We start from the raw sequence: 72,089 nt of genomic DNA, 5'->3' as shown, positions 1-72,089 counted from the left end.
AAACCCACACACTTATGGTCAATTAATCTATAACAGAGGAGGTAACAATATACATTGGAGAAAAGATGTGTGTGTATGTGTGCTCACTTAGTCATGTCCAACTCTTTGCAACCCCATGGACTGTAGCTTGTCAGGCTATTCTGTCCATGGAAATTTTCCAGGCAATAATGCTGGAGTGGGTTGCCAATTCCTATTTCAGGGAGAAAAGATAGTCTCTTCAATAGGGGTGCTGGGGAAACTGGACAGCTATATGCCAGGATAGAGTTAGAACATTCTTTAAGACTATATACAAAAATAATCTCAAAATGGATTAAAGATCTAAATGTAAGATAGGAAACCATGAAACTCCTAGCTAGACAAAAACATAGAGAATACTCATTGACATAAATTGTAGCAATATTTTTTTTGATCTGTCTCCTCAGGAAAAGGAAACAAAACAAATAAGCAAGTGGGACCAGTTAAATTTGAAAGTTTTTTGCACAGCAAAGGAAACCAGGGACAAAATGAAAATTCAGCCTACTGAATGAGAGAAAATGCAAAATCATACTTGTAAATGATTTGACCATATGGGATTAATATTCAAAAAATAAAAATGACTCATACAGCTTAATATAAGTCAATCAAACAACCCAATTTTTAAAATAGGCAGAAGACCTGAATAAACATTTTACTAAAGAAGATGTAAAGATGGCCAACAGGCATGTAAAAGATGGTCAACATTGCTAATCATCAGGGATATGCTAATCAAAACAGCAATGAGGAAACTTTGCAAAGTGGATTAAGATTAAAATCACGACTGAGAGCATGGGGCATTACAATTTATGGGCTTAAAGGGGTTTTGTAATCCTGAATCTGTGAAAGTCTGAGCTAGACTTATATACACTGAGACCTGTGCTTGGACAAATACGTTCAGTTAAAGCTAATTCTAGTTAAGTTCACTTAATACTGTGCAACCGTTTTCCACAATGAAGGAAATTTAAATGTAGATGCAAAAAGAATTCCTAAATACAGTATGTAGAAAAAGTCTCTCCTTTGGCATAGAGACTTGCACGTTTCATTTTGTACCTTTCCAAATGGACTGAAGTTTTCTAATCTCCTTCATGTGTTACTGAATATATTAACTGTGCACATTAAAGTGGCGCTAGTGGTAAAGAACCCGCCTTCCGATGTGGGAGACATAAGAACCGAGTATCCAATCCCTGGGTCGGGAAGATCCCCTGGAGGAGAGCATGGCAACCCACTCCAGTATTCTTGCCTGGAGAGTCCCATGGACAGAGGAGCCTGGAGGACTACAGTGCAGAGGGCTGCAAAAAGTTGGACATGACTGAAATGACTTAGCATGCATGCACATAGTTGATTTACAGTGTTAATTTCTGCTGCACACCAGAGTGATATGTGTGTGTATATAAATATATGTATATATATACATACTTACAATTTTTTTCACATTCTTTTCCATTTAGGTTATTACAAAATATTGAATATAGTTCTTTGTGCTATAGAGTAGGACCTTGTTGTTTATCTATTTTGCATATAGCAGTGTGTATCTGTTAATCCAAAGCTCCTAATTTATCCTTCCCCTGTTCCCCTTTGATAACATGGAAGTTATCATGTTTTATATGTCTGTGAGTCTGTTTCTGTTTTATAAATAAGTTAGTTTGTATCCTTTTTTAGATTCCACATATGGGTGGTATTATATGATGTTTGTCTTTTCTGGCTGACTTACTTTGCTTAGTATGATATTCTCTAGGTCCATCCATGTTGTTGCAGATGGTATTATTTCAATCTTTTTTATGGCTAAGTAATGTTCCACTGTGTAGACTTACCACATCTTTCTTCATTCTTCTGCTGATGGACATTTGGGTTGCTTCCATGTATTGTCTGTTGTGGATGGTGCTGCTGTGAATGTTGGGGTACATGCATCTTTTCAAATTAGAGTTTTCTTCTTTTCTAGATATATGTCCAAGAGTAGAATTGCTGGATCATACAAAAATTAACTCACAATGACTGAAAATATAAGACATGAAACTGTAAGACCTGTAGAAGTGAATATAGGCAAAAATGCTCTGACATAAATCATGTCAATGTTTTCTTAGATCAGTCTCCTAAGATAAAAGAAATAAAAGCAAAAATAAAAATGAACAGCAATGAGATATACTGACAAAGACAAATATCATATGATATCACTCATATGTGGAATCTAAAGAAATTATACAAATGAACTTATTTACAAAACAGAAGCAGACTCAGACATAGAAAACAAACTTATGATTACCAAAGATAAATAGCAAGGGTTGAGAGAAAGTTAGGAACTGGGGATTAACACATATACATTACTATATATAAAATATATAAAATAGGTAAACAGCAAGGACCTACTTATAGAAAACTATATTCAATATCTTATAATAATCTATAATGGAAAAGAAGCCAAAAGAATATGTGTGTGTGTGTATAACTGAATCACTTTGTTGTACACCTGAAAGTAACACAACACTGTAAATTAACTACACTTCAATAAAAACATTTAAAAAACCAATAAAATCACTACAGATGGTGACTGCAGCCGTGAAATTAAAAGATGTTTGCTCCTTACAAGGAAAGCTATGACAAACCTAGACAGTGTATTAAAAAGCAGAGAGATCACTTTGCCAACAAAGGTCTGTATAGCCAAAGCTATGGCTTTTCCAGTAGTCATGTATGGATGTGAGAGTTGGACCAGAAAGAAGGCTGGGTGCCAAAGAATTGGTGCTTTCCAACTATGCTGCTGGAGAAGACTCTTGAGAGTCCCCTGGACTGCAGGGAGATCAAACCAGTCCATGCTAAAGGAAATCAACCCTGAATGTTCATTGGAAGGACTGATGCTAAAGCTAAAGTTCCAATCCTTTGGTGACCTGATGTGAAGAGCCAACTCATTGGAAAAGACCCTGATCCTGGGAAAGATGGAAGGCAAAAGGAGAAGAGGGTGGTAGAGGATGAGACGGTTAGATAGCATCACTGACTCAATGGACATGAATTTGAACAAAGTCCGGGGGATAGTGAAGGACAGGGACACCTGGCATGCTACAGTCCATGCAGTTGCAAAGAGTCAGACATGACTTAGCAACTGAACAACAAAAAAATATATCACCTCATACCTGTCAGAATGGCTGTCATCAAAAAAGTAGAAATTGCAGATGTTGGCAAGGATATTGAGAAAAGGAAACAGTTGAATACTGTTGGTGGGAATGTAAATTGGTGCAGCCACTATGAAAAACATTATTGAGGTTTCTCAAATAACTAAATATAGAACATGATCCATCAATTCCATTCCTGGGTATACATCCAAAGAAAACAAAAAATACTAATTTGAAAAGACATATGCATTCCAATGTTCATAGGAGCATTATTTACAATACCCAAGAAATGGAAGCAACCTAAGTGTCCATCAACAGATGAATGGATAAAGATGTGGTGTGTACACACACACACACACACACACACACACACACACACACACATCAAATACCACTCAGGTATAAGAAAAAGAATGAAATTTTGCCATTTGCAACAACATGGATAGAGCTGGAAGGTATTATTCTTAGTGAAATAAGTCAGAGAATAACAAATACTATATGCTATCACTTTTCTGTGGAATCTAAAAATGAAAGCAAACTAGTAACTATAACACAAGAGATACAGACTCACAGATACAGAGAACAAGCTAGTGGTTACCAGTGGGGAGAGGGAAAGGATGAGGGGCGAGATGAGGTAGGGGATTAAGAGGCACAAACTTCTGTGTATAAAATAAGCAACAAGGATATATTGTAAAGCACAGGGAATGTAGCCAATATTTTATAATAACTCTAGATGGAGTATAATCTATAAAATTTGTGAATCACTGCTGTACATGTGAAACTAATATTGTAAATCAACTATGCCTTAATTTAACAGTGGACCTCAAAATTTTTTTTAAAGTATCAAATTAAAAAATGTTTATTAAATGTCATTAAAGATAAAGGATTTGGCTGTTTCCATCTGCTTCCTTAAAGGAAACCCACCATTATTTTAGGTAACTTTAGACAGTTTTCATGGACCCTCGCAGGATTAATGACTCCAAGGGGGAAAAACAAATCTCCTGGGGATGCTGACTAAGAAAAGGGAAAACTGCTCAGAAAAGCAGGATAATAACCTCAGGAAGCCACAGAGGAAGAGCAAACCACGGGAAACACAGTTCTACTTTGCCTGGAGGTTGGCTGTAACATCAAGTTTTATCAAAAGAAACTTCAAGTTGAGAATGAAAGACTGTTCTCTGTTGGTTTGCAAAATATAGAAATGAAGAGGTTTGAAAGCAAGGGAGAGAGGAATTAACATGCTTTGAGCACATTATTTGTGTCAGGAACCTTACTTCTGGTATTTTATTCATCTTTACAATGCATTTATGAGGTACATGCTATGATTATTACAATTTTGGTGATAAGCACACAGACTTAGGGGGGTGAAGTGACTCATTTGATGTTCCACATCTTAAAATTGTTAGAGCTGGCAAGACAAGCAAACAACCTAAAAGTTCATCAACAGATGAATGGATAAAGGAGATGTGATACATACACAATGGACTACTACTCAGTCATAAAAAAGAATGAAATAATACCATTTGTAGCAATGTGAATGAACCTAGATATTGTCATACTAAGCAAAGTAAGTCAGACTGAGAAAGACAAATATCATATGATGTCAGTTATATGTGAAATCTAAAATATGACACAAATGAACTTATGTATAAAACAGAAACAGAGAGACAGAGAAAACAAATGGGGTTGCTTAGGGGGAGGGCAGGTTGGGGAGGGATGGATTGAAAGTTTGGGATTAGCAGATGCAATTATTATATATAGGATGGATAAATAAAAGTCCTACTGTATAGCACAGTGAACTATAATCAATATTCTGTAATAAGCCATAATGGAAAAGAAATGAAAAAGAATATATATGTGTATACATATATATATGTATATATACACCCATATAACTGAATCACTTGCTGTACAGTAGAAATTAATACATTATAAATCAGCTGTACTTCAATAAAATAATCTTTTTTTACAATTGTTAGAACAAAGACTAGAACTCAGATCTGTGCAAGTCCAGATATATTTCTTTTTCCATATTCCGATGAAAACGAATAAATCCAAAACTCCTTGCCCATCCTAAACTTTCTCCTTTTATTCTGTTCTCTTTCTTGGTGAATGAGGGCCACTCATTCAAACCATTATCTATGGCAGAAATTTGGATGTCATCTAGACCCCTCAACTCATTTCCTGTATCCAGGCTGACTTCAAATGCTTCTAGTAATTCTACTTCATTAATATCTTTTGTATCCATCCTTCCTGTCTCCACTATTCCCTATCAGGCTGGAATTTTGATGTTTGTGCACATGTTTTAGGACAGAGGTTGGCTATCTAAAATTAGAGCCACTGAACTTGAAATTATTATTACAATTCTACCTGGCATCTCCAACACTTAGAACATATTTCATTAAATATTAGATGAGCAAGGGAATGAAAAAATTAATGAGTTATCAGATGCTAATAGCCCCATTTTGAGTTTCTTAAACTCTATTGATTCTCTATCATTTTCAAGATAAAGCTCAAACTTCATATATATATTACTTGACCCAAATGGTCTAGCTTCTGACTACCTCTGCTTCAACTTGAATTCAAGCTACTTCCCATCTTTCTGTCCACACTCCATTCTTTGCTCACAGTGACCTTTTTTTTCTATGAAAGGGCCATGTTCTTTTTTGCACATTGGTCTTCAATCTTTCTTTTGTGTAACCACCATACAACCTCCTTCACCCTAGCTCCCATTCTTCACCTCCTTAGTTCCTACTCAGCAACTTAAATGGTATATTCTTTGGAAAGTTTTTCCTGATACCCCAAGTCCAAGTTTTTAGAGTTGACAGAATTAAGGCTGAGATGATAAGTGACTTGCTCAAATTCACACAGCTTGTAAGCAGCAGAGTCAAAATTTGCCTTGCTGTATCAGACTCCAGATATATATCATTTATATCACTCCTCACAACAACTCTGGGAGATAAGGGGTTAAGTGACTATCCCAAGATCACACACCTAAAATGGGGCAGTTTCTGTAACCCCATATCCAGGTACATTTTTCTACACTAGAGCAATTCCATTCCATTCGTGTTAGGAGGGGTATCTAGTTTGTTATTGACAAAACTACAAAAGATCCCTCATCATTACAAATGGAAAAAAACAGCTCCTGGACAAATATCCCAAGCGTAAATACCACTACCAATAAGAACAAATCAGTAGGCGATTCTTGGCTTGCTTATTTAGCTTGAATAGTGCTCAGTCCTGGCAATGCTTCCCCTCTGCGTCTTTCAGAAAATGAGACCTGGTGGCCTTTATGATGGGCTCCCAGGAGAATGGAGTAAGCTGACTCACTATATTCTCTCACAGAGTAAGCCACTAGGAACCCACTGTGCTGGCCAGTACAGTCATTTAGCAATCAGGTAAATGTAAGACTTGAGATGTTTCAAATGTCTTATTTTGACTTGAGCTTCCAGAAACCATCAAAATAAAATGTACTTTTGGAAATTCACAAACAACAGCTGTTCTTCCCCTTCACTATGCTTTTACAAAAAGAGAACTGCAGCAAGCAGGGGGCATATCAGACAGAACTGATGGTGACTGGATTATTGTTTTCAAAATTCTCTATCTAAACCTCACATAAGCAAACAGTTCAGGCTTAAAATGAGGTCACTCTCCGAGAACACTCATTACTGCTACTGGTATGTGTCAGTATTATGAGAGTTCCTAGTCAAGCTACAAACCTGACCTTCTCTATTCTTTCTGAGAGCTCAAAAGCCTTAGCTTTGGTCTTATCCTCCCTTTTTCTAACCAGAAAAGTCCCAGTCCCCATGTTGAAGAGGCAACTGAATTTATACTAAAATCTTCAATTATTTCTAAAATCATTACCTTATTCTGTTTATCCTCCTGTTTACCCACTCCCATCATCATTCTGGACTAGAGATGCTGTTGCTATTTAACAATGATCAGTTTTATCAAATACATTGATTAGAAAAGTAAAATGAGGTTTTTACTAAATACATTTTCTTCATTGGATTAAACTTCAGTGGGCAATTTCCAGCAATTCTGGAATCCCACATCTATCCTGCATCCCCTAAACAATCTCGGAAATTCAGAAAGGAAAAGGTTGACTAATACTCTCACAGTGTTCATCTATAAATATCAACACCCAGTGTCTCAGATTACACATATGGAAAGAAACTTCAAAAAACCAGGACATTTCAGGGACCAGACACTCTTCCCAGTAATCTAATTGAAGGTATTAGCAAATTAAAAACAGGTCAATCACAAAAGGAGTTTGTCAACCATGCAATGAAAGGAGGAGAAACCGGTGAAGCTCAAGTTGGCAGCTCCCAGCCAGCACTGCCCAGGCGAGAGTGTTCCCTTGCTCATATTGTAGAGTCGGCTGTGCCCAGAACAGGGCCTGGAACATACTAGAACCTCAACAATAATTTGTTAATGAAATGACTAAACGAATGAAAGTGACTAAAAGGTGCAAATGACAGGGCCTTTGTGGAGATGGATTCATTATCAAGCCATCAAACTAGATCATAAATCCAGTTCCTTTAAATCTGACTCTTCTGTCCTTCGGCATCATATGTAATCGATGAGAGGACCCTAGTGTTCCCAATCCTACCATAAATGGTAACAGTGGCCTCCTGATTTAATCATTGTCTGACTTTAGATCTTGTGGCGTGCTGACAAATCAGGCTTCTGAGGCTGTAGTTCAGAGCCAGATCCTAGACACCAGCAAACTCATATAGATGATGCTACTAGGAGTGGAATAAAGGCTTCTGGATGTCAATTAGTCTAATCCAGGTGACCTTATTCTATCTGATCATGTGTGCTTTTCATATTTCTACTACTGTACTTTCTATAAAATCAACACTAATGCCCAAGATGCCATCATTTCTCCCCCATGCAGCCAATTATTTTCTTAGATTTTATCTTGAAGAACAATTGTCCCTGGGACTGACCCATGCCTCTTGAGACTTCAGTCAGTTTTTGTATCAAAAGCCCCTCCATGTGGCTATACTTACCTGCTAATGGTTCTCATCACTATGGTTCCAAGCATTTTTTCATCCTAGGATACTCATAAAAGATCAATTAAAAGATTCACGCCATGGTCTCCCTGAGCTCTAGGAATTGTTTGTTTTCTCATGTAGCTCCTCATCTATGGGCAAAGAAATAATGATCTACCAGTTGGTTCGTGACAATCATCAAAGGCTCATTGTATGCCAAATTCTATGCCCTTTGAGGGCCATGGAAACTAACATGCAATGGCAATATTACAGGACTTGAGAACAACTGGGGCTTCCTAGGTGACTCAGTGGTAAAGAACCCGCAGGAGATGCAGATTCAATCCCTAGGTCAGAAAGATCCCCTGGAGTAGGAAATTGCAACCTGCTCCAGGATTCTTGCCCAGGAAATCCCATGGACAGAGGAGCCTAGTGGGATACAGTCCGTGGGGTCGCAAAGAGTCAGACACGACCGAGTGACTAACCAACAACAACAGAGAACTACTGACAGATGAGTCTTCAGATACAACGGTACACGCGGTCATAGGAAGAGTCCTGAATTGAAAGCCCAGCTCTGCATTTCTATGCTATGTAATCCTGCCCGAGTCACTTAAGCTCCCTGAGCCCCTCTCTCTTAATTTGCAAAATTGGAAAAGATTCATCTTTTGCCTACTTTCACTCACAGGGTGGAATGGAGGATCAAATGAACTAATGGATGTGAAATTGCTTTTTAAATTTTAAAGTGGTATTCATTGAGGCCCCACTACCATCATCAGCATCATCATCATCATCTTCATTATCAGTATACTATTGTTAAGGAGAGAGATCCTGTCGGATGGCTGGATGCTGACTGAAGGCTCCATTGCCCTCAAGACAAAGCTGCCCGAGGGACTGCCGTGAGTGCTATTGCCCCTGTCGGTAACGCCACGATTGCTGCTTACAGAGCAGTCCTCCACAGAGCCAACGGGATCAAATGCTGTGACACCCGAATTGCTGGGTATCAAATCTCTCCCATTATCTTCCCAAGGAACACAATGTGTTGCAGCTGGAAAGAGACAGTCTGACTTCAAGCCAAATCATGCTGGCTTCAAGTTGCTAGAACCGGCTCCTCGGAAGGGGAATTTTGTGATGCTAAAGTACTGTGCCTCCCACCCTCACCCCCATTTAATTGGATCTGTATTTGAACTGTACATTCAGAAAGCCCTTCTGTCACTTTTTGTCAAAGATTTCTCTTTGAGTTGCTTGAAGTATCTATTAAAAACTTAGCCTAAAGCAGTGTCTTTTGAATCCCTAGCTCACTAATTCAGGTACCAGAGCACTGCAAGCATACACCACCAGCCTGTAAATGGATAAACTACTCAAAAGACATTTTCCACCCCTTAAATATAGTTCCAAGAAAGAATAGGAAATGCCTCATACCTCTAATGGAAGCTATTTGCTACAAAAACAAATCATTCAGGTCCATGGACCTAGAAATGCCTTTTGCAAATAAAAGTGAAAGGAAGAGACAGCCAAACAGCAGCTGAAACCATGCAACCATCACCCACAGAGCACATGATTCAAATAAAAACAAAATACTAATTTGAAAAATGGGTTACCCCCACATCCAACAGCAGTTGTCACGTAATGCATACAAGAAAACAGCCAGCATTTTGTAGGAATTTCAAAGAAAATGAACTATGTGTTCCTTGTTAGTAGCTAATGTAAATATCAGAGCAAATAGCGGCTTTGATACCAATAAAATTGTAGAACATTTCCAAATGCTCATACATAAATTCTGACACCAAAATGTACATCTCTTAAGATACTGGAAGATGAGCCCCAAATGATGTGCTTAAGACATTTGTTCTTTCTTGAAGAGATGAGGTATAATTGTACACAATCATCGTGTAGCTAGGAATTATATTATGAGCCCTGAACTATAAGTACTAAATCAAGCTAAATAGTCTCTTATCCTATTTTTCTCTTTTATACTTGTCATTACTTCCTGAAGTTCTCATTACAACTGCATAATTCTACCCACCACCCCCCACCCCCTGAAACCCCACAGGTTTTCTTCAGAAAAGGAGGGTAGCTTTCCCCTTCTCCTTTCCCTCGGAACCACAGCTTTCTCCCCACAAATATTCATGGGATGAGACTCACAGACAAATTATTTCAATGAGTAATAACACCTTTTCGGGTAGGACAACTAAGTTATTGCTGCTTTATTTTTTTTTAACAAATATTTAACATATCTTTAAGACTTGCTTTTGTTATCCCTTGAGAAAAGAGAACCTGTTCTAGAAGAAAGGTTAATGGGAATTCATGAGCTACATCGTGATATTAAAAACAGATTTCTTTTTTCCAAAGCTAAAAACCACAGTCCTCCTTCATTCGGTCCTAAAGAAGACATAATATTGCCAGCTAATGGGCTGTCCACAAATGACCATTATTGAATGAATAATAAAGGAATAATAGCAATGTGATTTCCACTTACATCAACCACAAAAATCTTCTGGGAATCATCCAAAAACTGCACTTTTAAATGTAGCATTCTCGGAGAGGCCGTTGGGCTGCAAGCAGGCTCAGAGTGCTGTGGGTGCTGTGACAGGAAGGGGGCTTTCTCAAGGAATTTCACTCTCAGCTGGAGGCAGGGCGCTCAGGTCCCCCCACCCCTACCCAGGCACCCCCACTCTCAGCAGGGCACACTTCTGTTTGCTTGAAGTGATGCACACCAAAGGGCGTGTGTGCTGCTGAGTGCTAGTGATCAATAGCATCTGGGCGACCTCCTCTTCGGTCAACGTCAAATCCAACTTGACTCGCTCTAGCCCTCTTAAACTCGCTTCCTTTCTTCAAAGAAAAATAAAAAGAAAGCCTTTGCAACCCCTGGAGATTTTCTTTATTTCACAAGAGCACAATTTGAAAACCCTAGATGTAGCTTCGATAAACTGAAAGTAGGTATTCTTAAAAGTGGAAAGATTAATTAGTCTCATATTGTACTAGAGATTTCATGGCTGAACTAGAAAACTTTATATATAACAATTGTAACTTTTGAATTTATGTGATTTAGAAATGGAAACTATATAAAAAGGAATATATGGAAAAATTCACTTCTACTTCTGTCCCTTCTATTCTGTGCACCCATGACGTCCTTATCAGTAACCAATTTTGTCAGTTTTTTGTTGTTGTCATCTTGCCTTCAGTGTTTCTTTACGCAAGTACTGTACAAGTAAATACAAATGTATTTCTCATACGTAGGTAGCATGCTATTGTTTTGTGCCTTCCTTTTCTTACTTCATATATCATTGTTGATTTCTCCCTAGCTGTGCATAGAGAGCTTCCTGATTTTTTTTTTACAGCTGTATAATTTTGCACAGTGTAGGTGAAACATAGTTTACTCAAATAGTCACATATTGGTGGACATAGGTCATTTCAAACTTTTTGCTATTATAAATAAACAAGTTTGAAATGAATAATCTCATATGTATGCCACTTTATGTCATTTGTATCTGTAGGATAAATTTCCAGAAGTGGAATTGCCAGACAAAGGTAATATATTGGTAATCTTTATAGCTACTTCTGTTTCTTTCCATAATGGTTGCTGTAATTTGATTTATGTCCCCCAAAATTCAAGTGTTTAAGTCCTAACCCCCAGTTACTCAGAATGTGACTGTATTTTCAGATAGGGTTTATAAAGAGGTGGTTAAGTTGAAATGAGGTCATTAGAGTAGCTCTAATCTAAAGGAGATCAGTCCTGGGTGTTCATTGGAAGGACTGATGCTAAAGCTGAAACTGCAATACTTTGGCCACCTCATGCGACGAGTTGACTCACTGGAAAAGACTCTGATGCTGGGAAAGGTTGGGGGCGGGAGGAGAAGGGGACGACAGAGAATGAGATGGTTGGATGGCATCACCGACTCTGTGGACATGAGTTTGAGTGAACTCCGGGAGTTGGTGACGGACAGGGAGGCCTGGCGTGCTGTAATTCATGGGGTCGCAGAGAGTCGGACACGACTGAGCGACTGAACTGAACTGAACTGAATACGATATGACTAGTGTCCTTGTAAGTAGAGGACATTAGGACATAGATACGTACAGAGGGAAAACCACGTGAAGACACAGAGAAGAGAAGGTGGCAACTTACAAGACTAGGAGAGAAGTCTCAGAAGGAACCAACTCTTCTAGCACTTTGATCTCAGATGTGTAGCCTCCAGAATTGTGATAAAAATTAACTCAAATAAATTTCTACTCTTATAAGCCACCCAGTGTCTAGTACTTTGTTATGGCAGAACGACCAACTTAATTCAAGGGTTGTTATTAATTTCCAGTCCCACTAACAATGTATGAGAGTTTCTACTTACCCCAGGCTCACCAATAGAATGTGGTATCAAACTTTTTTACTTTTGCCAGGTTGATAAGCAAGAAAAAGAATCTCACTGTAGTTCTAAATTTGAATTTTTCATACTATGAGAAAAGTTGAGCAACTTTTCAGAGGTTTTAGGGTCATTTGGTATTCTTATTTTATATAAACTAACTTTCCACATAGTTCCACACACTTTTTGAAGAAAGATTGGTTATTATCCCTTTTCCTCAATCTCTAGGATCCAAATTTGCCCTTTGTGATATGAATTACAAATATTTTCCCCACTTATCCTTTATCTTTGCTTATGGGGTACAAGTGTGCTGTTGTTTACTATGAGAATTTTTTTTTAAATTTTTGTGAAGTGAAATATGTGAATCAGTTTCTAAATGGCCTCCGGATTTGTCATAATTAGAAAGGCCTGATTCACTTCAAGGTTTACTGTTAGTATTTTAATAGTTTCATTTTTTAAACTTAAATCTTTGATCTCTTTAGATTTTATCTTGATATATGGTATGAAGTATGGATCATATTTAATAATTTTGCAACTAGCTACTCAGTTGTCCTAATGTTACTGATTAGAGATTTCATTTTTACCCTCATTGATTTGAGAAGATACCTTTATCATATATTAATAATTTGCTATATCCATTTGGGTCTGTTTTTGGATTTTTGTTTACTTCCATGTACTAATTTCACATCATTTTAATTTTTGAGGCTCTAGACTATGTTTTAATATCCAACAAGGCTGCTCTACATCATATTGCTCTATATTTACAGTTTTCCCTGCTATTCTTGCTTACTTATTTTTCTATATAAGCTTGTTCAGTTTCAGGAAAAGAATCAAGTTTATTTACAGAGATGTGTTAAAGTTATTTATTTGTGGAAAACATATCTTTCTGATGGTGAGTCTTCCTATCCATGGGGTGTGTATGTCTATTTTTTCAGGTCTACTTTTATGTCCTTTTTTCCTAGAATGTTGTATTTATTATAAATTTTAAAATATACATAAACCAAAGAGTTTAGTACAATAAACTCCCATACATTTATCATCCATATTAACAACTGTTATGAGAGGAATTGTTTCATCCCCCAAACTCATACATTGAAGTCCTAACCCTCAGTACCTCAGAATGAGGCTGTATTTGGGGATAGGGCCTTTAAAGAAGAAAGTTCAAATGAGGCCTTTAGAATGGGCTCTAATCCAATCTGACTGCTCTCATATGAAAAGAAAATTTTATACACAGGAGAGAGACCAGGGATACACACACACACAGGAAAATTCAGGTGAGGACACAGCAAGAGGGCAGCCATCTGAAAACCAAGGATAGAGGCCTCAGAAGAAGCCAAACCTGCCAATGCCTTGATCTTGGATTTTTAGCCTCCAGAATGGTGAGAAATTTCTGTTTACACCACGTAGTATGGTATTTTGTTATGTAAAATTGATACAAATTTATCAGCAAATTGATACAAATACTTTTTTTAAATTTTTTTATTATTTTATTTTATTATATTGCTTGGTTTTGCCATACATTGACATGAATCCGCCCCAGGTGTACATGAGTTCCCCTTCCTGAACCCCCCTCCCACCTCCCTCCTCCCATTATCCTCCCTCTGGGTCATCCCCGTGCACCAGCCCCGAGCATCCTGTATCATGCATCGAACCTGGACTGGTGATTTGTTTCACATATGATAATATACATGTTTCTGCACGTTCTCTCTCTCCCCTTGCCTCTTTCTTTCATGAACTATTTTAAAGCAAATATCATATCATTCCACTCCTTTAATGTCTGGTATTTATCACTTAAAATATGGAAAATTTCTCAAATAACCCAAAGGCTATCACCACAACTAACAAAATTATCAAACACAGTCTTATTATCACATAATACCCAGTCCATACTCAATTTTCCCAATTGTTTCAGAAAGTTTTTTTTACAGTTAGTTGGTTTGAATCAGCATCCAAACAAGTTCCACATATCGCATTTGGTTGTTATACCTATTAATTCTCTTTTAATCAATAACAATGTCCTTCCTCTGTTTTTACTCCTTAGATTCGTTGAAGAAACTTGGTCAATTGTCCTATGAAATGTTGCATGTTCTGTATTTGTCTGCTTGCTTCATTGTGCTGTCACCTAGTTTGTTATTCCACTCCTCATATTTCTTATAAATGAAAGATAGCTGTAAATGCTTGATAAGATCCACATTCTACTTTTTTGCTAAGAATTCTTCATAGTGATGCTACATGGTTATAGTACATCACATCAGGAGGTATATGCTGGTTGTTTCTAGTGATACTAAGATTGATTAATGGGTTTAAGTAATGAACATCAAAGTGAAAGTATTTCTCACATAGGCTTTGTGTATTTCTTATATATTCACTTCTAGGTATTTAAACTTTTTGGTTGCTTTTTTTTAAAATGGAGATTTTCTCTTCCATTGTATATGCTGATGCCTTCTGTATATATGAAGGTATTTTTATATATTAACTTTTTATCTTACTAGCATACTGAACTCTCTTAAATGTTTGTAGTACATTTGGTTTTTGGATTTTCAGGTATAAGACAGTTATATTATTTGTGAATAGAAATCGTCTTCTCTCTTCATTTCTAATTCACATAACACTAATTTCTTTCTTTTGTCTACTTGGATGGCAATACATCCAATGAAACATTAAATAATAGTGCCAAAAGTAGGCATCCTTTTTTTTTTTCTCCTGACATTAGTGGGAAGGCTTCCAGGGTTTCCCCATTAAGTAAAACTCTGAATTTTGAAGGAGATATTTTCTAAAGTACATTTAAACCTGATTGGGCAAAAATCCCCAAACACCACCCTTTGTCTATACTGAACCAACTTATTCTCTGTCACTAAACAGGGTGGTAAAATTATACCAATGAAATGCTGTCATCTGATGGACAAGAGTGCATAGCTTTGATAATATTTTGATTGCTCACAGCAGTCTCCACAGCAAGTCCAAGTGGAGTCAGCTGTGAAGCTGATGGGAAAAGCACTAGCTCAGGAGGAGAAGGGGTCGACAGGGTATAAGATGGTTGGATGGCATCACTGACTCAATGGACATAAGTTTGAGCAAGCTCTGGGAGTTGGTGATGGACAGGGAAGCCTGGCGCGTTGCAGTCCTTGGTGTCACAAAGAGTCAGAAATGACTGAGTGATTGAACTGAACTGAACTGGTGGCCAAAGAATCTATTTAAAATCTTACAAGCTATGTGACCTAAGCCAGGGCACTTGAGCTCCCTGTGCCTTAGTTTCCTAACTTATAAAGTAAGGTGACAATTCTAATTCATAGAGTTATTGTGAGAAAGAAAAGATCTAGATATGTGAAATCATATAATTCAGCACCTACCACATAGTAGGTACGGAATAAATGTTTGCTGAATTAATATTAAGGACATAAATATAAATTATTCACTTTTCGTTGAAGTTTCAAATGGTAAATCAAGAATGAACTCTCTCTTTTTCCACCTAGACTTTATTCCTTCAGTTATTACTGGCAAAATGTTACTAATTGACTGCGATTCAAAACAGGAAACTGTCCTAAAGGAAATTTTCATATTCTACTTTAAAGTAAAAATCCAAAGTTGAGCTCACCCTTGGAAAAATTATCCTGGCTAGTCTGTTTTCACTTTAGTCCCTCCATACATGGAGAGGTGGAGAGGGAGAGCTGAGCGGGAGGCCAGAATAGGTGCAAAAGGAGATTGGGGGATGGAGTCCAGGGTTGGTGAGCTAGAATGGAAAGAGTATACTAGATAGCTTTTACCATTATCATTTAAAAAGAAACCTAAATCAAAAATAAAAAGCACATCATTGTTTCTTCCTAAGATTATGAGTGATCTGTAAAATGACTTTAAGGATAAGAGTTAAGAATTCTGACCAAAATTCTGGCCCCAGTTCCTGGCATTTTATCATTAGTATCTTATTTCTTTGGGGTTGGTTAAAGACTGTTCTTTTTCAAAATTTCCTTTTTTCCCCCAGCTTTATTGAGGTAAAATTGACATATAACATTATGTAAGTCTAACGTATACACTTGATTACACTTATACATTGTGAAATGTTTACCTCAATAGGATTAGTTAACACCTCCATTACTTCACATGATTACCAGTTCTTTTTTGTGATGAAAACATTTAAGATCTACTCTCTTAGAAACTTTCAATCATGTAATACAGTATTGTTAACTATAGTCACCATGCTGTAGATCCCCAGGACTTATGTAAGTTTGCAACCTTTGACCAACACCTCCATCTCCTCCCCACCCAGCCACTTACAACCACCTTTCTATTTTGTTTCTGTGAGTTTGACTTTTATAGATGCTACATATAAATGATATTATACACTATTTGTCTTTCTCTGACTTATCTCACATAGCACAATGACTTCAAGGTCCATCCATGTTGTTGAAATGGCAGGATTTCCTTCTTTCTCATGGCTCAGTAATATTCCCTTGTGTATACATGCCTCATCTTCTTTATCCGTTCATCTGTAGACTGACAGTAAGGTTGTTTCTGTATCTTGGTCATTGTGAATAATGCTGCAATTAACATGGGAGTGTAGTATCTCTTTGAAGTCTTGATTTCATTTCTTTTGGATATGTACCCAGAAGTGAGATTACTGGCTCTTATGGTAACTCTATTTTTAATTTTTTGAGGAACCTTCACACTGTTTTCCATAGTGGCTGCACCAATTTGCATTTCCACCAATCGTGCACAAGGGCTCCCTATTCTCCATATCCTTGCAAAAATTTATCTCTTGTCTTTTCTATAATAGCTATTCTAACAGGTGTGAGGTAACATGTCATTGTGCTTGTGATTTGCATTTCCTTGATGACTAGTGATATTGAGCATCTTTTCATGTACCTGTTGACACATGTATCTTCTTTGGAAATATGTCTACTCAGTTCCTTTGCTCATTTTTTAACCAAACGTTTTGTGCATTGTTTTTGCTATTGAGTTCCTTATAAACTTCGGATATTAACTCCTTATCAGATATATGATTTGCAAATATTTTTTTCCATTCCATAGGTTGCCTTTTCATTTTTTAAATTATATCTTTTGCCATGCACTAGTTTACTTTGGCTTTTGTTGCTTGTGATTTCAGTGTCATATCCCCCCAAATCATTGTCAAGACCACTGTCAAGGGGGCTTTCCCCCTATGTTTTCTTCTAGAAGTTTCACAGTTTTAGGTCTTATGTTTAATTTTTTAAATCCATTTCAAATTAACGTTTGTGAGTGGTTTGGGATAGGGTCCATTTTATTCTTCTGAATGTGATTATCCAATTTGCAACAATAATTTACTGTTATTGAGAGACTATCCTTCCCCCATTGAGTTTTCTTGACTCCCTTGTCAAATATTGGTTGTATAGCCAAGGGGTTGTTTCTGGGTTCTTGATTCTGTTCCATTGTTTTTTGTCTCTGTTTTTATGCCAGTGCCATACTATTTTGATTACTACAGCTTTGTAATAACATAGTTTGAATTCAAAAAGTGTGATGCCTCCCACATTATTCTTCTCAGGATTACTTGGGTTATTCAGGGTCTTTTGTAGTTCCGTACAAATTTAGTACTTTTTTCTCTATTTCAATGGAAAATGCCATTGAAATTTCAATACGAATTGCATTGAATCTATAGATGACTTTCAGTAGTATGGACATTTTGACAATATTAATTCTTCTGATACATGAAGATATATTTCCTTTTGTGTCCTCTTCAGTTTCTTCAAATTGAACAATCACATGCAAAGTAATTCAGTGTTTTTTCAGATTATATTACAAGTTGTTACAAGACAAATGACTAAAGTTCCCTGTGCTCTACAAAATATCCTTGTGTCAATTTTATTCATAGTAGTTTGTATCTGTTAATCCCTTACCCCTAATTTGTTCCTCTCCCCTTTGGTAGACATAAGCTTGTCCTCTATACCTCTGAGTCTGTTTCTGTTTTTTAGATTTCACATATAAGTGATATAATACAGTATTTGTCTTTGATTTATTTCACTAAGCATGTTTTTAACATCTATTTTTAGTATTGCAGCAAACAGCAGAACTTCATTATTTTTCATGGCTCAGTAATATCCCATTGTATATATACCATACATACACACTACATATATATATACACACACAATATCCATTGTATATATACAATATCCCATTATATATATATTCTTTGTATATTCATCTGTTGATGGGCACATAGTAATCTCTAATGATCTTCTTTATTTGTATGATATCAGTTGTAATGTCTCCTTTTCATTTCCAGTTTTTTTTTTGAGTCTTCTCTTTTTTTAAATTAAGTTTAGCTATGGTTTGCCAATTTTTGTTGTCTTTTAAAAAGTACAACTCTTAGTTTCTTTGATCTTTTCTTTTTTTATCTCTATTTCATTTATTTCTGCTCTGATCTTTATTTCTTTTCTTCTACTAATTTGGGCTTAGCTAATTCTTATTTTTCTTGTTCCTTGAGATGTAAGGTTAAGTTGTTTGAGATTTTTTTTCTTAACATAAGTACCTATTGCTAACACCTTCCTCTTTTAAGTGTTTTTGCAGCATCCTTTAAGTTTTGGTATGTAATGTTTTCATTTTTGTTTGTTTTCAAGATATTTTTTAATTTTCCTTTTGATTTCCTCCTTTGACCCATTGATAATTCAGGAGTGTGTTGTGTCAGTGCTTTGCCCAGATCCCCTTAGATACCTTTGACTATTTTTTTGTACCCATTTTCCCACCATCTGTGTATTTTGCTTTTAAATGCCAGCACTTGCAAATGTTTTTAAGAAGACTATACTTGGGAGACTGGAGCCATTTTTCCTAAAAATGCAGAATAATCAGAAAATCCTGGGAGATTTAAATCTCTCCAGGTCATTCTTTAGCCAATGGCTGGTGCAGAAGTGTAAAAGTTCAGCTTTGGTGTATAATTTATGTGTCAGAACTTCCCTGAAGAATAAAGCTAAGATTGGGACTTACCTCGAAATTGCACTCCCCCCGCCCTTCTTTTTTCTTCTCCTTTTGTATCCCACTTGCTTTACTTTTTCCAGTTCTTCCAGGATCAATTACCTGATAAACCACATACACATGAAACTTTATTTGCTTGTCTGCTTGTGGGGTGCCAGCCTAAGACATTCTTCTTGCTTATCTCACAGGTTGTTGTTAACATAACTCAAGAAAGTGAAAATGGCTACTTTTTGCTAGGCAAAGGGCCCTCCCATGACATATTCCTGCTTTCCTTTCCAAGAATGAGGTATATGTAGGACTGACTCTTTGCAGAATCACCTCTCTAGAAATAAGTCTCTGCCCGTATTTAGGGTTGAAGAAATTACCACTCTTTCTAGTCCATTCTTTCCTTCCAGGTGTGTTAATCCCAAGATACTAATAATTACAATGCCTGTATATAGAACTCTCACCACCTTCAGAAGGTTTGAATGCATTATCACATTTTATCTTCGAAACAGCCTCCAGAAGTCAGAATTCTTATTATCATCCCCATATTATAAATAAGGAAATATGGATGCCTAGAAAAAATAAGTATCAGCAAATACCAGGGCTGGAATTTTAACTCAGGTCACATATTCATGACTTCAGTGTCCAACTCTTGATCATTACACATATTGCCTCCCACTTTTTACCTACCTCTCATTCAGGGAGCTCAGGAATCCTGGTTTTCCTCTCCATATGAGCATCAGAATCTCATCACTTAAAACATTCCTCCATTATATTTTAACATTCACCTCTGACCAAGTCTCTGAATTTCTATATTATACATCCTTAATGTTTGCTGTGGGGCTTCTACATAAAACAGTCTATCTTTACGTGATTGTTTTGAGACTCCTGGGAAAGTTTTTCTTGAGTGTTCATTATGAGTTAGGCACTTTGTTAATCAGTTAGCTAACCAGCTCATTTAATTTCCACATAAACCTATGATCAGACAAGGAATGAGGATCACTTAGTAGGCTAAAACAAGCAAACAAACAAACAAACTGAGGATCAAAGAGGTCTTACCTAAAGATCACCCAAGCAATAACTGGCAGATCTGAAATTTGGGGCCTATTGACTACAAAGTTTAAATTTCTCTTTTTCCATCAGGCTGCCTGTTAATTTTATTTGTCCAAATTTCAAATTTGACTTGTTGGCTACAGAGCCAACTCTACTGCCTCTGTTCTTACTGTGTGTCAGTCACTCAGTCAAGTCCTACTCTTTGCAATCCCTTGGATTGTAGGCAGCCAGGCTCTTCCATCCATGGAATTCTCCAGGCAAGAATACTGGAGTGGGTAGCCTTTCCCTTCTTCAGGGGATCTTCCCAACCCAGGGATCGAACACAGGTCTCCGCATTGCAGGCAGATTCTTTACCTTTTTAGCCAGCAGGGAAGTGCTACTATTGAAGAGTGTGTTTAATGTATATTCATGTTTAACTAGGTGCTCAGTCTGATTTTTACAAGCTCTGTCATAAGCCCAGAGGGTTTTGAGGTGAGAAAGAAGTGATGAGGCCAAAGTCACTCCATCTGATGTCTTTTTCTCCCTGCATAGCCAGTCTCCCATTACACACTTAACTGGTCTAAGAGAATATCAGGAGGAATAACAAGACAGGTGGGTGAAAAGGGAGGACATAAGTTTTCTCCTGGGTGGGAGTTTTTATTCTTACACCAAGAAAATATTGCTCAGTTTCCTGCAGGGTTTTAGTTAAGTAAAAGGCACAAAGATTTTGTTTGTTGCTTATTATGTGCCAGCCTTTTTCATATACTATTTCTCCATCATTTATTCAAAAATATCTGTTGAGCCCTGTTAATGATAAAGCATCATTTATTGAAGACACTGGAAATGCAGCAGTGAACATAACAGGCAAAAGTCCTGCTGTTCTAGAGCTTACTTTTGAGTGGAAACCAAAGAGAAGCCTGCCTTTCTTCCCCCAGCTCCAGCTCCAGCTCCACTCCACTCATATTTGCTTTTATTTATTCAATATATCAGGGTTCCAAGTGAGACTACACTTGAAAAAAGAACCCTGCTGCCTAGAAGAAAATGAAGTTAGAGAAAGACCATACTAAATAAATCAGATAATTAGATCTAAAGTAGAACTATAATTTAAACACGGTCCTTTGGATTTTTTGTAAAACCCTTTTGTTAGAAACTAAACAGATGCTTTTTTCAGACAACATCATTCCGAGTATGAATCAGTTCCGAGTAAAGATTTCTGGCTTAGACAGCAAGAGAGAGATTTGAGCATTTTTATTGTGAAAGCTGCAACAAAACCCCCAATAAATTAAAATATTGTATTTTAAAATTATCAAGAGCTGATAAATGACAGCAATATTGCTCTCTCATTTCATTTTCTTTTTCATTGCATAAAGCAGCTGCTATGATTATGCTGTTTCTTAGATAAGGAGAGTAAAGCTCAGAGAGATTGAGTTCCTTGCTGCTAGAGAACAGAAGTGGCAGGGCTTGCGTGGCGACTTTTCTATGTTTCATCCACACGATATGCATCTGGAAGAGCTCAGATTTGAATCTAATTCCCTTTAATTCCAAAACCCAGACATTTTTCTACTTGAGCAGATACTATCTTTTAGGACCTATATGTTTGTGTTTCTGCTCCCTACCCTCACACTAATGAAAGACAGTGTTCAAGAGACTTCACTAATGCTTTTTGGCTAAGAAACAGGAAGAGTAGTGTGGATCCCACAGCACGTGTCTAGGCTGAGCTTCCCAGGGCGTCATCTGACCCGAGGTCCTTGGGTTTGACCATGCCAGGGCGGGCCTGGGCATTTGAAGGAAAGCAGTCTTGCCTCCTGTCAGATTCCAGGGATTGAATTTCAATCAGCTATGAAGGAAAGAACAACCATTTATTAGGTCCTTTCCACTCCTGGGAAATTTCCTGTGATCTCTGCAAAAACAATCCAGGTTCAAGGAGCTACGATGAAACTCTTTAAGAGCAGGGCCTTGGGGGGCCCATTGTGCTGCTGAGAAAATCCAATCAAGCTGTAGAGAGAGCGCTGACTGTGCTCCAAGATTTCAGCTTAGAAGCATGAAGCGTAGAACAGTCTTCCTTACTTGCCCCTCAACTCTGGCTTCCTCAAATATCAGCCTCAGAGCCAGTGTACAGCTGGAATATCCAGCATGTCCTGGATGCCCTCAATTGGCAAAACACAGCCCGGTCTTTGAGAGCAGATACAGTGAAATCCACCAGATGGTGATGTTTCCAAACAAGGTGATGTGGACCATGACTCGGAGCTGCCTGGGAGGTCTGGAGTGTTCGCTGATGTCAAACCAAAAGAAAGCTGCACATGTTGCTCAAAAGTCAAAGGGCATCTCTAGAAACCATAAAGATGATGGGTCTCTGCAGAGACAACTTGGGGCAGGCTGCTTGGGGCCAGGAATTATCCATTCTCTTCACAAGGAGCCCTTTAGCTCTCTGCGGACTAAACCTACCCTCCCTGAGGCCCTGGACCCGGTCCTTGATGTCTTGGGGAAAAGGACACATGACTAAACATTAGGGCTGATGTCAGACATTTCAGCCAGAAAGCAAGCTCCAGTGTCTGTCCTAAGAGCAGCCCAGATGAGGCCCCATGTCCCACATGATCTTTATCAGTGGTTGGCAAACTTTCAGAAAGGGCAGGCCACAGCTTTATTTAGCCCCTCTAATTTAAGGTTGTGCATGCCAGGAATACATTTGAGCATTTGAGGTCTCTTGACTCAACTCTTCACATATGTACAGCAAATATGATTTCTTAAGTGTTCAAAGGCCTTCTTTTAAAATTTTCAGCTGCAAAGGCAACTTGGCCACTTTTGTGTGATTCTCTGCTTTGACTTTTCTTGCAGAATATCTTCATGGATGCTTTAATCTACCTTGACAAAATGTAGCCCCCAGCAGTCACTTTCCCCCTGGACTGTGCCCCTCTGCCTTGCAATTTCCCAGGGGATTAGAGGATTTGTTTCCATAGGGCAAGCCACTGGAATTCTCTTTTCCCTGGTCCTCGAGGCCTCTTAATTGTGAAGCACATGCAGTTCTTCTCTGTAAGCGGCCTCAATTCCTGCTAGGATTGTGGACCAGTAGGCTGAGCACCCTGGACCTCAGAGGCTAGCAAAGCATCCTGGCTTCTCTTCTCTCAGCCTCCTCCTCTTTCTCTTAGCTCCCTTCCCCAGGCTAATTTACTCATTCTCCACACTGCAGTGGAGATGTCTCGCCTGATAACCTGGACTAGAAGAGATTTCTCTCTAAAGCATGCTCATCAGCCTTGTTGTAGCAGTAATTGTAACTCTAAATTAAAAATTATTTTAATATCATTTAACCTCTACCTTATGTACTAGACTGTAAGATCCAGGAAGGCAGGGAAGTATGATTTTTACTCACCATTATATCCCTAGTAGGTAATAAAGTCAAGCATTACAATGTTCAGTGATAGTAAACACTTAAATGTGTCAGACATTGTTCAATGTGGTTATGTATGTGTTCTGTGTATATTAATTCATTTAATTCTCACAACCGTCTTATATGGTGTGCACTATCACTGAGAGGTGAGGAAATGAAAGTGTGGAGAGGTTAAGCATCATGCCTAAGGTCACACAGTCAGGAAGTGACAGAGTTCAGATTTAAACTCAAGTGATAGGGCTTCGAAGTCAATGTTCTTAACCATCATACTCTTGTGCCTCTTCCTGAGACTAAGACATGAATGGAACTGAGTGAAATAATCCATCTCCAACATATTCTCCAGTTATGATTAAAAGTCGGAGAAGGCAATGGCAAGCCACTCCAGTACTCTTGCCTGGAAAATCCCATGGATGGAGGAGCCTGGTGGGCTGCAGTCCATGGGGTCACTAGGGGTCGGACACGACTGAGCGACTTCACTTTCACTTTTCACTTTCACACATTGGAGAAGGAAATGGCAACCCACTCCAGTGTTCTTGCCTGGAGAATCCCAGAGACGGGGGAGCCTGGTGGGCTTCCGTCTATGGGGTCACACAGAGTCGGACACGACTGAAGTGACTTAGCAGCAGCAGCAGCAGCAGCAGCATGATTAAAAGTAGTACTTTTCTTGGACCTGAGAAAAAATCTTCTGTGTTTGAAACTGGAAGCCAGATGGAAGTAAGCACACAAGTATTGGCAATCTTTGTTTAGAGAGGTCCATCCAAGTAGAATTGTTCTTTGCGTCGCTAGCAAGAGACTAGCTTGGACTCAACTTACTTAATTTCGCACATTGAAAAATACATTCTTAAAAATCAAACAGGGATTTAGGAAGATCTTATCTTTAAGAGAAGGCAAAGAAGGCTGAATAATACTGTATTACTGGGATTCAGTTCAGTTCAGTCGCTCAGTCGTGTCCAACTCTTTGCGACTCCATTAATCACAGCAATTAGGTTTAGTTATAAGCAATAGTAAGCCCCCAAATAATAGATGTTTATTTTTCATGTTCACTAAGTCCAGAGGCCATCAGTTCAGGATTGGGGCACGGTGTTTAAAGGAGCAAAGGACATGTATGAATAAGAGATCAAGGAAAAGCACAGTGGAGGAGTGAGTGATTTAAATGAGTTTTGAAGCATAGGAAGAATTTTGTTGGGATAGATGAATTCTAAGAAGGGCATTTTAGATAGAAGGAAGAGTAGAAGCAAAGGCATGGAGATTGAAATTAGCAGAATGTATTGTCTTATTTGTAGCTAAAGTTTCAAGTTGAGTAATAGGTGAGGCTGTAATGGAAAGTTGGCATCATTTGGGGAAGGGAATGTTGCAGCAAAAAGTTTGTATTTGATTTGATGATCAAGAGGGAGTAACTAAAGGCATTTGTGCAGAGCAGTGATGTGTCCTGAATACCACTATAGCATGAGTGTTAGACAACTTTTGAGCAGGAGAAGGAAGAGATCTAAAGACTACAGCAGCAAAATGTACAGTTTGGAAAATAGGCAACAGAGACACAATGAGGCTATTGTAATAGTCAAAGCAAATGGTAACATGGTTCTGAATCAAACAGGCATAGTAGGCATGCAGAAGAGACAAATGCAAGGCACACTGGAGAGAGGGAATCTATTGAAATTTACTACTGATTGTGGAGTGGAGGATCGTCAATGATTTCACTCCTGATTTCAAATCTAAATGGCTTGGAGAAAATAAAAGCATTTGTCAATTTCTGTTCTCTAACGCAGGAAAAGATGTTAGGACAATAGAAAATGGCAGGAGACCTAAACAGACATTTCTCCAAAGAAGACATACAGATGGCCAACAGACACATGAAGAGATGTTCTACAAAGCTAATTATTAGAGAAATGGAAATCAAAACTCCAAATAAAAACTCACACCAGTCAGAATGACCTTCATCAAAATGTCTGCAAATAATAAATTCTGGAGAGGGTGCAGAGGAAAGGAAACCTTACTACACTGTTGGTGGGAATATAAATTGGTGCACAACTATGGAAAATAGTATGGAGGCTCCTTAAAAAACTAAAAACAAGACTTCCCTGGCAGCCCCATACTTAGGACTTTGCACTTCCACTGCAAGGGGCCCATGTTCAAGCCCTGGTTGGGGAACTGAGATCCTGTAAGCCCACAAGCCATGTGGCACAGCCAAAAAAAAAAAAAAACCCTAAAGATAGAGCTACCATATAATCTAGCAATCCCACTCCTGGGCATATATTTACAAAAGGTGAAAACTGTAATTCAAAAAGACCCGTGCATCCCTATTTTCATAGCACCACTATTCATAGTTATCAAGACATAGAAGCAACCTAAGTGTCCACCAGCAGATGAATGTATAAAGAAAATATATGTGGAGACATACATATGTATATATATGTATGTATATACATGGTGGTGGTGATTTAGTCACTAATTTGTGTCCAACTCTTATGACCCCATGGACAGTAGCCCGCCAGGCTCCTCTGTCCATGGGATTTCCCAGGCAAGAATACTGGAGTGGATTGCCATTTCCTTCTCCAGTGATCTTCCCCACTCAGGAATTGAACTCATGTCTCTTGTGTCTCCTGCATTGCAGGCGGATTCTTTACCACTGAGCCACCACGGAAGCCCGTGTATATACATACAATGGAATACTACTCAGCCCTAAAAAGAATGAAATATTGCCATTTTCAGCAACATGATGGATCTAGAGATTATCATACCAAGTGAAGTCAGGCAGGCAGAGAAAGACAAATATTATATGATATCATTTATATGTTGACTCTAAAAAAATAATGCATATCAACTTACTTATAAAATAGAAATAGACTAACATAGAAAACAAACTTATGGTTACCAAAGGGGAGAGGGGAGACAGGAGGGATAAATTAGGAGTTTGGGATTAATAGATACATACCACTACATATAAAATAGTTAAACAATAAGGATTTACTGTATAGCACAGGAACTATGTTCAACATCTTGTAATAACATAAAATGGAAAAGAATCTGAAGCTATGTACCTGAAATTAACACAATATAGTAAATCAACTATAGTTACATTTTTTTTTTTTAAAAAAAAAGGAGAGACGTTGAAGTGGAGCATAGAGGGAAGATGATGCATTCAGTTTGAAGTATGCTGAGTTTAAAGCTCCTTTAGGGTATCTAGATGGAGATCTGTATTAAAAAGTAAGATATGTCAGAGGACTACAGATACAGCTTTGAGAGTCTTCATCACAGAAACAATAACACAAGCCCTTGGACGGATATAATTTCAGAATCTGAAAGTATAAAAAGAGAAAAAAAAATGTCAGTATCATGAGGTTTTGAAATAAGAGTTTCAGGGAGGAGAAGGAAGATCAAAAATGTCAGCTGTTGTAGAAAACTCAAAGAGGATGAAGGCTAGGAAAGGGACATCAGAGACAACCAGTTGAAACTACACTGAGCAATCTTGGGTGGTGAAGAGTTGTGGGGAGTGTTGGGAACATGCGAGTGTGAAGGCAAAGTAAAGCAAGGAAGAAGGGAAAAGACCCGGATTGCAGGGCACCAAGAGTGGGTGAATGGTAAGTAAGCCTGGGTCCAGGTTGTAGACCGTGCAGTGCAGTAAGGCTCTGATGTGTGAGTGAGGGTAGGCAACAGAATATGCTCTCTTTTAAGAAAAGCATGGGATTTCAGAACTGGAAGTGCCTTTAGAAACTTAATCTAATCCTTATGTATTTTGGAGTTGTTGCTATTTATTATCTCTATAAGAGTACTATCATCTCGGGAAAGGAAGGATTCTCCCCCAGAACTTTCAGCAGGAGCTTGACCCCCTGGCTACTCACCAAATCTTAACAAGGTGCTTGTTGAATAATAGTTCCTCCCCCTCTCTGATGAAATGTTTAAACAGAAAAACTAAAAAGAGAACTATCTTGACTAAAAACTGGATTTGATTTGTAAAAAACCACCCAAAATAAAGACATCAATTTTGATTTCCAGTTCAGACTTTAGGAATTATGAACCAAGCTAGCTTAAATATCTCCAAGAGCAAACATCATCCAGAATGCATGGAGTGACACAGATTTTCACCATGCTTGGGATGGTGGTGGTTCAGTCGTTAAATCATGTCCAATTCTTGCGACCCCATGAACTGTAGCCCGCCAGGCTCCTCTGCCCATGGGATTTTACAGGCAAGAATAATGGAGTGGGTTGCCATTTCCTCCTCCAGGGGATCTTCCCGACACAGGGATAGAACCTGGGTCTCCTGCACTGCCGGAAATTCCTTACCAACTGACCTACCAAGGAAGCTCACCACTCTTTGCAGCTTGTCAGTTCTTCTGTCAAGTAGCCAGAGGTTTCAGCCTGAATGGAATATTTATAGTAACTCCTCTTGTGAGGGCTTATTCTCAACTGGAAGCTTGTCCCTGGAGTGGTGGTATTCTTTTATACTCCCTAACTGTATGTTTTCAAAGGCTGCCCTAACAAATTATCACCACAGAAATTGATTCATTCTTAGTTCTGGAGGCTAGAATACTAAAATCAAGGTGTCAGCAGAGCCATATGCCTGAGACTCTGGGTAGAATCCTTCCTTGGCTCTTCCTAGCTTCTGGTGGTAGCCACCAAACCTGGGTGTCCCTTGCCTTAAAGCTACATCACCCAATCTCTGCCTCTGTCATCACATGGCATTGTTCCTATGTGTCTCTCTGGGTCTCTTCTCTTATGAGGACACCAGTCATATTAGATTAAGGGCCCACCCTACTGCACTATGACCTCATCTTAACTTGATTTCATCTACAACAATTCCAACTCTATTTCCAAATAATGTGACATTCTGTGGTTCTGAGGGTTAGGACTTTAACATATCAACTCATAATATTAACAGAATCATGAGGTCAAGTTGTGGGCATGTTTTGACTTTCAACCAGAAGTAAAGCCTTCTCAGAAATGATACCTTGGACTTTCCTAGTGGTGCAGTGGATAAGAATCCATCTGGCAATGCAGGGGAAACAGGTTTGATCCCTGGCCCAGGAAGACTCCACATGCTGTGGTGCAACTAAGCCTGAACACCACAACTACTGAGCCTGTGAGCTATAACTACAGAAACCTGAGCACCTAGAGCCTGTGCTCCGCAACAAAGAAGCCACCAGCAATGGGAAGCCCACACACTCAAACAAAGAGGAGCTCCCGTTTGCCACAACTAGAGAAAGCCTGCGTACAGCAATGAAGACCCAGTGCAACCAAAAAAAAAAAAAAATCCCTCTCTTTAAAAAGAAAAAGAAAAAAAAAAGAGAAAGAAATGACACCTTCTACTATTGAGAACAGCCTTGGGATTCTAGATGGACCAAAAGTCCAATTCTTAATACTATGTACAGTCATGCTTTCTCAAACAACAGATGGAACATTCATTCAGGGGTTCTTTATCTGTAGGTAATAGCTCTAAAGAGGCTTTTTTAGCCTCACTGGGCAGGATTGTGTAGCTCCTTGAGGCCATCATTCTGACAATTCGCACCATATAGGTAGTATCATCCAAAACCAGGCCTCGATCTGAATTATTCACAGCTTTAGTTCTGAACTTCCTGTCTTAGACTTTCCTCCCCACTTTTATCTGTTTCTTTCAGCTTCTGATCTCCTGATTCCTCTTACTGATGGTGGTCATACTTGTCCTTTGGGTTTGATGCTTACCATTTCTCTGGCTTTCACTAATATCTTTCTTCCTGCACCCTAGTTTAAACTTACTGAAGACTGGGTTGTAATCATGCATAGTGGGCAACTACTCTATAATGTCTATCCATACACAGCACAGTCATCTACAGTTAGCACTTGCATTGGACCATATGAATGAATCAGAGCCAAACATCAAGCCATGACCTCTAAGGTTCTTGGCCATTCCTTATGCTACCGTGAAAAACTGGACCTTCTTTGACTCCTTTTTCCACTGGGAACATATTTCCGTGTTTATTTTCAAAACTGAAAGTGCATTTTTGAAATAAAGGTTTTATTTGCTCATGGAATTCTGCAAGTTTTACACAGTTACGATGGAATGTCTTAGGATATAGAAATCTCCTTCGGTTCTTAATGGTGTCAGTTGTCTGCCCTCACGCCTTACCAGGAACAGCCCTAGGAAAGGTCCCCAGTACCCTTTAACTACTGCATGTAATCACATGTTTTCAGTCCTCACCCTGCTTAACTTCATAATACCATTTGACACTATTGACCCTTCCCTATATATCAAAAATCAGCCCTCTTTTGACTTAAGACATAGAACCTCTGCTATTTTCTCTAACTTCAGTCTCCTTTACTGCCTCCTCTGGCTCTGACCAACGTTTAGTCTTTGGTCACTCTCTAGGCTCTCTCCTTGGCTTTTTGATGTTGTGCTATACCTTATGTGGGTGATGCCATTTACTGTCAAGGCTTCAGTTATATATGTTAGTAATTTCCAAATCTGTATCTCCAACCTTGGCTTCTTTCCTGAACTCCAGACCTGTGTGCCCAATGGCCAACTGGACACCTCAAGTTCAACGTGTCCAAACAAATCTCATTGTTTATATTGTCCACCTCAATGAAAGTACCATCAGCTTAGATTTGTTCCCCCTTTTTTACCCCTCACCTCTGATCTGCATGTTCTGTTTCTCTTAATTGACTCTTTATCTGTACTCACTAGCTTTTCCCTAGTTGGAGCCTTTATTATACTTTGTCTGGACTATTTTAATAGCCTTTTGCATGGTTGGTCTCTCACTTCATACCATTCTCCATCTGTCTTTCAGAGTGAAAATGTCACAGCATGAAAACCTTCAGTTGATTTCTATTGCCTACAGGATAAAGTTCAGTTCCCTTAGTGAGCCTTTTGTACTTTGAACCTCATCTTTTGGTTTGCTATGTCTCCTCCCAAAAGCTTCAGTCATATGAAACTACTTCTAGATCCCAATGTGTATTATTGTTTTATGCCTTTACTTTGTTTTCTCTCTGCTTGGAAGGCTTCCCCTTCTCCACCCTTGACTACTTAGAAAAGGCTCAGGGCCAGACCTCCCATCTGAATATGAGATAAGAAAGGCGGGCCTCTGTAACAGCTCATCCCCATGGATGTCCCAGCAGACACTGTGCTGAGCAATCATCCTCTTTTTCATCTGGGCCCTGGAGAGCTGAGGCACTGTGACCCTAGATCTCTGTCAGAAGTTTCAGGGTAGGGACAACTTCTGTGGTGGTGGACTCTTCCAGATGTGTGCCAGTTCCGGGTGAGGTTTGGAGGCTGCCAAGTTCTCAGGCTGGATCTCCGTTGGCAAGCTCACAGCTTCTCCATGCCCTAGGTGCCAGCATTGTGAAGGTTTCTGCTGAGGGGTTCCAGTTTTCCACAGTTCCATAGACAGCTAGACCTACCCTTGTCCTTGGTCTGACTCAAAAGCAGATGGGTGAATAGGACTGTTCCCATTCCCAATGGCCCCTGGGATACCTTATGGCTAGCCCACAGGATCCATCCTGCAAGAGGCCTCTTTCTCTAAATAACTTATAAGATGGTCTCTCTCTCCTCAGCGTCTATTTCATCAGCCAATATTTAGTGACCAAGAACTTTACACCAAGCAGTCTACTAAATACTGAGGACACAGCAATATACAAAAAACAGGAACAAAAAAAAATCACTGTCTTTTTTGAGCTTACAGTCTGATGTGAGAGACAGACATTAAGTACAAAGACACACAAATATTTCCTTAATAATAGTTGGGAAGAAAACAGTGCAATGAAAGAAAAGTGCAGGGTTCTGTGAGAGAAGCTGAGTTTTTGTCAACCTGATTTGTTGGAGAAATGAAATCCCTCAAGTGAATACAAAACAATAGCTTTTCTCTTGAAGTTTTAAGTTTTTCTTCTCTAGTTGTATATTTCTCACACGTGCAATCTATTAACCTCTTGCCTGATAAAAAAAAACTGATAACTTTGAATGTTACAGCCATGCTTTGTACGTGTCCCCTATTTCAGTTTGTCTAATGTTTTCTCATGACTAAGTTCAGGTTATACATTTTTGGCACAATTATCATAGAAGTGATGCTTTGCACTTTTCATTGCATCCTTTCAGGAGCACATGATTTCAATGTATTCTATTACTGATCATGTTCACTCTGACCACTTGGTTAAGGTTTTCCACTCTGAGGTCACTCTTTTCCCCCTTGTCTTGTTATTTTGGGAACTCCTTTCTCACTTGGCATGGACTCCAACACCTTACACCAGGCTGCTCATCTATGGATGCCTTCATCACCCAGGAATGGACAACCTTCTCACCCCCTTCAGGCTCTGACACCCGATACTGGGCCACGCCCGTGTGTGGATGTCCTCCTCCCCCTACCTGGGTTCTGACACCCTGTGCCAAGCCTTTGCTCCTCACAGACGTGCTCTCTTACCCTGCTTTGGCTCTGCCTCTGCTTCATGGAGGCCCTTGTCATTCACTTGGGTTCCAGCACCCTATGGCAGGTGTTCCATGTGGCAAGACACCCTCCATTTGGGCTCAGACATCCCATGCTAGGTTCTCCCCCTCCTCAGACACCTGCCCACACTGGTTAGGTTCTGAAACCGAACCTGCTTGGAGTCTGACTCCATACACATGCTGGGATTCTGCAGGGACGCCCTTCTCACAGGGACCTGGCTCTGACTCCTCACTCCAAGCTTCCTTGCCACGCACCTTACTCCATCCCTCTTAATGGCATGGGGACTAAACTGCTCAGAAGGAAAAGAAAAGGGAACAGAAGACAAAGAAGTAGAGCTCTACCCACTCTGGTACCACCAGAGTCTAACTGGTGGTCAACTCTCATCAAGATTACCTGGATTACTTAAAAAAGTACCACCTGCTTAAAGGGTGCATTTAAATGCTATCTCTTTTTGGGCATTTTCTTTTCATAAAAACATTATTGAAGTATAGTTGATTTACAGTGTTGTGTAATTTTCTGCTTTACAGCTAAGTGATTCAGTTACACACATATATATTCTTTTTCATATTCTTTTCCATTAGGGTTTATCACAGGATATTCAGTATAGTTGTCTGTGCTATATAGTAGGATATGGTTGTTTATCCATTCTATGTATAATAGTTTGCACCTGATAATCTCAAATTCCTAATCCATCCCTCCTTACCTCCCCTTGGCAACCACAAGCCTGTTCTCTATGTCTCTGAATCTGTTCCTGTTTTGTAAATATGTTCATTTATCTTATATTTTAGATTCCATATATAAGTGATATTGTGTTGTCTTTCTATTTTTGATTTACTTCACTTAGTGTGATAATCTCTAGTTCCATCTATGTTGCTGCAAATGGCATTCTTTTTACTGCTCAGTAGTATTCTGTTGCATATGTACCATATCTTTATCTACTCATCTGTCGATGGACACGTAGGTTGTTTCCACGCCTTGACTTTTGTAAATAGTGCTGCTGTGGACATAGGGTTGCATGTATCTTTTCTAATTAGAGTTTTGCCTGGGTAAGTAGGCCTGAGAATGTGATTGCTGGATCATATGGCAAATCTACTTTCAGCTTTTTGAGGAACCTCCACACTGTTCTCCATACTGGCTACACCGATTTACATTCTCATCAACAGTGTAGCAGGGTTCTTTTTTCTCCACACCCTCTCCAGAATTTGTTATTTGTAGATTTTTAAATGATGTCCATTCTCACCGGTGTGAGGTAGTACTTCACTGTAGTTTTGATTTGCATTATGAAGTATTTTCTAATCAATTCATCCAACTATCAGTGATCGTCCCCCTTATTGAGAAGCTTTGAGACTCCCAGGACATTTATTCAACAAACATTTATTGCATGCCAACTCTAGTGGCAAGCACTGTATGCTGAAGGATGCCGAAGATAATGTGGCAAGTGAGACTCCAGCCCCAGTGGAGCTTACAGTGTAGTTAGAAATCTAGGCAAATGAACAGGGAATAATAAAGTGTGCCAAATGTGCAGGAAAGAGAAATGCATGATCTGTAGGTCATGAAGGTGTGGAGGAGAAATGAGGCTGAAGAGGTAGGTGAGGCCAAATCATGTAGGGTTTTTTTTTTTCAGCTTACATTGATTCACCATACACTGATGTAGAATTCACAGTGTGCCAGCCATGGTTCTGCACACTGAGAATACAGTCATACAAAACAGATAACACTCCACCCTCGTGTAGTGTATATTCTAGTGGGAGGAGAGATCTGATGAACAAACTGAATGATAGTTTTAAGTACTATGGATACAAATCAAGCAACGAAGGGGACAGGAAGTGCCAGTGCAGGGATGGAAATCAGCAGAAGGGGCAGGTTGGTTACCATTTTAAGTAAGGTGATTGGGGAGGGCCTCACCAAAAAGATGATATTTTTATTTCCTGCATTGGTATAAATGAAAGGAATGAGCCATGCCCACACAGAATGTGGCCATTTCAACCAGAGTGAAGAGCAGGCATAAAGGCCCCGAGGCAGAAGTGAGAGAGAAGGAGGCTACCATACTGGAATAGAGGAAGGAGGGGCAGTAGGTAGCCAGCACACTCAAGGCCTTGCAGGTGAACATAAAGGCTTTGGATTTTATCCTATTCTGAATAGAGGGTGAGGGTGGGATGATATGGGAGAATGGCATTGAAACACGTATGTTGTCATATGTGAAACGAATCACTAGTTCAGGGTCAATGCATGTTACAGGATGCTCGGGGCTGGCATGCGGGGATGACCCAGAGGGAGGATAAAGGGAGGAGGGAGGTGGGAGGGGGGTTCAGGAGGGGGAACTTATGTAAACCCGGGGCGAATTCATGTCAATGTATGGCAAAACCAACCAATATAATATTGTAAAATAATTTGCCTCCAATAAAAAATAAATTAATTACCAAAAAAAAATTAAATAAATTAAAAAAAAAGAAAGTCATTGTAGAGTTTAACGGTGGCAAGGTCTAACTTATGTCTTAGGAGAATCAGAACAGCTGCCGCATAGATAATGGACCAGGGAGGCCGAAAGCAAGGGTGGAGTCTGGAGAACTGGTTAGGAGTCTATTGCATCAATCCAGGTGAGAGGTGAAGTGCTTTCTGCTCTGGAAGTAATAGACCAGGTGGCTTGGAGAAAGAGCCAATAGGATTACTGAGTGATGGTATGGAGGATCAGGTGCTAGATAAGGCGGGGTAGGATCCAGGGATATCTCCAAGCCATGTAAAGGAGTTAGGGCTTTATCATGAAGAGAATGGAAATTCAGCAAAGAGATTTAAACAGAAAAGTAATATGAACTTTACGTTTTAACTTTTTTTCTCTCTTTTTGGCATCACCGAGAGGCATGTGGGATCTTCGTTCCCCAACCAGGGATGGAACCCTCACCCCTCACCCCATGCATTGGAAGTGCAGAGTCTTAACCACTGGACCACCAGAGAAGTCCCTGTACTTTACATTTTAAAAATGTCCCTCTAACCATTTGGTGGAAGATGCAATGGGTGGGGGGAAGGTCAATTTTGAATGCAGAGAGGGCAGTTTAAAGGGTTAGTCCAGCAGTCAAGGTGAGAGATGTGCCTGTTCTGGACTAGACTGGTGACAGGGAGATGAGGAAAAGCTGATGGATATAGTGTATATGATGGAAGTACAATTGACAGGACTAGCTGATGGGCTGGATGTTGGAGGGAAAAAGAAGAATCAAAAATGACCCAGGTTTTTGGCTTCAAGAACTGGGTAGTGCCAATAACTGAGACGGGAAATCTTGGAAGAGAAATAGGTTGAGGTGGAAGGTGGAAATTGAGAATTCTGTTAAGATATCCAAGTGGAGATGCTAAGTAGGCAATTGGATATATGTTTGTGAAGCTCAGAGGAGAGAGTTCCACCTCATGCGTGTTTCTGTCTGAGACTACCCTCAATCCCTAGTCACAATCTCCTATCCCTTTGTGCAGGGCTTCTCAGGTGGCTCAGTGGTAAAGAATCTGCCTGCCAAAGAAGACGCAAGAGACTCGAGTTCAGTCTCTGGGTCAGGAAGATTCCCTGAGGAGGAAATGGCACCCACTCCAGTATTCTTGTCTAGAAACTCCCACAGCCAGAGAAGCCTGGTGGGTTACAGTTCTTGGACTCACAAAGAGTCGGACACTACTGACTCCTAATCAACATGCTTTTTGGTTTCATCAAGACTTCAATTCTCATCCTCCATCTTCATTCTCAAAGTGCGGCAGCCACCTTCTAGATTCATTATTTTTCTCTCTAGGCCAAACCCAATGCTCTACTTTGTCAAACATTCCAGTTGAAGTTTTCTCTACCTTGTAACTTCTGTCATATCTGTTTTGCTAGTCTTCAATCCTGGACAAATACAGTCATGTTTCTTTTTTTTTTTCTGTTCCTAGTCCTAGTCTCTCTATGGGTTCATAACCTGGGGTCCAAAGGTGGGCTTCATGATCTCTCTGACTTGCACTATATATATATGCATTTATTTGACTAGACAACCCTTTGTATTTACATTTCCAGAAAGATTCAGGACCTTGAGAAAGTTTGAGAACTTTTACATTAAATGATACTGGCAAATAGTAAAAACAAGCAACAATAATTAGTCCCATCGTAAATTCCTGCTATGGGAACTCAGCTGGTCCCTTACTGTCACTTACTGACACTTTTTACTCTTTGCTGCTATTAAAAGTTCAGGTATTGAAGAAATATGAAGGGAAAACAGACTCACAAAATAATATTTGGGGTTGATTCTTTCACTTACAGATGCTTTTTAAGGCACAGTGGATATCCACCTAGGCAGAGCAGAACAGAAAGAACATGGAATGAGGAGGCCCAAGGCCTAGTTCCATCTCTGCCTAACACTACTAGTGTGTCTTTGGATAAATCACCTAACCATCTCTAAGCCTCGGTTTTCTCATCTGTAAATAGAGATGATAGTATCTCCCAAATGTTTTTAAGGATTAAAAATTGTAACCAGCATATGGGAAAGTGTTCTGTACCTACCCAAACTACAGACCCCCATGTTACAAAGGAGAAATCCTGAAATCTCAAAAGCATGGCATTTCTTTTTCTGAAACAAATTGAAAAGAAGGGTCAAAAGGGCAAAGGCCTGGAAACAATACAAAGTGGCCAGAGAATTCATAATGAGCAATTGATTCAACATGTTTTGCTATAAACACACTCCTGGAAATATTTTTAAAATCTTCAGTTGTAAATCTCCGGGCACCAAGCTGATCCAAACAAGGGAGAGTTGTCCTTGGGTGGGATGATGAAATCCAGGATGTCTTTTTGGCCCTCCTCACACATCCCCACCCCCACACTCCATTCCTGCACCCAGTGTCCCCTGCTGGCGAAGTCAGAAAGTATCTCACCCTGAAGCAATGTGGGAGCGTGGAACAGCCTGAAGGCAGAGAAGGGCTAAGAGAAGGCAAACCTGGAGAGTATTTTATCTTTTCTCTCTCTTTTAAACAACTTTATTGAGATTCACACCATACAATTCACTCAATTCAATGGCTACAATATATAGCCAATTCCCCCTCCCTTGGCCTCTTGGCCAAAAAGAAATCCTGTCTTCACCTGGCTCTCTCTCCCTCCCTGCCGATTTTCTTTCTACCAGGGAGCTTTACACTTTCTTAAGGAACTCTTGAAAGCCTGTAATTTTTCCAGACCCCAGTGAAGGAATGTTTCATAGTGTCATTCTAGTCACTGCGACAAGCAATGTGTAGGAAAAAAAATACCTTCTCAGCACATTGAAAATCCAGCTCAATATTTGCTTTCCAGTCTTCCTGCTCTGAACATCAGCCTTGGTGACAGCAAAGAGAGCTATAAGCCTTGAACATTTTAGTCAAACATTCTCTTCTGAGAATCATGAGTCATCAGGGTGGTTGGCTTAGCTAATAAATAAATATTGAAGCACTGACTTCTTGTTGAATCCTTAAAGTTAATAATTCTTCAAAAATAGATAATCCTCAGTAGTGTCAAATAGCAAATATCCTTGAAGTCATGATATAGGGCAGCAGTGCTCCATGCTGGGTGCACTCTGGAATCTATTGAGGGAGGGGATTATTAGAATCAACTAGGACCCAACCCCAGGGAGTATGATTAATTTGCTCAAAGAGTGAGGGATGAGACGGGTGGGCAGGGCATAAATATATTCTAAAAACTCTCCAGGTAAAACAGTCTAGCAGTTCCTTAAATGATTAAAATAAAGAGTTGCCATATGACCAGCAATTTCACTCTCAGGCATATACCCAAGAGTAATGAAAACATATATCCACACAAATACTTGTACATGAATGGTTTTTAGCAGCACTATTCATGAAAGCCAAAAAGTGAAAACCACTCAATGTCCATCAATGAATGAAGAGATAAAATGTGGTATGTCCATGCAATGGAATATTATTCAGCCTTAAAAAGGAAAGGAGGATGAATATATGCTACAATTTGAATGAACCTGGAAAACATTATACTAAGTGACAGAAGCCAGTCACAAAGGTCCAACTACTAAATGATTCCATTCATATGAAAGTCCAGTATAGGAAAATCTATAAAGACAGTGGGTAGATCAGTGGCTGCTTAGAGCTAGGGATGAAGAATGGAGGAATAGCAGGGCCCGTCCCTGGGATGCCTGGTGGGCTTCCGTCTATGGGGTCACACAGAGTCGGACACAACTGAAGTGACTTAGCAGCAGCAGCAGCTAATGAATATGGGATTCCCTTTTAAGGTGATGAAAATGTTCTAAAATTGACTGTGGGGAGGGTTGCACATATCTGTAAGTATATTATAATCATTGAATTGAGTGAATTGTATGGTGTGAATTATATCTCAATAAAGTTGTTTAAAAGAGAGAGAGAAGATAAAATACTCCCCAGGTGATTTTAATGTGCAGCTGAGGTTGAGAACCATGGATGTAGTTGAAGTAGCAAGCAATTGAAGTTAGACAGACCAGAACAAAATGACTGTGTCATTAGGTGACCCAGCTGTGGCTCTCTGAGCTTCATTTTCCTCATCTGGAGAATGAGGATAATAATTTCTGTCTCATAGGCTTGGAAGGAGGATTTAGTGTGGAAAACAAATGAAAGTACGTGTAGAGTCTGACACTTAGCAAGGCAGCACTTTATTAAAGGAAGCTATTGCCATCACTGTTTTTCTTTTCTGCCTGAAGGCTCAGAAGGACAGCAGTAGAAATATCAGTTCTCAGTTCTCGCTACACAAGCTGGGGGAAGGCGAGCGGAGGGGACCAAGCCAAATGCATTATCTGAACATAGATTCAATAAATGTCCTCTGTGTTGCTAATAATTTTTTTTGGCCTCATCACAAAGCCCACATTCTTCCCATGAGTAAGACTGCAGTGTCATTGTTCAAGAAGGAGATGAGTTCCTTCTTTTTTGCCTTTAGAGCTAATGGAAGACCAACACAGGTACATAGTAAGATCTATCACCTTTCATAATTTATTTACTGTTTATCTATTGCAGGGGATTCCCAGGTGGTCCAGTGGTTAGGACTCCATGCATCCACTGCAGGGGGCCCAGGTTCGATTCCTGGTCAGGGAACTAAGACTGGCCAAAAACAACAACAAACAAACATCTATCACTGTAATATGCCTCTCAGATTCCCTCACTTATATCCATTCCCACTGTCATTAACCTAGACAGGCCTCTAATACCTCTCCCCTAATGACAGCAACATGCTCCTTAACTGTTTCTAACTCTTTCCTCTCCCACTCCTTCTCCACACCACAGTTAGAGTGATCTTGGTGAAGTGCCATTCTGATGGAATCTCTTATTTAAAGACCTCTCAATGGCTTCAAGCCTTTCAAATAGTTCCTGCTGTATGACGGTTCTGTTAATAGGATCATCATCCACTTAACTGAGTTCAGTTCAACATATCTTTATTGACTGTCTCCTTTGTGGTAGGTTTTGCAATAACTAGTAAACAAGACAGAGTCCTTTCCCTATCAGAGGTTATCGTCTCGAAAAGGCAGGCAAACAAGCAATTTTGATGTAGGTGTAGGAGGCGGGCAAAGAAGAAGAGGCTAGGGGTTTCAGATGGAAGAAAGAAAACAAGAAAAGACATGAGAGAAACTTCAAAGCCATTGAATATTAAATGGATAGGTGTGATGACAGAATGGGGGAAACAAGTAGGCAGGGGCCAGGCTATGCTAAGAAGTTTGGACTCAATCTGATAGTGATAAGGAGCCCTTAGGAAACTTTTGGGTAGGGGGAGAAACAGGTTTATATTTGCATGTGTAAAAGATCACTCTGGCTGCATTGTAAAAGAAAGATTATAGTGGGTCAGGAGTGGAGATGGGGAAGCTATATGGAAACTAGACTATTTATGACTGTTCAATTACCCAAGATAGAAACTACTTAGTTTCAATTCTCCCTCTTCATCATAACCAATAATCACATCAGGTCCTGTCAGTTCTACCTCCAAAATTGACTTAATCACTCACCATTTATTGAATCCTTCTATGCATAAAATGTTGGGCTTGGTGAAAAAGAACCATTTCTCTCCTAAGAGAAGCTGACTGTCTTGTTGGGGGGGGGGGGTTAGACAGATATGTAAATAGATTAATGTGAAATAATGTTATAAGTACTCACTGGGTGCTGTCCATGCTGGAGGCAGGAAGAGGGAGGGAGAGAAAGAGTGAGAAAAACAAATAATTACCTCTGCCTGAGGGGAATGAGAGAGAAATCAGGGATCCACAAAGAGGAAGTATGAGTTATGTCCTGAAAGATGAGTAGACTTCTCTAGAGGGAGCAAGTTTGGGGAGAAGGTATTGCACACGATGGGAATAGTTCCTGCAAAGGCATGGAAATGTGAATGAATAGGGTTTGTTTGGGAGACAGAAAGAAGTTTGGGGTCATGGGGACTGGAACTTAGGTTATCAAAGGAGGCATAGAAATAGATAAGGTCAGAGAGGTAGGCCAAGTTGGAATATGAAAACCATTGTTTAAGACATTGATCCTGCAGAGTCATAATATAATTTTAAGCTGGAGAATGTGATATGATCAGATTTGTGGAGTCCCTATCTTAGGCCATATTCGTTTATCACCATCTCATCATTTGCCCTGATTTTGCCTGTTAGCGATATTGCTCTTTCCCATTCATATGATTGCATGGTCTAACAGGTCTCTCTGCCACAGAAATCCCCTCTAATTTATCCTCCACTCTGGCATCTTTCTAAACACCATTCCTGCCATTGTCCTGCTGTAGCCTGCCAGGGGCTCCCCATCGCTGCCAGGAAAAATCTTTAAATGCCCAGTATAGCATGCAAAACCCTTACATTTCAGCCTGTGCTTCTTTCCAGCCTCTTCTGTCACCCCTCCTTCCCATCCTTTTTTCCAGTCTGCCCCTTCAGCTAGCTTTATTAACATGAGGACTCCCCAGCCTGCCAGGCACATTCAGGGCTCCACACGCCTTCTCATTATCCTCCTTCAAAGTCTATCTGAAATGCCCTTACTGCAAACTTCTCCTTAGCTTTCAAAAATCAATCCACAAGGCAAATTCTTTTGACCTTCCCTCGACCCCCTACAGGGAGAACAAACCCCACTTCTATGTACTTTCACTCTAAGCATCTTTGCCACAAGCATTTTTGCCATAGAAGTAATTTGCTATAAGGTAATTTGGCCTGAAAGATTTAAAAAAAAAAAAAAACAACTGGTTGATAGTTTTCGGTTTGACAGTTTGGTTCCAACAAGTTGAAATGCATTCCCTCCCATTGGTGATGTTATTGATGGCTTTATAAAGCTGATGGATGATCGACGATGATTATCACCAAGAGTTGGTTTTTCATTTTGAAGCACACTATATTAGAGGAGAAAGAGGCCTAGGGCCTCAAAGTCACAGACTATAACCTGAATTTCCCACAGAACTTTGAAACATCTATCAAGGGACACGTGACAACATGCCAAGAACACACAACAGTGTAGATGCTTTCACAACACAATACAGAGTTCAGTTATGAATATGCATCTGAGCATTTGAAATTGATACCTGTCTTAATGAAGGAAGACATTTTAGCAAAAAAGAAAAAGTGCAATGCCAAGCGAGGAGAGGAATCAACAAGACAAAAAAAAAAAACAAACAAACAAGGGAAAAACATTATGAAGAAGACTTGGGAGATAAGTACTTAGGTACAACCCACAAAATAAAATTGATTGTTTTTGTATTATTGCTGAGAATTTACACTCATATACCTTGTATTTCTAATAGTCTTTTACATTTTGTTATTAATTTTTCATGCTTTGTTATGTTGTCCTTAATGCCCATCTTTTATTTTTCATTATTTTATCTTTTAGGGCAAAATTGTCTAGAGCCAATTAGTTGTGTGGTGAAAATGAGGTCTTTTAATTTTGCTATTCATTTTGCATGTTTCATTATGTTCTTCTTAATGTCCTGCTTTTATTTTTCACGATTTTATCTTTTATGGCAAAATTACCTTATGGCCAATTTGTCACGCAGTGAAACTGTTTGTGGTAAAAAAGCTTATGGCAAAGATGCTTATGGTGAAAATGCTGGATACACAAATCCTTTCCCTTCTCTGGGTTCCCCAGCATCTGGCTCATGCTGATATTAGAACATACATCATACTGCCTCATAATTATTGCCTGCAGGGCTATCTCCCAGGCTGGAATGTAACCCCCACCAGAGGATAAGGCCATATCACATTCCTCTTATAAACTCAGCTCACAGCACAGAGCCTTGCATATACATAGAAGCTCAGTTAAATGAAGTTAAATTAAGGTATTGATTTTCTTGTCCCTTTTTTCCCTGGAATAGTTATCCTCCCCAACCAAGCAACTATTTACCGTCAGATGAATATTGGTCTTTTCTGGGCCAGATTTCCATTCCTAGGTCACTGCAAACATTCTTTTTAGCCAGCTGGAGAGCCAAAGGCTTGCAGCTCAGACTTCTCTTGGGTTAGAGAACAAGAGTTTCAATTGCCATGCCATAGTGGCCAGAAGACTCAGGCATCTATCTGCCAGACTTAGCTTGTAATCAAGCAGCATGATAAAAAGGCTTAGGTCTGATATTTAATTGCCCATCCTTACTACCCACCCACCCACCACCAATTTACTACCACCAATTTTCAGGGCCTGAGCAAAGGACCAAAACACTTGTAGAGATATCCTGGGGGCATGGAATAATGTCTATGTTTCAGTTGGGATTTTTCTAAGGATAGCCATACAAATGTTCAAAAGAGGAACTGGTATGCAAAAGAGGAAACCAGAGAAAACCATGCCCATTGGTATAAGGGCTTCCTGGGGCTCCCTCTTAAACAATGAACCCCCAAACTCAGATTCACGGAAGAGCCAGAACCCCCAGAGATCCTTACATTTCTTGAAAGTGGACATTACCTGTCCATTTTCAAGGTCCAAGAAAAAGTTCAGATGAGCTTAAGCCCCTCCCTCCTTCACATCCCCCTTCCAAACTTTAAAGCTTACAGCAGCTGGTAGGAGCTTCAAACTAGTCAGTCTGGGGCATTCCCTGAGGCTTACAGCATGAGGAAAAGTATCTCAAGCCTCAGGAGTCAATTCCTGGAGGTCTTTTTGGGACACCTGGGAGTCTCTGATTACATAGCGGACCACAGAGATCACTGATACTGAAGCATATACATGGAACCGATCTTTGGGGAATAACCTGACCTTGGTTTAAAGCCAACCAGAAGATGTCTCCAATTATTGGTGTGAATAAAAGGGGGAAAAGTGACAGATTTTATTTTCTGGGGACCCAAAATCACTGCGGATGGTGACTGCAGCCATGAAATTAAAAGACACTTGCTCTTTTGAAAGAAGACTATAAAAAACTTAGAATATTAAAAGGCAGAGACATCTCTTTGCAGACAAAGGTCTGTATAGTCAAAGCTATAGTTTTTCCTGTGGTCATGTATGGGTGTAAGAGTTGGACCATAAAGAAAGTTGAGCACCGAAGAATTGATGCTTTTGAACTGTGGTGTTGGAGAAGACTCTTGAGAGTCCCTTGGACTGCAAGGCAATCAAACCAGTCCATCCTAAAGGAAATCAGTCCTGAATACTCATTGCAAGGACTGATGCTGAAGCTGAAACTCCAGTACTCTGGCCACCTAATGTGAAGAGCCAACTCATTGGAAAAGACCCTGGTGCTAGAAAAGATTGAAGGCAAGAAAAGAAGAGGGCGACAGAGGATGAGATGGTTAGATAGCTCACCAATTCAATGGACATGAGTTTGAGCAGACTCAAGGAGATAGTGAAGGACAGGGAGGCCCGACATGTTGCAGTCCATGGGGGTCACAAAGAGTCAGACACAACTGAGCAACTGAACAACAACAAATTGGTGTTTAAGGATTTGGAGACTCAATCTTGGGGTTTAGGGAATCAGAGTAAAAACCTTTACTTCCATTAGTTTTATTATTCATAAAACTATCCTAAGATTCATATGGAAAAAGGGAGGGGACACGGTAGGAGTTGTTTATGTGGGGTACATGTTAACTGATAGGTACAATGAAGGAAATGGGGACAAGGATTAAAGGAAAGGCCAAGGAGATGACTGCAGGGGTGTAGGTGGGCAATCACTTGAAGGTTTGCAGGGAGAATAGGAATTATTGCCTCATTAAGGGTAAATATTGGAGAAGGCAATGGCACCCCACTCCAGTACTCTTGCCTGGAAAATCCCATGGACGGAGGAGCCTGGTAGGCTGCAGTCCATGGGGTCGCTAAGAGTCGGACACGACTGAGCGACTTCACTTTCACTTTTCCTTTCATGCATTGGAGAAGGAAATGGCAACCCACTCCAAAGTTCTTGCCTGGAGAATCCCAGGGACAGGGGAGCCTGGTGGGCTGCCATCTATGGGGTCACACAGAGTCGGACACGACTGAAGTGACTTAGCAGCAGCAGCAGCTAAGGGTAAATATTTGAAAGATTGGGGAACCCAGTCTTTTCCCAGCCTAAGAATAAGACTGGGAAAGGTCTGGATCGGCTTTGAAATCTATTGGAGAGGAAATCCAGGCATGAGCAAGCACTCTTTCTTGATTGTATTCTTCTCCCTAGAGTCTTGGGGAACTTAATCTTAGGACTCAAGGCTCTTCAGTCCATATTTACAGTATGCATGCATGGGCCATCTCTTTATGGTAAACATTTCTCTTGAAAGTGAGTTTAGAGACAATTAGTTCGCTCATAAACAAAAACAGAAAACAAAACAAATGAACAAAAAAAAATCACCTTAGTACTGCTGAGGATGAAGGAAGATGGGGGAAGAAAACGTATTTCCCATTCTACCTACTATAAATAAAAAAGACCAATAGGAAATGGCAGAGTTAGAATTTTCTGAAGAGTGAATACCTATCTGCCATACTGATTCCGTGACTGTAATTTCATAAAATATTTATTGAGCACCTATAATATACTAGAGGTTAAGAAGTCTTAGGCAAGGCCCTACCTTCAAGGAGCTCACAGTTTATGGGAGAAAACTCATGAATGGGTTCTGTATGTACAATGACAGGACCATTGAGTTTGTAAATGGGGTAGCCTGGGCCATAGACAGTAATGCCTGTAAGCACAGAAGTAGGTCTATTTACTGACAAAGGATGTGGCTGGGATCAGCTGCACTTCTGATCCTCCATTCAAAATCTACGTTTAGGTAGAAAAAGGGTGCAGCTCAGCTTTGCAATGGATTCAGGATACAGCTGCTAAATCTAACTACAGTTCTTTTGGCACTGGTAACTGGGCTGTATTCTGCCTGGCGGCCAAAGACTGCCAAATCTTGATTTAAGACATTGACTTTCCAAAGAAAAATAGCTATAATGAAAATAGCTTATGTCTTACATAAACTCTTAGCAATATAACAAACATATTACCTTTAAATAGGGCCCATAGTATTTTGTTACATATGAACTGTCACTCTGATTCAAAAGTTATTTCTGTCTTTTGTTTCCACGAGCTTTATGATTTTAATAGCACCTATTTGACTCTACCCAATGATGATTTTAAAACTTGTCCCAAAGTACCCTCCTCAACATTTTAATTCTTTGCCTTCATGATCTTAAGTCACAACTTTCCTGAGCTTTAGTTTCATCAACAAATTGGGGACAATGATGTTCAAAGCACTAGATAGTTGTCAGGTTCAAATGAGATAAATATATGTGAAAGCAGGAGCTTATCTGGAAAACTGTCCCGATTTTTTTAAATTGGAGGATAGTTGCTTTACAATGTTGTGTTGGCTTCTGCCATTCAACATCGTGACTCAGCCATATGTATACATATATCCCCTCCCTCCTGATCCTCCATCCAGCCCACGTCAGACTACCCCTCTAGGTTGTCACAGAGCGCCAGGCTAAGCCCCCTGTGTTATACAGCAGCTTCCCACTAGCTATCTGTTTTACATATGATTATATATCTCAATGCTACTCTCTCAATTTGTCCCATTCTCTCCTTTCCCCATTGGGTCCACAAGTCCTTTCTCTATGTCTCCATCTGTATTCCTGCCCTGCAAATAGGCTCATTGTATGTACTATTTTTCTAGATTGCTGGTACATATATATAATGGAATACTATTCAATCATCAAAAGGAATGCATTTGAGTCAGTTCTAGTGAGGTGGATGAATCTAGACCCTGTTATACAGAGTGAAGTAAGTCAGAAAAGCAAATACTGTATATTAATGCATATATATGGAATCTAGAAAAACTGTCCGTTTTGAATCTGAATGAGAAATCTTATATCCTTGGATCTTGACTTCAAGCCGTTATGTCCTGAAGGATAAATCTTCTCCCTGGATAAGAAAATGAAAAGGGCAGAAAAGTTGGTGACATAAAGGCGGCCTGACTGTGACAGAGTGCCCTGCTGATATTGGTCATCAGGCATTTGCCCTATTCCAGCCTCTCCTCTCTCTGTTGTTCATTTAGTTAAAAATGTTGGCCTTGCTGGATGAGGGATGCTACTCCTTCAGTGGAAAAAAAAGGGGGAGGGCCCTGAAGTCACGAGAGCCTTTCTTTAAAAAACAACAACGGGCTTTTGGACTTGAAGGACAGCATCTGGTATGACCTCTATGGGGTATTTAGAGCCCAACTAAAGACTGATAATTGATGGCAATAAACAATAAAAATATCTTCTGTATGTTATGACACAGGTATATAAATCTGTCAATTATTACAATTTTTAAAAATCCAGTTCATAATATATTTGGATATACAGAACTGTCCAACTCGAAGAAAACATTGTGGCTTTTAAAAAAGGTGAGATTAAAACAACTATTCAGTTCAACAATTTAAAAATATTGAGTAAAGCAGTGAATTAAAAGTGATTGGCAAAAGCCTTTGTTTTATCTAAAACACAGTGATAATTGTGTTGGATTTTCTTAACTCATTATTTCAGAATTTAATTATAATGCATAATACTGTCTGGAATCTCCTATACATGGACAATTCCCAGCCAACAGATTTGCAGCTGGGCCACTTTCTACATATGGGATGTCATTATTCTTTTTTACCCATTATTCTGAATTTCTAATTTATTTATAAGTTATTCAATTGATTAAATATTACATTTTAGGATATAGCTCAGTTTTTTCCCACATATGCCAGAATGCTGACTAAGAACACAGGTGGACATTTAACTTGCTTAAACGTGTACTGCAATACACATTATCATTTTGATAAAAAGTAATGACTTTTTATCAAAAGTTTAAAAAAACGTTATGAAAAAGATTTACAAGTTAGCAAATAACAAGCAGAGATACACCAAATAATTCAAGAAACCAACCTCAGTAATACAGATGTCTATTTTATTAAAAAAGTTACAAACATGTGGACTGCAGGGTCGTCTTACAAAATGACAAGAATGAAATCTATTGGAAAAATTTTACTTTTACAAATATTTATAGGTCATTGTTCAATGTTTGTACTTGTTATTCGAGATTTTTTCTTTCATTGATAAAGTTACAGTACATTAGATCCATGATAATAGGTTACATGATTTTATTTGCAGAGCCCTACTGCAGTGATTTGAACAACTCCTAAACAGATGCCATAGTAAAGACGAGACATATATTGCATTTAATTTATTATCCTAATAAGCAACTTGACATGCAATCTATTGAGGAAGCTAAAATAACTTTTGGTCCCTTTTCTTAAAATGTGCTGGAGAAATCACCTTTAAATCACTTTCCCCTGATTCCTGTGATCCTAAGTGAATTCAAGTTAAATTTGCTGCTGAGGTCAGTGACAGAGCAAGAGAGCGAGAGAACAAGAACTATCCATAGGAAAGAAACACTGTATTTTTTAAAAAAAATCCATCTGCAGAAAATTTAAATCATGAATTATTTGATTCCTTTAGAATTTCACAAAAGCTAATAAAAATGAACCACAATCACTTAACGTACTTTGAACTGAGCTTTTGGTTTTAAGTTTGGTATTAAAGTGCAAACTTAAATTAGGTATTCATTTCAAGCAGTTTATAAATAAGAAACTAAGTTTCAAATTGCCTCCACCCTTACAATCTCACCATAAAATTCAAAATCTAAGATCAAGAGTCCACTTTGAGGGAATTTGATCAGGAATCAAATGCAACACGATTTTAAAAAAGGAAAACAAAGTTTAATTAATTTCTACACAATAATTAATGGTCATAAATCACATGAATGTAGATATCACTTTATCTGAACATCACACACAATATAAATTTAAAATTGCCACACCCTTCCAAAAACCATCACTGCATATATTAGAGCTTTCCTTGACAAAGTTATTGAGCTATTATTATAGATCAAAAGTCTGGTTTTGGTTTTTTGTTTTATTTAGAAGCATGTTCAAATGACTAAAGCTGGGCTCCTAAAATCGAGAACTTTGGTGCAGTAGGTGAGCTGCAGTTACTAACTTCTGCAAATTAAAAGCACACAACTAAAACCAAGTAAAAACCCAAGGACAAAATACTGTCAAACTTACAAAATTTTAAAATCATTGCTAGAAAAGCGCTCATTGTCATGATGTTAGAACTGAATCACAAGATTACTCTTTATAAGTTTACTTTCTGTTTCTATACCTGTGTTACTGTTAAATGTTCAAGTATTCAGACAAAATGTGCTGATTAGGTAAACAACATGGAAGGCAATGGCTATTAGAAGCACATTTGCAAAAAGAAGAAACAAAAACAAAGGAAAAAACCGCCCAAAGACTTGGCGCTATCCTCCCTCCTGTTACACAGATTTTTGTCTCTACTACAAACATGCTTCTCGAGAAATAACTAAAAAGCAATTGTGATAGTGCAAGAAAACTTTAACAAATATTGCTTTAAACTATTATTCAGAAAGACAAATATTAAGAACTACAAAGTGTATATGATTTTATTTGAATTTCATTTTACATGTGCAGAAGTCTACTAGATGTCACTTACAAGCCTGACAGGCGAAGCTGAGCTATCTCTGTTTAGGTATACAATTAATTTACCATGGATACAATATCCCTTTTCAAAGGCATTGCTAAGTAGGTCATAACTAAATTTAGAACTTCACAGAAAGGAAAATGTTACTGCTGCAATTTGATGCTGTAAATGAGATTAACACATGTGAAAACCTAATGGAATCAAATGCTTAACTCTTTAACTAAATGCGCTACAGTCAATTTCAAATATCAACCGTAAGTTTCAGAACATGTTAACACAAAAACATATCACAAACTGCACTTGAAGAAAAGGGATAGTCCATCCACACGGTTAAAATGTGATCTTTAGTTTCTTTTTACAACACTGCCACACGTAAACAAAGTCTGAAAGTATTAACCAATCACTTAAAAGAGAAAGATTTTACAAATAGAATGAAGCACTGGTGCGAGGTAATATACAGAAGTAACCATTTGTTTAAGGCTCAATTTTTTTCTCCATTATAACTTTCTTTTAAAAGGCATTGAGTAGGTAATACTGAGTTTGAGTATTTAATAAATACAAGTTGAGAAACTGATTAAAGAAATCAATTAAAATATTAAAAATTAATTCTTGCATATTAGCCATCATTAAGAACTTAGAAAGCTACAAAAGGACTGATTGATAAAGAACAGATTTTAAACATATGGTAAACGTGCTAAGCATTCCTGTTTAAGGTCAATGGATCTTGAAGGCCAAAGACCTTATGCACTTAATTAGATGTATGGCAACATGCTGTAATAGAGACAGGTTTACCAAGGCTCAGTTCTGCAACCCAGGTTGTAAAGTTCTCCAAAGCAGCATCTGTGCAAATTTCCTCTGAGTTTTATCTGCAATTAAGATAAAAATATCATAAAAACGCAGAAATATAGATTACAGTTTAAAATGAGAACACTGACAACAGATCTCTATACACATGCAAGTGGTACCAAAATCATAAAGTGAAATTTCACTGTGTTCCTCATAAATTTAAGTAAAAATAATCTTCTGTAGTTCAAGAGTCAGCAAATTATAGCAACACTATAATGATGCATTGGATAAAATACATACTTCATTGTATAAACTATACAATATTTAAATTCTTTACATGTTTAAAAGATCTTAATAGTATAAAAGTGGCAAATGTTACTTCTACTTTGATCGCTTCATATTTTTAATGGGAAATAGTATTAAATGTATAGTGATTATGAAATAACTTGATAATATGCAAAACTTCAAAAAAATTTTTGCATTAAAAGAAGCTATTAATCAGGACATTGGTCATTTAAGCTTAGGAAAGTCCAGTTTCCTCATCATGAAAATAAGGATAAAATTCTTTCCTGACAGGGTTGTGGTAATAAATATCACATAAGGCACTATGTGAAAGCACTTTATATGTCAAACATCAGGTAATTTTTTCATTTCTCAGCTTTGTTTAAATTTCTAGAGGACCAGGATTATGTCTTTGATATCCAAATTAAAGACCTTTATATTTTTATTTTTAGACCCATTTGAATTTTTATACCTATTTGAACATTATTTCATTCTATATGTAATTCATTGTGAGGATTTTTCAGTAATTCAAGCTGGACTTCCCTCAATTAATATGAATTACTAAGCTGACTATAAATTTTAATCTACACTTTTCAAAATAGCAATTATAAAGTGTTGGGGATTTTCGAATATGAATATATCTCAAATAGGGAAGACTTAGATGATTTAATAATTCAGGTATTCTCTGAAATCAAATTGAGGAAGTAGTAATTATTTCTAGCCAAAATAAACACTAAGACTACAAATCAGCTTATTAACCATAATCTACATTAAATAAAAGGTGATATATGTGATATTTCTCACTCTCTAAAAACCTAGTTAACATTTGGTCTATCCACATTCCATAGGATGAGAATACTCCAGTGAAATCAAGAGACACAAATAAATCCCAGGTCAGATTCAACAATATTAATATAAGGCATACTATTAAAGTATTAATACCTACTACTTTTCAAGAAAGTACTCCATTTTAATGCTCTGCAGTAATAAATCCTGAGGCAAAAGCATGCATTAAGCGAAAAACGACAGTCCTTCTAAGACTAGAAGTACACAGAATGCAAATGTTACTGCTCCATACTGTGAACACAAAATTTCCAGTGTACTAAAACTCTCATTCATTTAAAAAACATTCCAGAAGCTTTGAAGGCACCTGGTCAAAGTCATACTTTTTAACTCTCAGGATATCACATCTAGACACACTGCAGAAGTATAACTTGCTGCTTGTGAGATAGAACACAAGTGATCCTTGTCCTCACTCTCAACTTTCCAGCCAGATACCCAACAAATCTGAACTCTGGAAGCTTCTGCTCAAATTCTTGCTTAACTGGTTTCACTTTTCCACTTTTTTCTAATTAGATTTTGTTATGAAAGAGAGAGAGGAAAGAAAAAAAAAGAAATCCCAAACAGTCCAAACCTTTTGCTCAGCAAATTATGAAATAGGGTCTCCCAAGTGGTGTAAATTGGTACACGAGAATACCAAACATAGAACTGAAAGAACAAAGATCATTATTTATGTCAGCATGAAGAAAAAGGGAGACTCTTGATTCAAGACCAACACATCATTTCACGTGGCAGCAGAATGCCTGGGATATTAACAAAGGCTCCTGAAAGGCTTAGCAGTTTATGAATGTCTTTTTAGCTTAGCTGGATTTAGCATTTCTAAATACAGTGGTATTTACTACCATTCTTTTTAGCAAAAATAAATGTGCAATCATAATCAATTTTATTTTTTTCCAGTTATATATATATGATATTCTGGGGACTTAACCAAAAGAACTTTTTAAAAACTAAATTTTGCTTCACATTTTTTACTTGGTATGTTCATATCCAATTTAAATATTAGTTATATTAACAAAGCACTAGGCTAGAATTCTGTTGAAAGTTAATATTTCTGTCAAATATCTTGTTTGTGTCTCCACTGTTAACTTGCGTTAACACTGATGAAGCTTGTTGGAGGGTGAAGTGAGAGAACTAGGGTCAAACTCAGAGAGCAGAAGCTGAACCTATGGCATAGAATCTGCAAATGGTAGGGGACCTGTGCTTCAAGGAGAACATGCACCCTAAAAGTGTACAGTAAACCCAGGGTAGAAAGAAAAAACTATTTTTCTTACATCCTAGACCTAAAATCTCTAAGTTCAAATTAATATGATGAATTCAATTCTGAGATTTCAAATAATATGACCATGCCCACTGATAATAAGCAGCAGTGTGAGCCCAGTGATCTGATCCCAGGTGCTAACTTTGAATTAAACAGGTAGGAGACTGTTCCCTTCAACCCTAAATTGCTTTTTCTGAATCTGATATTCCTAAGACTGTGGCTAATCAAAGGAATTTGGGAGTATGTTTTTAGTAGGATAAATTTTTCCAACAGCTGACAGGATTTAAGTTCTTCTTGGTGATAGTATCTTCTGGATTTTAGAATTCTACTGTGAAGTAATCCCACAAGGAGAATCTTTCCTGAAGTATGGCTAGAATACTTCCTAAGTGGCAATTCTCCAACTCCATGATGCAATTTTTGTTAATTCTACTGATGGTTCATTCTAAGCTAGAGGTAAAAGAGTAAAAGTGAATGGCTCGAATGCATTTCATTCTGCAATAAAAGCCTAATCTTGAGGCTAAAAGGAAACGATTAAAGTAGGAACAGACATACAGTCATTCTAGTCACCAGACACCTCCACATCTAGAACAGGTCTAACTAGGCACCTATCCACTCTGAACACTCCCAAAGCATGAGCCCTGCAGGGGTCAGTGAAGGTCTGGGAGAAGTAGAGGGCAGAAAGGATGAGGCAACTCTCTTCTCTCCTTTACCCCAGGTCCATTGCAGGTCTATAGGGTACACACTGCCCCAAGGCGTGCTTCCTCCTCCGTTCAGGGCTGCTGTGTCACAGGCTCCATTTTGGCTCATTATGTGAGCTGGATGACAAACAAGCATTTAAATAAGCTTAGGTATTTTCTCTAAAGTGTGGCGGGGGTGTGGGAAGGAAGTATCTATCTAAAACTCTAACTTCAGAAACAGAATTCCACCCTGGTGTTTTACTGATATGATTAATATTTAACTTGGACATGAAAATGCCAGCATTTTAAGTATACAATGTGATTTAATTTTCATGATGTCCCCCTCACATCTGCTAAATCCCCAGCACGTCATATCTAATTAAAAGGTGGAAAAAAGATTTGAAACAATTCTGATTCCACACACTTATTTATTTTAAACAACTGGAAATGTTAATTGATTTCACTGTGTTTAGAAATAGTAAGGCCAGCTAGACTAAAATGACATTCATAGATGGTTCAGCCTTTGTTAACATCCCGGGCATTCTGCTGCCACGTGAAATGATGTGCTAGTCTTGAATCAAGAATCTCCCTTTTTCTTCTGGCTGACATATATAATGAACTGAGGCTGACATAAATAATGATCTTTGTTCTTTCAGTTTGATTCCTGGTGTTTGGTACTCTTATGCACCACTTACTCTCGTTGGGAGAAACTGTTCATAATACACAGAGAAAAATACAATAAAATCCTGCAGGAGACCCTCTAACTGTAGTAAAGAACACCTTTTTATATTCCTGTTTTTTTTTTTAAAGAAAAACAGTAACTTCTGTCAATACTGGGCTGAGATATAGGGATCCTTGAAAAAATAATCTTAAAAACAACCCTACATGCCCAAAGAGTTTTACCAAAAGCTCACATTTTAGGAATAACTTTACTTCCCACTTTTCAGGGAATTAACAGAATATTTTTAGGATATTTTTTTGCTTCTTTTTGGCATTCCTTCTGTTTTGAAACCACCTCTACCCTTCCCCCATTTACTCAAATCCTACCCATTCTTCAAGGCCTAACTCAAATGCTACTGCTCCCCAGTTCCTCTAAATCAGTGCTTCTTAGCCAGGGGCAATTTTGCCCTTCAGGAGATACTTGGCGATGTCTGGAAATATTTCTGTTCATCACAACAGAGGGATGGAGGAAATACTCCTGGCATCTGATAGGTAGAGGCCAAGGATGCTGCTAAACATTCTGCAATGCACAGAATGCAATGCTTCCTACAACAAAGAGCCCTGAATGTTGAGAAACCTGTTCTAACTTTGGTCTCTTCTTTCCCTGAACCCCCACAGCACTGTGATTTACTTCTGTTATAGTATTATGAGATTGTTAAGAAAACATTAATCATTCTCAACAGCAGTATATCACAACAGCCAAATGTCAACTCTTTACATTAATAGAAAGGAGCTATGATATAGTTAACAAAATCAAGATAAGGCTGCAACACTGTATCACAGTAATGAAGTCCTTCAAAGCACTCGATGGCAGGCTCCTCAGGTCAGTAAGGAAACCAGCCACGAAAGTAGCACGTAAGGAATCTGGCACTGCTTCCAAACTTACACTAAGATTACTGCCAATGGGAGGGTGAAAGGTAAGGAAACCATCCTGGGAGACATGCAGATAAACAGGTGTTGGGCAAGAGACTGGTGACTCCAATTGAAGGGTGATAAGAAATAAATGTGAGGTATTACCAGAAGTAATTCTTAGAGCATTAATAAACTTTCCCTTTCAATTAAAGAGAAAACTATTTGCAACAATCAAAGTCCTTCTGACTTATCTGAGTCTTACTATCTCTAATGTGGACAAGGTTCTCTTCTAAATATTAAGGACAAACATTTCTCAAATCACCTTTACTTGTCAAAGTTTTATCTTCAATCTAGATCTGGGACTGATGGCCCTCAGAGCTCTGTGACTCAAGCTACAGGACTCAGAATCCAACACCTATTTTTTAAAAATAGTAAGCAAGAACCACCACAAACTTTATGGACCTCTGATTACAGATACCTAACCACATCAGTTCAATCATATTTGATAGCAAAAAACTCCACTGCATATAGTGTGTTTTGTTCTAGAAGATCTTGGTCAGGGGATACCGTATAACATTTTCAGAAATCCAGCTGATTAGATATTTTACTTCAAGGCTCACACCTTTAATTGTGTATTCTGCTTATAAAAAACAAACAAAAACTACCCAGGCAACTTAACCCAATATTATAAAAGAAGCAATTATTGATACTATTATTTCCTGATTTTAGTACTTTAGTTAACATAGCTTGCTTGAAAATTAATCATTCCTATTTAATCATTCCTGTAGGTAATCAAACAGATTAAAAGTAATTTGGATCACAAAAGCTGCAAAATGAAATAAACTCAGAAATAACTCAGAATAAGAAAGCTTTAAAAATAGCTTTATACATCATTCATTTGCCAACTTGACTAAGACGGTGGCCCTCCACATGTATGAAATCCATTTTATTGTTTCCTTCCAATATCTGTCTGCAATAATTATGGGGGGAAAATTGGGAATGTTTTGCAGCAGCTGGTTAATTTTGTATAAAGATGATAAAACTAAAATGCATACAACATGTTATCTGCCTGGTTAAAAATGTCAGGGAAGTAGAGCATAATGGTAAAGATGCAACACCACACACAACTTGTTCGAACTTGAAGCTGGCTTGAGATTTAAGAAGAGACACTGTGGAAACAAGAACACTGGACTCCATCACCTACATACTGCATCAAAAAACTATATTGCAAGTATGATGCTATCAACAAAACATACACTGGGCTACAGTCTGCAGAGTGATGCTATACGATAACAGATGGAGCTAGGTATAAGACAACAAATGTGTTTTCATCACATTCTGGTATGCTCAAAAGTTGATGAGTAAAAGCATTTTGAATAAAGCACTGTTGTCATCCTTCATTTTCAGAGATGACACTAGCTGACAGGAAATCTTGTCTGAAAAGATAAATTAGGGACCGTTAGTCTTTTCTCCAGGGAGCACATATAAAGCCAGACCTTTGATTAGGAATCATTTGTGCGATCTGAAATGGCTGATGCCATTTGCAACACTGTCTCTTAGACTTGAGGTCAGTCTTGGCTCAAAACAATCAATTCCACTCCTGATATTGTCCGGCTAGTCTGGCATTTTCTTCAGTTTCTCAGTCATCCAGGATATTGGTTGTCTTATTTTATTATCTAGGTATTACTGTCTAAGTGAGACTATCTTCCCAATTACAATCTAGATTAAAAGATCATGATAAAAAATAAAAGATCGTGATATGAATAAAGTTATCTTATTTTAAATGATTGGTAAGTTTGACAGAACCTTACTTTTCAAAAAATGCATTAATTTAAAAAACACCTTTATTAAGTTATTTAGCCCGATGAGAGGTTTGAAGATTTTGCCATTGTTCTTATTAACTCCATTATTTATTAAGCTGAATATAAATGATTCCTGGGCTTTGCAATGTCCATTCTAAACACACTGCAGATGATTTCACCAGTTTCTCATCTGGACCATATTATTCATAATGAGTCAAGGTGCACTGTGGCACTATAGTTTGTTATTATCAGAGGTCACTTAAGTTCCTCCAATGTAACATACATATGAACTTGATTAAATAATTGTTCTGCTAAATCTAGCACTTGGGTGATTAGTAAATTGATGATTTCAATTAAAGCAGCTCTCTAGCTCGTGATAGAAAGCACAGAAAACACAAAACTAATCATCTTCTCAAGTTATTACTAGATGTTCTCCCATGCACTTTGAATGCTAAATCACCCAAACAGGGAAAATTATCCTTTAACTCACCCCACACCAAAGGAATGTTACAGATCAGAAAGAGAACAGTACACTCACTTTAAAAAACGAATCTTGGTATTAGGAGTACAGACAATTTCTTAACTTCATTTTACTGACCTGTCTCTTTTTCAATTATCTATATTGAATGTTGATTATTTTGTGCTAACGGAAACTTATTTTTTTAAATAAAGAAATTTAAGGTAGCATGTGTATTAATATTCAGCTTTTTGTTATACTTGATCAAAAACATAAGGTTCCATCAACAACTAACCTGCTCGGTATGGCCATGATTGAGGTTATCTTTTTATTTTTTACTGGACAACGCAAGTTGTACAACATTGATCTTGCTTCTCGGGTAGGGAAGAATAGTTCATTTGCCTGACGATCTCAGCAAAAAGTTCATCCACCATTGATTTACTTTTTGCTGATGTCTCCATGAAAGGACAGCCCCATTCTTGAGCCAGAGCTCTGCCTTCTGAAGACATAACCTCTCTTTCTGGTTCCAGATCCACTTTATTTCCTACTAGGATCAGTGGGACTTTTTCATATCTCTTCACTCTGACAATCTGATCTCTCATTGGCTTGATATCCTATGTAAACAATCACAAAGAGAAAGAAAAAAATTATGCTGTTTGCATAACCATAAAAGAAATATTGCAATATCCCAAGAAGTCATCCCTCAGTGAGTAGAGAAAGCTGAATCCACAATAAAACCACACACCCAAATGGAGAAAATGTCACTTTCTCCGTTGAAGTAGGAATAGATAATTTCCACAGGCCCTGCTGGATTTGTCAAGAATATAAAATGCAGGTTGAACAATAACTTTAGGACTCATTTAGTCACTTCTTTCCCTCAGTCGACACTGATTTCAAAAGTAAATCCCCAAATATGAATCCAAAAGGGTGTTTGGCCATGTCCTTAAACCTGCCAGCTTGTCATCACTCCTGGTAACACCTGTTACCCCAGCACAGGACTGCACCATCTATGCATTCCCAGCCATTTAGCAAGAGCACTTGAGAGAAAGTGTTTTAGGTGGGAAGAAAAACACGGCTTTGTGCCTAGAAGACCAAACACACTTCAGTGTTTTGTTTTAAATGTAGTGGTATGCCTTGATCCTTAAAATACCCTTCAATATTAGAAATTATTGTACATTAGTGAGCAGCTCCTGGGAGGGACAATGCCGGGGAGGGGGGCAGATCTGGGCCGGAAGAAGTCAAATCTTCCTTTGCCTATGTTCGGGTATATTATGTGAATTTTCTCCTTCGTATATATTACTTTTTCTAAGTAATTACAACTAATTACAAAAGATAAGAGCCTTAGCAATTCTCTAGGAAGGTCAATTTTCGAGGGGTAGTATCAATTTAAGACAATGTAATAATTGTATAGTTACTGTAATTTACTAATACATTGCACTTCTTGAAATTTTTTCTAACTAACTTGAAAAGTTTGACTTAAATATAACACATGTGCTTAATCTGAACAGTTGCGGCACACAGTATTTACATGCAGGGTGAAGGAAAAAGAAGGGACTGAAAATTTACAAAAACATACAGTTGATAGTTGCAACAATTTTGTTGGATCACGTATCAATTCAGTCTTCTTGGTTAAGCTTCTTTCCCCTGTGTCCTTACAGAAACAAGTTCAGTTGAGAATCCAAATTGATGGCATTTGGGCTTAAAAGAGTTTAAGTCTCTATTGAAATAATGGCAGTTTTTCACTCCCTATGTATGTGTATAAAAGAAGTAGCTATAATGGATATCTTATGAAAAACCCTTCAAAAGACTGCCAGCCTGAAGAGAGTCAGCTAATAGAATGACAAATGTCCCAAGAATCCTGTAGAAAGAAAACGCCTGTCAAATAGCACCTTTAGCACATTGGTACTTTCTGGAGAAAAATGCTTTTGTAACAGTTGTGCTTTGGAATTTAAATCTGCATAAAATGAACTTTAGTCTGGTCACAGCAACTTTGATTAATTTACCCATTACTTATCCTTAAAAGAACAAAAAAACCCTGAAGTTGCTACATCAGGTCACTGGGAAAGTTCATTTCAAGATAAAATACTAAGAAAAGTGAAATTAGCACAATGGCTTGGCTAAAACACTTAGTCTCTTAAGTAAGCAACATTAAGTGCATACCTTTAAATGCAGAAAAAATATCCATTTCCTAAATCAATGAAGGTCAATATAATGGGTCAATACGAGGTTATTTATTTTCAAGGAATAAATAGCAACATTTATTGCATCTCTTAAAATAATGTTAAACCTCCAGTCTGTCTCCCAGTGAAGGACACGACAGATTTTTCCAGAGAAACTGGACCACCACCTAGCCGGGGGGTTAAAAATCTGCACTTGTTCAGTGTTCCCAGATCCACATATTTTCTATAAATATAGTCAATGTTATCAGAATCAATTTAGCTGAACTGAAAAAAAAAAGTCATTCTAGATTTTTGTTTGTTATTAATTTTAGATACTAGTCTTTTCAATTACTAACTTCCCTTCACATGATCCAAGTAAGTAGAATGCCTAGAAGGCAGGTCTTGAGTTCATCATCTTGCAGCCCTAAGATTTAGAAATCTGGTTGAGAGACTTGGGTGAGAACAGAAAGGGGGAGGGCGAAGCAGACGCAGAGGAATTTATCTGTGGAACAGAAAATCATCTCCAAATAATTTTCCTTACAAAGTGCTCTACTTGCCCGAGATTATCTTTTAAATGTTGTTTGCTTGAGTACCTTAACGAAGGCTTGTGGACTTTAACAAGCAACTTCAGAAGGCTACAGTCCAGGCTAAACATACACAAGCTGACATTTCTTTTTTCACTTCTCTTTCACTTAAAAATAACTTTAAGACATTTGTTGACGGTTGCGACTTTAGTCCTCTCTACAGAAACAACTGGATACTTTTCCGTGCCAGGAGTAACCTCAAAAATGCGCCATGTCTAACTTTCAAAAGCAAAACAGTCATTTATGCACGGTGCAAGCAAACCAGAAGTAAATGTAGGATTACCACACCCCCCTTCTTACAAATCATAGGACTTGGTTTGGTTACCTGAAAAGACTGCTGATTAACCAGACTGTAAACCAGGATGAAACCTTGGCCGTTTTTGATGTAGAGATCTCTCATGGAAGCAAACTGCTCAGTTCCTGCGGTGTCCAGAATTTCCAGCACGGAGGGGGAAGAGTCCACTTCGATCTCTTTGCGGTAGAAATCTTCAATGGTGGGGTCATATTTCTCAATGAAAGTCCCAGTGACAAACTGCACAGTCAGGGCGGACTTGCCAACCCCTCCGCTCCCTAACACCACTACCTTGTATTCCCTCATTGAGTCTCACCTTCACCAACTCCTACCAAAGGGAGGGAAAAATAACACCCCGCTCGCTGCGGCGCGGCTCGGAGAGGCGGAAGGTGGGCGGAAATCTGCGAACCCGGGAGGAGAGTGCGGAGGAGCCGAGGGCCCGACGGGGGAAGAAGAGGAAGTTAAAGGAGGGGGAGGGGAAAGAGCGAAGTGTCGGGGTGGGTGGGGATGGGATGGTAATGCCCTTCCTATAGGAACTGAAGCCCAGGCAGGGGGCGTGGGGAAGGGCGAGCCCTGAGCAGCCCGGAGGAGGGCGGGGGGAGGCGAGACGCGCCCCCCGAAGGGAAGGGAAGTCGGGGGGACGCCGCAGGGCCGACGGGGGCCCCCGCGGGCAGACAGGCGTCCAAGGAGCCCGCGGCCGGGGGCTGCCCCGCACCCCTCCTTCGCCCTTCACACAAAGGGGCCCAGGGACCCCGCTTCCTGCTCGCGCCGCCGAGCCGGCCCGGGCCTGTGGGCTCCGCTCCAGTCGCGGTCTCCCGGGCGGGTCTCTGGGCCGCGGCTCCCGCGGGTGTCGTCCGGCCTGTGAAGCGGGGGAGAGGGCGCGCGTTAGCAGCCTGACCCCCGCCCCAGCCCGGCAGCCCGGCCGGCCGCCACCGCCGCCGCTTACCCTGCCGTCCGCACCCGCCCGGCCGCCCGGGGAACTCTGTCACGCCAAGGCCATGGCGAGAGGCCGCTTCCTCGGTCTCACCGCCTCCCCTGCGCTGCCGCTCGCAGAGGGCAAAGGGGCGGGGGCCGTCCGGCGGCGGCGGCGGCCGCTGGGACTCCGGGCGAACCCACCTCTTTTTTTTCTCACCCCCCACCCCACCCCCCCAGCACACACCCGGAAGGGTTTCCCTGACACACTGGCTGAGGTGCCCCAGTTCCCCGAGACTGGACGGGATCACTTCCGGTGGGGAAAGTCCCACCTCTCCCGGGCGAGCCGGGTGGCGCTGGGGCCGCGCCCTGCTGGGCGAGACGGCGGGGACGGTTTCGGGTCGGGGCTGCGGCCTTGGCAAAGGGCCTCTCTCGGGGCCTCCGGAGTCTCCTTTTTCCGCTCGGCCGCCCGCAGCTGCTGTTTCTGCTGCTGATGCTGCGGACAGTCCCACTCCGACCTCGCGGAAGCCCCTCCGCGTCTCAGCGGCCCCCAGCCCGGCCTGAAGCCTCGGTCGGCTCGTGGCGGATCTCACGACCCGGAGCACAAGCCAAACATCCCCGGACTAGAAGCGGCAGGGAAAATAAAACAGCCAAGAAAGTGGATTCTCTTTGCTGGTCTTCCGTCCACTTGGTATTTTTGGAAGGAACGCGTGCAAACTAGCCTTCGACTTCACTAATGGTTCTGATTTCCTCTGTGGTGTGTTTTCTTTAGCCGTGCTGACAAATAATTGCACACACACACACACACACACACGGTACTTTATCACCTAGCAAATCTGCCTTGTCTCCACCAGCAAATGCCAGAGTCACTCCTTTCTTTTTTATCCCCAGGCTCAAAAAACAACAGGATTAGAAGTAGACTTTAAGGTACTCTAACTCAGTTTTGCCTCTTTTTTTGATTCCAACCGCTACGCAGCAGGGAAGCGTGGATTTTCAATTGTTTAGGCCAGCAGACTAACTCTTCGTTATCTTGTAAGGCACAGCAATTTGCATGACTGGCTCTCCCAAGTTAAAGTTTGTTTTAATGACCATCCTTCATAATCTTTGAAATTCAAATCAAAGGACTCTAAGGTTAAATACACTAAGTTTCCATTTTTAGATAAAATTGTTAGTTCTTTATCTTTCCCTCTGCTTTCTATTTGTAAACTTCGTGTCACATCCACAGAGCCCCGGGGTCAGAGCCTAGGTTATATTTTAGGCACGGCACTCCCTTTTTGACTCGGGCATGCACCCAGAAACCTGAAAGAGTAACTAGCCAGTGGAGTTAAAAATGACCTCAAATCCCCCTTGCAAGCCCTAATGGCCCAACTGTATAAAAAGAGATTACCAAGCCCCAATTGTTAGATATTAGAAAACAAGCAGATTAGTGTGAAGTCCTGATGTGTCTCTCCCTGAGTACTCCCCAATGTCACTTACAGTATCCAAAGGACAGTTCAGTTCAGTTTCTTCTCAGCCCAGCGCTGGTGTAATCTGTCCCGCGAAGTCTCCAGCTCTGGCTCCAGCTGGCCCGAGTCCCGCCTGATATCTGAGGCACTGCCCTCTGCTGGAAGAGGTTTGGTCTATGAATTATGAGTTTCCTCATAAGTCACTGCTTCTTTCACACGTGCTGTTGCCTGATTTGGAGCTCTGCTGCCCATCCATATCTGTTTCCAGACAGTCTGGGGTTGGGGGTGGGGGACCCACAGCCCTGCCCCAGCCCTGCTTGTGACAGGGGAATTCCTTTTCTGATCTCACAATCAGGGCTGAGTAATTGCCTCAAGTCTCTGCTGTTACTAAACTGTCAAAACAGGGTGCCCCTCTTGCTAAGGTGGCTTCACCTGTTGACAACTCTAAAATCTCTGAACTTGTTGGCTACAGTATTTTGTAGAGAATTGTTTGTTTCTCTACTTAATGAAACATACCCTCCCTTCAGGGCAGAGTCTGTTTGGGTCACTGTCATCGACTACAGAGTTGACAAATGTCACACAGCCTGAAGATCCTTCTAAACTTTCTTAGGAAGGGTATTCGTTACAGTGTTTAGGAAAGTAAACAATTGGAAGTAACTTAAATATCCTTCAATGCTGCTGCTGCTGCTGCTGCTGCTAAGTCGCTTCAGTCGTGTCCGACTCTGTGCGACCCCATAGACGGCAGCCGACCAGGCTCCGCCGTCCCTGGGATTCTCCAGGCAAGAACACTGGAGTGGGTTGCCATTTCCTTCTCCAATGTGTGAAAGTGAAAACTGAAAGTGAAGTTGCTCAGTCGTGTCCAACTAGTAGCGACCCCATGGACTGCAGCCTACCAGGCTCCTCTGTCCATGGGATTTTCTAGGCAAGAGTACTGGAGTGGCTTGCCATTGCCTTCTCCCAATATCCTTCAATAGATAATTTAAAAAATAATGTGTGTAAACACTCAAAAAATAGGATATTGTGAAGCTATTAAAAAGAGAAAAGTATATTTGTAAATGCTGATATGAAAAGATGGCCAAGATATATTGTAAGGATGAAGAAAAAGCAAGATACTGAACAAATACATGTGTGCTCAGTCGCTTCTGTTGTGTCTGACCCTTTTCGACCCTATGGACTTGTAGCCCACCAGGCTCCTCTGTCCATGGGATTCTATAGGCAAGAATACTGGAGTGGGTTGTCATGCCCTCCTCTAGGGGATCTTCCCAACCCAGGGATTGAACGTGCGTCTCCTTCACTTTCTGCATTGCAGGCAGATTCTTTACCACTGAGCCACCAGGGACAAATATGTAGTTGCCCCCATTTGTGTAAAATATGTGGGAGTGGTGCAACATATAGTTATATAGCCATTAAAACCTGAAAGTCATTAGTGAAGGATATTGTGAAAGGATTTTCATTTCCGTGTGTCATTTTAATTTTAAAACAGTAATCAGGTATTCTTGGGGGAAAAAAGGAATAAATATAATTTCATATTTTAAAGGAGAAAAAAGTTTGTTGATCATCCTTTCCTCAAAAGCAAACCAAAGCCAATATCCTAACTGTCTAGGGGTCAGTGGACAGGCCCGCCCCATTTAAACTCCCTCCTCCTGCTCTTCCTGTCCTCTCCAAACATCTCTATACTTAGAAAAGTATTTTCACATACATTATCTCATTAGACTCCAGTTGTTCACCAGTTTACTTTTACTAGGCAGTGAGACTATAAAGACCAGGGACAAGAGCACAGCCTGGCAGTTGAGAGCCAAGGGCTCCAAATTGAGGGGGCCGAGCATTTAAAATAGCAGTTCCCCCACTTCCTAGCTGTGGGACCTCAAGCAAGTGATTTCACCTGAGCCTCAAATGCCTTACCTCAAAAACGGACCTAATCATTAAATGTGAGACTATAATGAATTATTACATGCAAAATGCTTAGCACAGTCCCTTGCTCATTATGAAACTTCAATAAATGCTAGCTATTAGGTTTTTTTTCAAGATTTAATAAAATGTTTTTCTTAAAAAAAAAGTGAACATGGAGAAAACAAAACTTTACAAGTCCAAGTATCTCCAAATGGCACAAAAATAGTAATTCAGTTACTCTTTCCAAAGGTATTTATTGTTAAAGGCTTTTTCCGTTTCCTTTTGGGGCAAAATGTTTATATGCTAGTATAGCTATCAATCCATCTTCTATGTGTGTCCTTTTACTACTAAAGTAATCTTACTACACACACCATTCTGCACCTTGCTTTTTCCACTTACCATATCTTGGTGATTTTTCAATTTCAGAACCTATGGACCCACTTCAGTTTTTTTAAATGGCTGAACCATGAATTAGTTAACCAGTTTCCTATTAAACAATGCTGGTTGCTTCCAGTTCTTTGCACTGAACATCTTGCATGTGTTCTTGCCAGTTTAATGTTTAGGGTGAATTTCCAGTAGCTCGGTAATGGAAACAAAGTGTACTTGCCCTAAAATTCTTCTCATAAATATTACCAACTTGTCCTTCAAAGAGATCATAGTAATTCACATTTCCTGTGAATGCAGTGTGACCAACACAGAAACATATCTGTTTCTTTATAACCTTGCCCTTATTAATTGTAGTATTTTATAACTATTGTTACTTGCTTTAGGGTATTTTCCAGACTAACAAATGCAGGCTAGTGTTACAGAAGGAATTTGGGTGTCAAAGTCAGACAGTCCTAACATTGCCCTTTGCCAGCCAGATCTTGATTCCCTTATTTGTAAAGCTGGACATAATAGCAGTATCTAACTCATAGGGCTCCTCTGAAGAATAAATGAGTCAATCCATTAAAAGCTCTTAGCCTTCCAAACACTAACTGCTCAAGAAATGTAACTGCGCAAATAATAACTTTCCACTCCCAAGGCTCAAAGTCGGGAGGAGGGGTCACTTCTCCCAAGAGTGTGCCCTTGAGATTTAGAACTTTTGCTTTAATTCTGTATGAATCTCTACTCAAAGTAACTATTGCTGGGGCAATCATTTTCAAGAACACAGCCGATTTTTACCACAGCCAAGAAATCTTAGAGTATAAACTGTATGCAGTATATGTAAGTTACAGGTACATAATCTCATTTTTATGCAATTAGCTTGGCATAGGTTTAAAGTGCTAAACAGTTTGCTTCAGGCACTAGTTGTTCATTTCTCTTATTCCTCACTTTTAGTTTATACTTCCTTCTGTTGTGATTGCTGGAATCATTAACTCTTCTCGATAATTGAACCCTCTCACTTTCCAGGTCCTGGGGGGTCGGGGTGGGGTGGGGGTGGGGGGAAAGACCAAGCCACGTTCTATCCACCTTGCAGGCTCTTCTCTTTTGCTTGAAGTTGCCTTTGAGTTAAACTGCAGAAGGCTGAGTCGGTAGTGTCTTTGGTCTTTGCCCACAGAAATCTTCAGCAGAGCATTGCCTCTTCTTATTTCAGTGTTTTCGGGAGGCCTCTTGCTATCAGATTGTCCTGGGTTCTTTCCAGCCTCAAAGATTCCAATCTTCTTTTTAAAATCTTGCCTCCAGCTACACCACCTGTTAGCTTTGCATGTCAGTCCCCACCGGGTACACACATTTTATACCTTTGTTATCTTTTCCTCGTTATTAAAAATGCTTTGGTAAAACATTCTGAAAAAAAATTTAAAGGCCATCCCACTAGCCAAAGGAAAAAAATCACCATTATATTTTAATGCCATTCACATATTTTTTTCTCTGAGAGTGAAATAATACTTTTAAAATTAAGAATGGGGTCATATAATTTGGCAAGCTGCTGCTTTTACTTACCGAATCTTCATGTCTGTGTAAAGTATTAACAAGGCTCATGTACCCCTCATAGCCTGAGTATGTCTTTTCCCTCGTACCTTTAGCTTTCCAATTAGTATTTAATTACATTTAACCTTGCCCACCTGGAATCCTTCATCCACCCAATGGGATTTCACCGGAAGGACTGTTCACCACGTAGGCTGCTACCCCAGCCCAGCCACGCAAACACTCCTCTGGAGACACAAAACTCTTGTTTTCCAGATGTGACAGCTCAGAGAGCTAGTTCCTTGGAACTCAGAGACCTACTAAATAGGTATGTACCTAAAACAGATCTGAACTCCTTAATCATTTTCCCTCTCCATTTCTTTTTAACTTCAAAGGTAGCAGTTAGGAAAAAAGCCTTTTCTGATTCATCAAGTACCACATAAATGTAAGGAATTAGTTTTAATAATAACCAGGATCTTTTTATTGTTTATATCTGCATGTTTATTGAAATTTTTAATCTGGTGTTTAACCATACTCTTCATTTCCATGCATCTGAATCACCTGGAGGTGTTGTTACATTACAGATGGCTGGGACTCAGTCCCAGAGTTTCCAACTTCAGGGCAGGGCCAATCATTTGCACATCTAGATTGCTGGATGACGCGGCTGCTGCTGGTCCTAGGAGCACACTTTAAGCGCATTGTTCTAAAAAGTGGTAGAACTTCCCTGATCAAAATTCATTAATCTATTCACTCATTCACTCAACACACATTAGTTGAATTCCTACTCTATGCCAAGCCCTTTGCTAGATAGTGGGAATAAAAAGATGGATAAGACAGAGTCCCCTAAAGAGTTCATGGCCATTTGAGGAACACAGACAATGAAGTCAATATTTATGTTAAAGTGTGGCAAGAGCCATGATAGAGACATGGCCAGGATGCTCTGAAAGACTTCTGTAGGGCATCAGGGGAGGGTTTTGGGAGTCAGTGATTTCCTGTAGGCATCGAGGCCAGACAGGGTAGTAGGGGCCATACCCAGATAAAGAGAAGCCTTATGTAGTAAGCTGAGGGGTTTGATTTTTGCTCTGGAAGTTGTAGGAAGTCATGGAAGGTAGTTTTTCGAAGGTGCAGCAGTACTGCACTGAGCAAAAGTAGGGGATTCAGAATCCAGGCCTAAGTTCTAATATTGGCTGTACTACTTGTATGACCTGGGGCAAGTTACTTAACCTTCGTTGGCTTTCCCTTTCTTCATGTGTAAAGTGGAAAATAGCATTTACCTTATTTAGGTGTTGTGACGATTAAGTAAGAAAAAATTACCTAAATGCCTGGCATGTGTTTAATGAATGATGATTATTATCAGGTTTGAACTTTAGAAAGCTAAAGACATGCCTCCCAGATAATTATTCATTTCAAATGAATACCATTCATTTGAAACTACCAGGCTAGTTCAAATATCAACTAAGTATTATTCATATTTCGGAGAAGGCAATGGCAAGCCACTCCAGTACTCTTGCCTAGAAAATCCCATGGATGGAGGAGCCTGGTGGGCTGCAGTCCGTGGGGTCGCTAAGGGTCGGACACGACTGAGCGACTTCACTTTCCCTTTTCACTTTCACACATTGGAGAAGGAAATGGCAACCCACTCCAGTGTGCTTGCCTGGAGAATCCCAGGGACGGGGGAGCCTGGTGGGCTTCCGTCTATGGGGTCACACAGAGTCGGACACGACTGAAGTGACTTAGCAGCAGCAGCAGCAGCAGCAGCATTATTCATATTTATACATATTATATATTTATATTTAATATGTGTAAAATAAAAGACTTCTCAGCCATAAAAAATGAAGGAAATACTGACATTTGTGGCAACAGGTATAAGCCTAGAGGGCATTATACTAGGTGAAAAAGAAGTCAAATAGAGAAAGACAAATATGGTACAACCTCACCCATATGTAGAATCAAAAAAATAAAAACCTCACAGAAACAGAGTAAATTGGTGATTGCCAGGGGAAGTGTATGGGGGAAATGGGTGAAGGTGGTCAGTGTTCAAACTTTCAGTTATAGTATGAATACGTTCTAGAGTTGGAATGCACAGCCTTGCAACTATAGTTAACAATACTGTATTGTGTACTTGAAAGTTGCTAAGAGTAAATCTTAGATGTTCTCACCACACATGCACACAAACAAGGTAACTAAGTGAGGTGCAGATGCATTAACTGACCTTATTGTGGCCATCATTTCACAATATATACATATATGGATTGTCTCAGTGCACACGTTACCTTTACACAGTGTTCTGTGCTAATTATATCTCAATAAAGCTGGGGATAAAAAGTCATTTCCCCCTCCCTCATTTACTAGTTCATTTTTTTTTGCAAATGATAGTTTACAGTAGTTGCATGCGGGCTAAATTTCACCTGTATAGTATAAACCCTTAATGTGAACTTGAGGATTCTTCAATAGTTGAAAGTATGGTTATGAAAACATTGCAGATTTCAGGCCCATCTGACTCAGTTTCCAAGGGGAGTTTATCCCATATGTTCACAACTTACAGAAAGGGAAATTCAGACTTACTTGGGCCTCCATGTGCTTTCAGGAACTTCCCCAGCAGGTAACCAAAATTGAGACTAGAAAGAAATTGCCTAAACATTGAATTCTTAGTCATTTAAAAGAACTGGTGCCTGAATGCTTTAAAAGGCTGGTACTGTATAAATCCTGTTAATTTTTTTTTAGAAAAAATTTGGAGCGGCTAGTTGAATATGCAGAATTCCAGCACTAGGTGTCAGCAATAGATTAAATTAGAAACTCCCACTTTTTTTTTCTTTTATTTTCAAAGTTTTTATAACAATAAAAAATAAAATACATTTCCTGGATTTTAGAAAAGAAGACAGAATACACTTCCTTGCCGCTGTGACATCAGTGGAAAAGATGCCCCTGAGAGACTAACCATGGCTCCAGAAACTGTAAGTCTTAGTTTGACCTTCAAATTTGAATGGCATGGAACTCAATTTTGTGTCAACTGGAAAGCTGTGGGATTAAAGTGTTGAGGTAAGGGTGAGCCAGTTCCTAAATGTCTAAATAATGAATTACTTCACACACAGAAATCTAATTTTCAAGCTGACCACAGCTCTGGTGCCATTAACTCATTGAATGCTCTTCCCATGTGGACAAGATGAACAAAATTAACATAAAGCTTCGCTTTGAGCCCTGGGAGTTTGTCCCATCCTGTGTCGGGTCTGGTATGTAGAGAGATTTGAGAAACATTTGTGTGACAGTTCTTTCCTAAACTTTGTAATAACCTAAATAATAGTGTGTATATCTCTAATTCTCCTACACTTCCACCAGTGTCATGAAGCAAGTGTGTTTGAAACAAGTCTGACTACATCTTTCTGTTGATTTCAGCAATTCCCTATCAAGATAGACTGCAAATACGTATGTGTAGAATATAAGGTCGTCTATAATCTTGTCCCTGCTTATCTTCTGCATCTATTGAGATGATCATGTAGTCATGTTAATCAATTTGTTGGTGTGGTGCATCACACTGATTGATTTACAGACATTGAAAAATCCTTTCATCCCTGGGATAAATTCCACTTGATCATGAATGTATGATCCTTTTAATGTATTGTTGGATTCAGTTTGCTAGTATTTTGTTGAAGATTTTTGCATCTATGCTCATCTGTGATATTGGCCTGTAATTTTCTTGTATTATGCTGTCTTTGGTTTTGTTATCAGGGTGATGGTGGCCTCACAGAGTGAGTTCAAATGCATTCCTTCCTCTGCAACATTTTAGAATAGTTTCAGAAGGATAGGCATTAACTCTTCTCTAAATGTTTGGTAGAATTCGCCTGTGAAGCCATCTGGTCCTGGACCTTTGTTGGGAGTCTTTAATTTACTGATTTAATTTCACTACTGGTAATTGGTCTGTGCATATTTTCTGTTTCTTCCTGGTTCAGTCTTGGGATATGACACCTTTCTAAAAATTTGTCCATTTCTTCTAGGTTGTCCATTTTACTGGTATATAGTTGCTCTTCCCTGGTTGCCTTTTAAGTACATCCCTCACCTTCACATCCTTTATGTTTTAGTACAACTAAGCTCATCATGGTTTTGGTTTTAGTAAATTTTCACCCAGTCTCAAGGGCCTAAGTACCACCTGTTATTCTTCAGAATCCCAAATTTCCACATGCAGTCCAGACTACTCCCTTCAGCTCTAGATTCTCTTTTACTCTATAGTTATACTTGTCTGTATTCAGACATCTCAGATTTAACATATCCAACAGTGAACTTTGACAACCACCTCTCCTCAAAAAACAAACAAGCAAAAAATAGAAGAAGAAAAACCCATGCTCCTCAGTGATCTTCAGAATCTCAGTAAATGGCAATTTCAGCTTCCAGCTATTCAGGTCAAACTCTTGCAGTGGTCCTTGAGTCATTTGTTTCTCTCCTGCCATATCCAATCCACGTGGAGATGCTAAAGGAATTAACTTCATAATATATCCAAAATTTGCCTACTTCTGTTACAAAATCAAACTTGAGTCCACTCATCCATAGGCAATAAAACCAACTTACTGACACTGGGTTAGAAGATGGGTTAGGTAGAGAATTAAGAAAAACAAGAGACTTCAAGACTTTTACCTGAAGGGGGAGAATCTAATTTGGAGTCACTACCAGGGATAGTCTCAGAATTTACAGTCCCCAAAGACTCCGTTTTTGCTAATCCACAGCATATTTCCCATATTATGGGCTTCCTCCTGCATTTATGGACTTCCCTGGTGGCTCACATGGTAAAGAATCCGCCTGCAATGCAGGAGACCTGGGTTCGATCCCTGGGTTGGGAAGATCCCCTGGAGGAGGGCATGACACCCCACTCCAGTATTCTTGCCTGGAGAATCCAATGAACAGAGGAGCCTGGCAGGCCACAGTCCATGGGGTCACAGAGTTGGACGTGACTGAGCGACTGAGCACGTGGTAGCTCATAGCATGTTTTCATGAGTTAAAAGACAAGATATCGAAGGTTTGTGGCAGTAGATAGTTGTGTTATGTAGAAATGCTATCTTTATGATTTGAAAAGTGACCCCAAACAACTAGCAAACTTGTATGCCAGGCTTCTCTGTCCATGGAATTTTCCAGGCAAGGATACTGGAGCTGGTTGCCATTTCCTCCCCCAGGGGATCTTCCCAACACAGAGACAGAACCCATGCCCCTTACATCTCCTACATTGGCAGGCAAGTTATTTATCACTGGCACCACCTGGGAAGCCCTGATATATTATTAAATATTAATTATCGTGTGACATCCCTTATGTTCTGAATCTAAAAAGAAATGATACAAATGAACTTATTTGTAAAGCAGAAACAGACTCACAGACTTAGAACAAATTTATGGTTGCCAGGGGGAAAGAATGGCAGGGAGGAAAGGATAATTAGGGAGCTTACACGATTGACATGTATACATTGCTGTATTTAAAAATGGATAACCCAACAAGGTCCTACTGTATAGCACAGGGAACTCCACTCAATGTTATGTGGAAGCCTGGAGTTTGGGGGGGAATGGATACGTGTATATGTACGGCTGAGTTCCTTTGCTGTCCACCTGAAACTATTACAACACTGTTAACCAGCTATACTCCAATATAAAATAAAAAATTAAAAAAATACTACAGAGAGAACAAAATAATAAAAGTAAAAAAATTAGGTTCTTCTGGTTGGACTTTTGCCTAATGTAATCATAATATAATCACACCACATAATCACATCGTTTAAACCAACAATTTGATTGAACACAACTTCATATTTTGGGTGTTACTGGCAATTGGACAATGTTTACTTACTACTTCATATGGGCTGAAGGTAAACAAGCTGCGTTATTTGTTTATTTTTATATCTGTTTATATTGATCCAAACAAATATGTCATTAATATCTCCTAACGCTATTATTTGAGTGAAGTAAAATTGGACATGTATTATTATGAATAATGGGGATTTTTGTGAAGTATTTGAGACTGACTGCTAGGTATTATAACAGAGATTCTGCTGATTTTTGCCTGTACATCAAGAAAAGCACATATGCAGTATCATGTTAGGAAATGAGTGGCTGGGGCTTGAACTGGGACCATTATACCAAAGTGTAATGTATTTCCAGCAGTAAATCTGAAGCCAGAGGAGTTACAGAAATAAGGCTGCCAACCCAT

At 39.3% G+C, this 72,089-nt stretch overlaps 1 protein-coding gene and 1 pseudogene across 2 annotated transcripts; both read right to left on the bottom strand.

The window, feature by feature from the left end:
• Positions 1 to 47,449: 47,449 nt before the first annotated feature.
• RAP2C (RAP2C, member of RAS oncogene family) lies at positions 47,450 to 60,298 on the bottom strand. Its single transcript, XM_055393271.2, has 3 exons — positions 59,808 to 60,298; positions 57,035 to 57,353; positions 47,450 to 49,931 (listed from the first exon to the last, which is right to left on the bottom strand). The coding sequence occupies exons 1-2, from the start codon at positions 60,078 to 60,080 to the stop codon at positions 57,075 to 57,077; spliced, it is 552 nt and encodes a 183-aa protein (XP_055249246.1). The 5' UTR covers positions 60,081 to 60,298; the 3' UTR covers positions 47,450 to 49,931; positions 57,035 to 57,074.
• On the bottom strand, positions 60,093 to 61,778 carry LOC129564034 (uncharacterized; annotated as a pseudogene). The gene is made up of 3 exons (XR_016036978.1): positions 61,706 to 61,778; positions 60,721 to 61,274; positions 60,093 to 60,633 (listed from the first exon to the last, which is right to left on the bottom strand). The product of XR_016036978.1 is annotated as an uncharacterized LOC129564034 (transcript).
• Between the last annotated feature and the right edge of the window lie 10,311 nt (positions 61,779 to 72,089).

This window comes from Moschus berezovskii, chromosome X (assembly GCF_049115385.1).
Source record: "Moschus berezovskii isolate FMDL1 chromosome X, NW_MosBer_1.0, whole genome shotgun sequence".
NCBI classification, from domain to species: Eukaryota; Metazoa; Chordata; class Mammalia; order Artiodactyla; family Moschidae; genus Moschus; species Moschus berezovskii.
This window is presented reverse-complemented; position numbering and strand designations above follow the sequence as displayed.

Excerpts from the sequence above, each read along its gene's own strand:
- RAP2C (XM_055393271.2), bottom strand. The coding sequence starts at position 60,080 with ATGAGGGAATACAAGGTAGTGGTGTTAGGGAGCGGAGGGGTTGGCAAG. Across the intron at positions 57,354-59,807 it reads TTAATCAGCAGTCTTTTCAG|GATATCAAGCCAATGAGAGA; the intron begins GTAACCAAACCA and ends TTGTTTACATAG.